The sequence below is a fragment of the Anolis sagrei genome, chromosome 3 (genome assembly GCF_037176765.1).
Source record: "Anolis sagrei isolate rAnoSag1 chromosome 3, rAnoSag1.mat, whole genome shotgun sequence".
NCBI classification, from domain to species: domain Eukaryota; kingdom Metazoa; phylum Chordata; class Lepidosauria; order Squamata; family Dactyloidae; genus Anolis; species Anolis sagrei.
Genome location: NC_090023.1, coordinates 229576568 through 229648462, shown reverse-complemented (window position 1 = coordinate 229648462; position 71895 = coordinate 229576568). Strand labels below are relative to the sequence as shown.

The window sequence follows — 71895 nt, the reverse complement described above, 5'->3', positions numbered from 1 at the left end:
TTATTTGCCATACCACCACAGCACTTTGTCACTTTTCTCCTAGATGACTTTTGAGGCTAGCTAACTGTTGTTACATGATTTCAGTTTTTGCAAGGATGGTGGGTTTAGAGCCTGGCATGTCCCATTTGACCCAAAGCATCTAAAGACACAGACAAGGTGAAGGAAATGATCAGAAGCTTTATTCTACTTGACCAAAGAGGATGTCAGCAGAGACCGCACTCAAAAAGATGAACATCCTGCAATTGTAAACATACAGGTTTATTTATAGCTCTTTGACTGTTCTTTAAACAAAGGCATACTAGTTCCTGATTGGTCCATGATGGTGCCAGGTAGAAACCGCTCCTTGGTTGGTCTGTGGTTTTGTCTGTCATCATTACTGGTGGGCCCCATAAACCATCATTGGATAATGTTGAAGGCTTGTGTCTGTTTGTTGATTTACCCAAGAAAGGAGTGCAAATGAAATGGATTGTGGCATGGCAAGAGATTTTTTTTCCATGTCAGGAGTGACTTGAGAAACTGCAAGTCGCTTCTGGTGTGAGAGAATTGGCCGTCTGCAAGGATGTTGCCCAGGGGACGCCCAGATGATTTGATGTTTTTATCATCCTTGTGGGAGGTTTCTCTCATGTCCCCGTATGAGGAGCTGGAGCTGATAGAGGGAGCTCATCCGCCTCTCCCCAGACTCGAACCTGTGACCTGTTGGTCTTCAGTTTGCCGGCACAGGGTTTTAACCCACTGTACCACCGGGGGCTCCCATGGCAAAAGATAATGGGTTGAAATGAATTTTGATGTCCCTGCTCCATTTAATGCAATGAGTGCACGTCAGATAAGCAAAAAGGTGTTAAGGGTGTTGGTGCTTTCAGTGGAGACACAAGGAGGGATGTCTGATTTGTTAACAGAGAAGAGGAAACATTTCCAGTAATAAAATCAGATCACATCAGGAAAAACAGGAAAAGGCCCAGCAGCTTTTTCGTAAGACCATTGTATATTCCATGTGTCTTCCCAGAGTATTGTGAAAGGATTATGTTAATTAATATGTGACCACCCCTCGGGGTCGAGGTGTGAACAGTGCTTATGCACAAGTCAGTGAGGTTCAATGAAAGATAGTCTGAAATAAGGGTAAAGTCACTGTGGGCTCCCTAATTCATTCTTATGGAGCTGCAGACTATGGGGTTCGTCCTTTTGGGGTCCAATTCTTTGTTAACACTGCTGCCATTTCTGGGTTGTATCTTTAATTCTTTAATTCTGTAGGGGAGTACATACTTTTTACATTGGCCATTGTATTTTTCATTTTGTTTTCACTCCCTTCAATCCTCCACCATGTTTTCCCCTTGAGAGAGAAACACATAATAATCCATAAGTCATTAGGGCACATTGGATGAGCTTTGGGAGAAAATAATGTTTTCTTATTTGTTTTTTAGCAAGAGTGGATAGGGACAAATTCAGCTATGGAAACATCACTGATTCCTTCTTTTACATGCCAAAATTGACCTGGAACATCACGGACCATGTGAAGAGAAAATTATATTTTGAACACTGATGAAATAGATGGTGAAAAATGACACTGATGTTCTAAATTCAATAGAATGACAGGCAATTAAAATAGCTTAAACTATTTTTAAATGGCTAATCACTTGACTTCTATAAGATCTTTGCTCTTCTTGAGCTGCAATGTCAATAATACATTCAGGAAATAAGTTTCAGTGATTACAGGTTAAAACTGACCTGCACACACAGACATTTTGGTCTCTGAAATAACAGCTTTCACACTTGAGAGAAGAAAAAAACATAAATTGCTGTATGCTTCTCATGGCTACTCTGAAAACATTAGCAAGCCACTTTAACTTGGGACCTGAATTGAAAATATGATAAATAATTAGTTAAAATATTAGCAAATCGGAAATTACCAGATGAGGTAACACATTTCCAGAGAATTCTTTGAAAGGTATTTTCTCTTTTTGCAGGTTAGACTTTTCCTGCACTTTGTACACAGAGAGTGAACATACTACTGTATCAACACAAACATTTTTCTAAGGAAGCTTTTTCTTGTGCCTGGAAATAGCACGTGTCCCTTGGGACTTCTATACAACTACAGGCTTGTAGAATATGGAATCAGGATATTGAAGCTCACAATAGGTGATTTTTTATTTGCTAACACTTTAACGATTTCGCATATATTCAGTTCAGCTGCCTATGATGACTTTACTCAGAAACCTACTTTATCTGCTACATTCTCATCTAAATACATGAAGTAAGAGTAACCAAACAATGCAGAGACATGTATGCAGAGAGATGTCTCTCCACTATTGAACACGAGCTGCTCCCATATGTTTGGGATGGAGAAGGAACATGTCTGTTGCAGTGTGACAGACTTCTGTCTTGGTACTTCTGGTTTTAAGAGACTCAATCAGCCTCCTGGTAGTGCAGCGGGTTAAATCACTGAGCTGCTGAACTTGCTGACTGAAAGGTTGGCGGTTTGAATCTGGGGAGTGGGGTGAGCTCCCGTTCTTGGGCCCAGCTTCTACCAGCCTAGGATAATTGAACATATATCAGTTCAAAAACATGCAAATATTAGTAGATCAACAGGTATTACTCCTGTGGGAAGGTAACGGTATTCCATACAGTCATGCTGACCACCTGACCTGGAGGTGTCTATGTACAATGCTGGCTCTTCAGCTTACAAATTGAGATGAGTACCACCCCCCAGAGTCGGACACCTTTACATTTTACCTTCAACAAATGATTATAACAAACTCATGAAGCTGTTGCATCATTCAAAGTCAGTTATCCCACTTGCTTCAATTTGCCACTGCATTAAATGGAAACTACTATGAAAGTTGAAAAGGACCTGGGAAAAGAAATTGACCTGGAGGAACTGAAGATAATACATACCTTCAGTACTTCTTGCAGCATAAAGCATTGATAACTGGTAGATGTAGCAAAGGTCAAGCCTCATAACATTAATCTTCTGCTCTGAAATTTTGGTTGCCAGTTGGATATTTTTTGGAAAGATAGGGTCTTATTCATCATCCAACTTTGAAGCTATCAGGTGAATGGAATCTATGCATTTATTCCAGGGAACAGAGAAATCTCAGACCTACCACTCTCTAGTCATCTAGCTCCAAGGTGATAATGAAAGAGTTGCTAACTATAATTTAGAATGCCATGCCATATTGACATTATGTCTGATAAAGGAATGACTATTTTGAAGCTTATGTGAACATGAAAACCTTTCAGCATGACATATTGAACAGAAAGTGCTTTTGTTGTTGCTTCTGTTAATTAATAATCGAAAATTGGATGTCAGCTTCATTCTGTGGCACAACAGAATATTCTTCACCCCCTGCATTTCCCCTGTAATACATTGTTCACATAGCTATTCAAATAACAAAATATATATGTCCCATGTTTTTCATTTAGTCAGGTGTCTTTTTAATTGTATAGAAGCCCCAGTTATTTCTACTGGCTTCTGTTGTAGTGCAGGCTTGAAGTTACTGTGCTGGCTACCACAGGCAAAAATAGATCCAGGCAGTATTTCCTTGGTTCAGAGGCTTTTATATTGTACTAAATTTGATTCTGCATTTTACATAAGGCCACATAATTACACCGTTATCTAGGAGGCCCACAATTAAAATAATAAAATACAATTTTAAAAGACAATATAATAAAATAACAGTTTGCAGGCAGCATTTTTTTCTGCAAGAGGGAAGTATAAAAGTAGATAACTAGAAATATAGAGCACATAAACATAATGTCCTTGCAAATATCATTCTTTAAAATTCTGCAAAGTTGAAATGTCAGATAATTAACAAGGGAAGCAAACTCTGTGATTAAGCAATTTTATGTGACAATGGACGCTAATGAAAGCAATGCACCACACATTCTGCATTTCATCCTGTTGTTAGTGGAAACATTGTTTTTACCCTTTCATTCTCTTATGCCTTTTTCACTATAACCTCCTGTACTCTTGTTCTCTCCTCTAACAAAACCCCACTCAAGACAACTACACTTTCCTAGATGACTCTCAAAAAGTTGTAAAAAAAGTGTGTACAACCCATGTCTTAACACCATAAATATGTCAGAGTTGATGTTCCATCTTTGTGTAGCAGCTGGAAAAAAATTCCATCTGGAATAAATAGTCCTATTACTATAACAAATGTAGTTCAGAGAAAGGATTGGTCTTTCCTGACCTGTATTGTCAAAGGCTTTCATGGCTGGAATCACTGGGTTGTTGTAGGTTTTTCAGGCTATATGGCAATGTTCTAGAAGCACTATCTCCTGATATTTCACCTGCATCTGTGGCAAGCATCCCCAGATGCAGGTCAAACGTCAGGAGAGAATGCTTCTAGAACATGGCCATACAGCCCGAAAAACCTTTTCTTACCTGCTTCTCACCTTCTCAATGTAAAGGTTGGAACATCTTGCCCATCTCTTGCCCACATGACTAGCCAATTTTATTTCTATCATAGGGTCAATAATAATAATAATAATAATAATAATAATAATAATAATTTATTTTTAACCCACCCTCTCTCCCTGAAGGGACTTGGGGTGGCTTCCAAAGTAAAACAATAGCAAACATTCAATGCAATGTGTAATAACACAATAAAACATTAAACATTTACACTACTTATTCACACTACTTCCTGTAGAATCCTAAGGTTTGCAGTTGGGGAGGGGGTAATTAGAATTCCCAGTCAGAGAGCTTTAGGGTCTCACCAGACTACTAACTCCTAGATTAAACCAGGGCAGATAAAATAAAAAATAATGATATAAATGTGTCATGTGTAAGGATTCAAAGTCACCTTGCTCCCAACTCCATCTTGGAAACAATTAGTTAAATTAGCTATTTATCATTCATTGCTTTCCCCAACAGCGAAGGTATAACAGTATTTTATTGTTGTCATATACTTTGAACTTTACTCTGACTTATAGAGACCATGCCCCATGATTTTGTTGGCAAAATTTATTCATAAGAGGTTTACTTTCCTTTGAGTCTTTGAGTGACTTGCACAAGGTCACCCATTGAGTTTCTCTGACTCATTTGGGCACCCATATTTTAAATCTCATTGCCCTTGTGGTTTGGCCAGCAGATAGACATGGTTTTGGTGTGTAATATAGATGGATTAACCTATGGTTTAGTTTACATTTCCTTACTATATTGTGCTTTCACTTTTCCTTTCCACTACTTCTTTTAAAAACCTACATAGTTTGGCTTCCAATGTATAACTTCAGGTTGGTTCCTTCATGTAGTTTAGAAAAACCCTTTTTAGTGACAAGAAATGATGGAGGCCCCTTCCACACAGCTGAATAAAACACCACATTTACTGCTTTGAACTGAAATATATGGTAGTGTGGACTCAGTTCAAAGTAGATATTGAGGGATTTTCTGCCTTGACATTCTGGGTTATAGGGCTGTGTGGAAGGGCCCCAAAACTCAAGAAAGGCTTCTCCTGGATCAAAATGACCCACGGTGACCCAAAACATGCAAAAATGTCACTAAAGTATATCTGAGAGCATTTGGTTGGGAAATTACCCCAGAGGTTACATGAAGTCCAATAACTGCACATTGTCCACCTTTGCTGTGAATCCGTTGCTTCTTCCAGTCCTCATTCAAGTCCTTCAAATATGATTCTTTATGAACAAAATTGCTGGTGCTAAGATCTCTTTGGGATCCACATTCAGCTGCTTTCTTCCAATATGTTGATACTTTTAGAATCATAGAATCATAGAATCATAGAATCATAGAGTTGGAAGAGACCTCATGGGCCATCCAGTCCAACCCCCTGCCAAGAAGCAGGAATATTGCATTCAAATCACCCCTGACAAATGGCCATCCAGCCTCTGCTTAAAAGCTTCCAAAGAAGGAGCCTCCACCACACTCCGGGGCAGAGAGTTCCACTGCTGAACGGTTCTCACAGTCAGGAAGTTCTTCCTAATGTTCAGATGGAATCTCCTCTCTTGTAGTTTGAAGCCATTGTTCCGCGTCCTAGTCTCCAAGGAAGCAGAAAACAAGCTTGCTCCCTCCTCCCTGTGGCTTCCTCTCACATATTTATACATGGCTATCATATCTCCTCTCAGCCTTCTCTTCTTCAGGCTAAACATGCCCAGTTCCCTAAGCCGCTCCTCATAGGGCTTGTTCTCCAGACCCTTGATCATTTTAGTCGCCCTCCTCTGGACACATTCCAGCTTGTCAATATCTCTCTTGAATTGTGGTGCCCAGAATTGGACACAATATTCCAGATGTGGTCTAACCAAAGCAGAATAGAGGGGTAGCATTACTTCCTTAGATCTAGACACTATGCTCCTATTGATGCAGGCCAAAATCCCATTGGCTTTTTTTGCCGCCACATCACATTGTTGGCTCATGTTTAACTTGTTGTCCACGAGGACTCCAAGATCTTTTTCACACGTACTGCTCTCGAGCCAGGCGTCCCCCATTCTGTATCTTTGCATTTCATTTTTTCTGCCAAAGTGGAGTATCTTGCATTTGTTACTGTTGAACTTCATTTTGTTAGTTTTGGCCCATCTCTCTAATCTGTCAAGATCGTTTTGAATTCTGCTCCTGTCCTCTGGACTATTGGCTATCCCTCCCAATTTGGTGTCGTCTGCAAACTTGATGATCATGCCTTCTAGCCCTTCATCTAAGTCATTAATAAAGATGTTGAACAGGACCGGGCCCAGGACGGAACCCTGCGGCACTCCACTTGTCACTTCTTTCCAAGATGAAGAGGAAGCATTAGTGAGCACTCTCTGTGTTCGTCCACTTAACCAATTACTGATCCACCTCACCGTAGTTTTGCCTAGCCCACATTGGACTAGTTTCCTTGCCAGAAGGTCATGGGGGACCTTGTCGAAGGCCTTACTGAAATCCAGGTACGCCACATCCACGGCATTCCCCGCATCTACCCAGCTTGTAACTCTATCGAAGAAAGAGATCAGATTAGTCTGGCATGACTTGTTTTTGATAAATCCATGTTGACTATTAGCGATGACTGCATTTGTTTCTAAGTGTTTGCAGACCGCTTCCTTAACAATCTTTTCCAGAATCTTGCCCGGTATCGACGTGAGGCTGACCGGACGGTAGTTGTTTGGGTCGTCCTTTTTTCCCTTCTTGAAGATTGGGACCACATTGGCCCTCCTCCAATCTGCTGGAACTTCTCCCGTTCTCCAAGAACTCTCAAAGATGGTTGCCAATGGTTCCGAAATGACTTCCGCTAGTTCCTTCAGTACTCTTGGGTGTAGTTGATCTGGCCCTGGGGACTTGAACTCATTAAGAGCGGCCAGGTATTCCTGGACGACTTCTTTCCCAATTTGGGGTTGGATGTCCTCCAATCCCTCATCCACTCCATCTTGCTGAGGTTGAAGACTCTCTTTTTGTGAGAAGACCGAGGCAAAGAAGGCATTAAGTAGTTCTGCCTTTTCCCTGTCCCCTGTCAGCATTGCCCCATCTTCTCCTCGAAGAGGTCCTATCGCCTCCTTGTTTTTCCTTTTTCTACTGACATAAGAATAGAAGCCCTTTTTATTGTTTTTAATGTCCCTGGCAAGTCTGAGCTCGTTTTTTGCTTTAGCTTTGCGGACCTTTTCCCTACAGGTGTTGGCTATTTGTTTGAATTCTTCTTTGGTGATTTCTCCCTTTTTCCACTTCTTGTGCATGTCTCTTTTGTGTCTTAGCACAGTTAGAAGTTCCTTGGACATCCATTCTGGCTTCTTTGCACTTGTCCTATTTTTTCTTTTTGTTGGCACAGTTTGCAATTGCGCCTTGAGTATTTCACTCTTGAGAAATTCCCATCCATCCGTAGCTCCCTTGTCTTTTAGTATCTGTGTCCACTGAATGCTGCTCAGCGTTTCCTTCATTTTTTGGAAGTCAGCTCTCCTAAAGTCCAAAATGCGGGTTTGACTTGTCTTAGTTTCGGCCTTCCTTTGTACCTCAAATTGCAGGAGCACATGGTCACTTGCCCCTAAGGATCCTACCACTTCGACCGCATCGATCAGGTCCTCCGCATTTGTTAGGATGAGATCAAGAGTAGCCAATCCCCTTGTTGCCTCTTCTACCTTTTGGACCATGAAATTGTCTGCAAGGCAAGCGAGGAATTTGTTGGACCTTGTACTCTTGGCCGAGTTTGTTTTCCAGCAAATATCGGGATAGTTGAAATCGCCCATGACTACTACATCTCTTTTCTGTGCCTGTTTGGTCAACTGTTGGCAGAAGACTTCATCAAGATCTTCCTCCTGGCTTGGGGGTCTGTAGTAGATGCCTACAACGACATCTTTTTGAGTCCCAGTTCCCTTGATTCTTATCCAGATGATTTCAAGCTGGTTTCCCAGATTGCTGTCTTGAATTTCTTCTGCCGCATAAGAGTTTTTGACATATAAGGCTACTCCGCCTCCTCTCCCCTTTGTTCGGTTTCTGTGAAAGAGGTTATACCCCTCGATATCTACATTCCAGCGATAGGAGTCATCCCACCAGGTTTCAGTGATGGCTATGATATCATATTTGTGGTGTAGTGCTAGAAGTTGGAGTTCATCTTGTTTATTTCCCATGCTCTGTGCATTAGTGTAAAGACATGTGAGCCCCTGGGATCTTCCCTTGAGCTGTTTAATTGGTATTATTGTGCTTTTGGTCCTTGGTCCTTGTTGTGTTTGTGCAGCCCTCCGTTTAGCCTTCTGGCGATTCCTAGACATTATGGGTAAAGTAGTGTTCGCGAGGCTGTTGTCCCCCTCCCCCGGTGGACCTAGTTTAAAGTGCGTCTAATGAGGTTTGCGAGTCTGTGAGCAAAAAGGTGTTTTCCTACTTGTGTGAGATGCACCCCATCCCTTGCCAGTAGGCCATCCTCCTGGAATAGCAGGCCATGGTCGAGGAAGCCAAAGCGTTCCTCCTGACACCATTTTCTAAGCCAGTCATTGACCTGTACTATTTTTCTGGCTCTTGTGGGTCCGTGTCTTACAACAGGGAGGAGGGATGAAAAGACCACCTGTACATTACATTCTTTTAGCATTGCTCCTAGAGCTCGAAAATCATTTGTGATCTTTTGAAACGTATGCCTTGCAGTATCATTGGTTCCTACATGAATCAACATGAGGGGAGGACGGTGATAGGGCTTGAGGAGCCTGGTGAGCCTCTGAGTGATATGGTGTATTTTTGCCCCCGGTAGGCAGCATATTTCTCGAGCCATCCCATCCGGTCTGGAAATGACAGCTTCCGTTCCTCTAAGGAGGGAGTCGCCTACTACCAAGACCTGTTTACTTTCAGGAATGACAGGGCCCCTTTTGTGCAATGTAGTGTGTAGGTCTCCAGAAAAGTGATCCTGTTGGTGTGAATTGTGTAGGTGAAAAGTGTTGTCCTCCTCCTCGACATCCCCGGTGCATTCGTCAAGGACAATCCATTGAGATTCGTCCAAGAGCCTATGGTTCTCCTGTATGTGTTCCTGTTGCTCCTGGTCTATGGTTGGGGATGGTACCCCTGCACGATTGTGCAAGTGTGAATGTTGTGAAGTGTTGTCCCGGTCAGGGCTATCCCCCGCACACTGATCAAGGATGAGCCACTGATCAGTATCTAAGCCATTCTGGTCTTCCCCAATATGTTGTGTTTCTTGGTCAGGTGCTAGTTGTGTGAGAATTTGGAATCTATTGTGTAACTGCAGCTGAGCGGAAGTATTCTGAGGAGGCTTCTGGGTCCTATGTGTCCTTCTAAGGGTGACATTTCTCCAAGCCTGAGGGTTGTCCACATCTGAGGTGCTGTTCTGTTGAGCCTCCCCGTAATGTTGGTGTGATATGGGCTGCGTGTCTAGGACAGTGTGGTGTGTGGTGTCTAAGAACAGCTCAAGTTCCTGAATGTCCTTAAGGGTGTTAATACGGTCCTCGAGTTGTCGTATCCTGTGTTCCATGCGAGTGATCTGTGTACACTTGGGGCAGATGTAATTGAGTAATTGTAGTGCGAAAAAGCTGAACATGCCACAGCTTGTGCATGAGATGGGAAGTTTTCGTGTTTGTTCCATCTGGAGGTTGCTAATGACCTCCTCTTGGTGTGTGTTTGATGTTGTTGTCTGTATGCAGGGGTGAAAGTATAGGTTACTGAGTGTACCCCGCCTCTGAGACTCAGGAAGCCCCTCCCCTCAAACAGAGCAGTTAATTTTCAAACTCAGGAAGCCCCGCCTCTCAAAGAAAGCAGCACTGAAAGCTGTTAAATTTAAATAAAGCTTACCCTGAAGCAGAAGGAAACAAAATGGGTTCCTGCTTCCTCAACTTCTGTGGAAAGCCCAGCTGCCCCTTGGGTTCAGACACTGGTTTATATAGGATAACCAGGAAGCCCCGCCTCTGAGACTCAGGAAGCCCCTCCCCTCAAACAGAGCAGTTAATTTTCAAACTCAGGAAGCCCCGCCTCTCAAAGAAAGCAGCGCTGAAAGCTGTTAAATTTAAATAAAGCTTACCCTGAAGCAGAAGGAAACAAAATGGGTTCCTGCTTCCTCAACTTCTGTGGAAAGCCCAGCTGCCCCTTGGGTTCAGACACTGGTTTATATAGGATAACCAGGAAGCCCCGCCTCTGAGACTCAGGAAGCCCCTCCCCTCAAACAGAGCAGTTAATTTTCAAACTCAGGAAGCCCCGCCTCTCAAAGAAAGCAGCGCTGAAAGCTGTTAAATTTAAATAAAGCTTACCCTGAAGCAGAAGGAAACAAAATGGGTTCCTGCTTCCTCAACTTTTGTGAAAAGCCCAGCTGCCCCTTGGGTTCAGACACTGGTTTATATAGGATAACCAGGAAACCCCGCCTCTGAGACTCAGGAAGCCCCTCCCCTCAAACAGAGCAGTTAATTTTCAAACTCAGGAAGCCCCGCCTCTGAAAGAAAGCAGCGCTGAAAGCTGTTAAATTTAAATAAAGCTTACCCTGAAGCAGAAGGAAACAAAATGGGTTCCTGCTTCCTCAACTTCTGTGTTTGAATATTCGTCCAAGGGCACATCTACACTGTAGAATTAATATAGTTTGATATAATTTAAACTGACATGGCTCAATGCTATGAAATCATAGGAGTTGTAGTTTTAAAAAGTTTTTAGCTTTTCTAGCCAAATAGTGCTGGGTTTTTTTCATGTCAGGAGAGACTAGAGAAACTGTGTCACTTCTGGTGTGAGATAATTGATTGTCTGCAAGGACATTGCCCAGGGGATGCTCGGATGTTTTGATGTTTGACCATCCTTGTGGGAGGCTTCTCTCATGTCCCCGCATGGGAAACTGGAGCTGACAGAGGGAGCTCATCTGCGTTCTCCCCAGATTCGAACCTCCAACCTATCGGTCTTCAGTCCTGCTAGCACAAGGGTTTAACCCATTGCACCACCGGGGCTCCATAATAGTGCTGGTACCTCACCAAACTCCCATGGTTACATCACACTGAGCCATTGCAGTTAAAGCCATGTCAAACTGCATTAATTTGACAGTGTAGCTCCTTACCTAGTTGACAGTCCTGTTTTTCTTTATTCTCTTCCCTGATTCAATTCTGCAATAATGGTTCTCTCCTCCCATTTTTCCTCTTTCTCAGAAATCTGCCACTGTTCATTGTCTCTTAAGTAAAGACGAAATACAGGACTGCATCCATGGACACAGAGTTCTGTTCATTCTCTCTGCTAATGAAATTGACCTATAAAGGATTGAAATTATTGTCATTCAAAACAGTAGAAACATGATTTAATGGACTCCTTTCATTTCTGATTACAGCATATTTTGTATTTAACCTCTATGCACTGATTGAAGGTACATCTCATGTACAGAGTGGAATTCTCTTTAATTATATGAATTTATCTTGATATTAATCATCTTCTATTTAGAACAATTGAAGGCAGGATAATTGAACATATACCTGCACTACCCAGAGATGCAGAGCCCAAGTGAACTTTTTAAAAAAAATTAACCAGCTCCCAAACTTTTATTATACATTGTTAAAGAAATATTAACATCTAAAAGATGTGCTAAATATTCACTGCCTAATTTTTTTTGCTAATGTGAGCACACAGTGAAGTTGTGATCTACATGATAAAGGTCCATAAATGCAAAGGTCAGCAAATTCAAGGTTGCTATTAAAAAGAAGATTCTAGAAGGTTTTAAGAAAATGTAGTGAATTATGCTTAATGCTTAAGAACTCCAAACATTTGGTCTTAAATAGCCTAAATTTGGAGGAATATCATATGTCAAATATAGTTATATGAAACAACACTCAACTAGGAATGGTTATCACATTCAAACTAACTACAGTAGAGTCTCACTTATCCAACCTTTGCTCATCCAATGTTCTGTATTATCCAATTCAGTCTGCCTCCTGCCTGGATCCACAACTGTTTCAATACATTATGATGTTTTGGTGCTAAATTCGTAAATACAGTAATTACTACATAACATTACCACTGCTTTTTCTGTCGATTTGTTATAAAACATGATGTTTTGGTGTTTAATTTGCAAAATCATAACGTAACTTGAATAAGCTTTTCCTTATTTCCTCCTTATTATACAACGTTTCCCCTTATCCAATGTTCTGCCAGCCCGTTTATAGGACTCTACTATACATATTTTCCACTGGTTTCAGTCCAAGAGGATACAACTTCCGTCTTGTCTCTTGCACCAAATCTGTGGTTCCCAAGCTTATTTTTAAAATGAAAAGACTGGTTATGTTTGCATATTACAAAAAAAATTATCAAAAGTGGATCAAATGTAGATGAACTTTGAATCCATAGATCCCACCGCTGTGAAGTAGCTACAAGGAGATCAGAAGTGTTTAGTCCAATTAAAATAAAAATAACCAGTTTTTACTGTTACATTGAAACCCTTAACTGTGTTTAATGGTAATAATGGTTTTCTTGAAACAATCCCATTGAACAACCCATTAGCTACCTTGAAACATTTTTTAAGTTGGTTTCTTGCAAGCAAACCACAGTCTAGCAACTTCCGATGAATTGCCAAGTTAATCAAAACAATGGAAGCAAAAGCTTCTGAATCTATCTTAAGAGAGGAGAATGAATATGCAAGTACAAGAATAATCTAAGATCAATCAATCAAAGACCAAATCTATTCAGCGAAGATAGTGTACAGCAAATTCATAAACTGATAAGATTCATCTAAGATTTCTCCTGTCAAAATAAACCATGTTAAGCACTGCCAGCGAGTAGCCAAAATCATACTTTGGTCCTTAAAACCAGGATAAGCCTCTTGTATTGATTTAAATGTGTGTGTACATATGATTTAATATGGAATGTATAAAAAAAAATAGCACCTCTAAGTGAGGAAAAAACCCTGGAAGTGTCAGGTTTCGTTCTTGTGCAAACTGATTTAATTTTTGAGATACAAATTATATTTATTTTACCTTGAGATATATCTTGGGAGTTCCCAATGTTACCAAGGATTTGTTATTTTATTCCCCAGGTGAGTTTAAATTAATCCAAAGCTTTCTGAAATGAAATGTATCTACACTTTCCAAAGGACTTTATTGCACAAACCCACTATTCTACTACAGTCACACTATCACTGATACGTAAGTTCATACTGGGTTGAACACCTTCAATGCAACACATTTCTTCAAGTACATTATTGTACTATTTATTTATTTATCGTGTCAGAGGCAGACCAAATAGTTACATTGTATTTTTAACAAACAAACAAAACACAAAGTTTGCGAGCTTGTTATTGTGTGCTGATTCAGCAAGTTGTGGCACGGGAATTATATTTCTACATACTCCTGTAACCCTGTCATCCTGTATTGCCACTGTTTTGCTTTTTTAAAATAAATATATAAATAAATAGCTTTCACAATTCCAGCTTTGAAAAACAAAGTAAAATATAAATATAATATATATATATAAATGAAAAATGGGCAGTTTCCTCATTGCACCAAAGTAGATGATGAGAATGCTGTGTGATTGAGAGTCATTGTTAGGTGTTACCCATCAATAGCTAGGAGTAAAATAATCATGGGGAGGACACAGACCAACAGCAAAACACTCAGGTTAAGTGGAAACTGCAACAGCAATTTCTCTTCCTTGTGCTCTAAAATCCTAATGTATCTACTGCCGAAAGAGTAAAGAAGGAAACACAATTATTTTTTTGTAGGACTCACAATCAGCAACGATTGAACAAAGGAAAGAGGAATTAAAGCAAAATTTGTTCAGTGCAATACTGCTAAAGCACTTTAGTATTCTGACTATAACTTGTGAATAATTATTTTAAATGGCTCACTGGGAGTTGGTAAAAACGGTTTCTGAACTGTTGCACAAGACTGGGTGTGACATGTGATCATTGGGAAGGAGAACAGAAAGACCACAAGGGAGGCAAATAGAGGGAAAGCAGGTGTATTCAACATAGAGATTGGATACCACTGTGGAATAAGCAGTTCCAATCAAAACAAAAGGAATTGTAAACTCTCAAAACTTTAGAGATTTTTTCTCATTTAAATATACCCATAGCTTTTTAAAAAAATGTTATATTTTTAACTGTAGCACATCATTTTGGAGGCCCTAACAGACTGATAAGCGACATATAAATACTTTGTCAAATACACATATATACACAACTGAAAATCAAAGGTTTTGAGAAATAAAAAGTACATGGTCGCATAACATGATTTCTAAAAAGCTAAGAAAATACATAATGTAAAACAACTTCCTCTAATGTAATTTAATGTAATTACTGTAAATGTAATCAGCGTTGATGTTTCCTTTAAAAAGAAGCAAAAAAAAAGTTGCACCGGTCTACTCAATTTTGCCTAAATGTTATTAAAATTACCTTTTCAATTTTTGTTTTTAAAAGTTGCAGCAGAGAGAAAGTATGATAACAACATTAGGGATTGTTGAAGTAATTAGGAGGATGAATTAAAAGTGCATCCAAATAAAATTACAGAATGCAAGGTATTTGGGGCTTTCTTGCTACATTTTTTTAATGGTGCACAGCCTATATATGCCACCTAGTGTCAAAATTATGTATTTTTGAGAATGTGTTGAAAAATGAAAAAGAGATTAGTTATCTCTAAAATGCTATCAGAAGAAGACGGCAAGCTTATTTTCTGTTGCTTCAGAGATGTGGACAAAGAGCAATGGATTCAAACTACAGGAAAAACAATTCTGTTAGAAAGAACTTCCTAATGATAAAAGCTGTTCAACAGGGGGATGTGCTGCATTGAACTGTGGTGGAATCTCTTTCTCTTGAGGCTTTAAAAAAAGAGGCTAGGTGGTCATCTGTCAGGAGTGCTTTGATTGTGTATTCCTGCAAGGTAGAATGGGGTTGGACTGGATGGCCCTTGTGGTATCTTCCAATTGTAGGATTCTATGTAATACAATAGCCACAAACTGCAGGGAAAAAATAAAGAAGGGATACTAGAGTAGGAGTAAGAATTGGGTATTCTCCAGCACTCTAGACAACTGGTTATGCCATACCTTCCAGAATTTCAGAGATGCAAAATGGGACACCTATCACCAAACAATAGCCAAATGTATTAACGACGGAGAACAGACATGCTAACAGAGGCCACAGGAGGTTGGCTTTTCCCGAGTCTATAAGAAAGGGGAGAAAGTGGGAAGAGAAGAAAGAAACTGCGACATTTTAAAAAACAGATAAAAAGTGACATGACACAGGGACAGTCCTTGAAAAATTGGGACCAGACAACAAAATATGGACGTAAGGGCCATTTATTGACCTATTTATTTATTTATTTACAGCTTTTATATTCCGCCCTTCTCACCCCGCAGGGGACTCAGGGCGGATTACAGTGTACACATATATGGCAAACATTCAATGCCAATTTTTGATGTACAAACATATACAGACATACACAGAGGCTATTTAACTTTTTCTGGCCGCCAGGAGAACTGTCGCATCTGCGACGCTGATGAAGTACCTCCGCATTCCTCGCATGCTTCCCGGCTGGAATGCTTCTTTATGGTCTCGTAAATTAGTTAATTTTAGCCTCCCCACACTTTTAAGGTGGTACCTTATTTTCCTACTTGACAGATGCAACTGTCTTTCGGGTTGCAAAGATCAAGAACAACTCATGACCAGTCAGAGTGATCTTAATGCAACTGATACTCAGCCAGCTGCGCCACAATCCAGGTGCTATTTAAACTGCAATCAAGAGCAATAAAAAAACTAACTCAGAGGGAGTAACAAAGAAATAGGTCATGATGGACAAACAAGTATCAACCAATGACTACTTTTCCTCTACCTCTGCATGAACACCTGACACCAGGGGAAGTCCCTCTAAGGGCTTGCTGGCCCGGACTGTCGTTAGTGGAAAGAGAAAAGAGAAAGTGAGAGAACCCCCCCCCTCCCCGCCCGGTCTAGAACTTGTAAAGGCAATCCCAGATATCCCCCCTTCACCCCCAAATTGAGAGTACCAAGGTGAACACCAACAGTGTTCTCCCCCCAGTTCCTGCCATTGGAAACTTAGTAGCGCCACCTGAATAAACGTCTTCCTCCAACAACACAATATGTGGTAGGTGACTTCCCCCTGCCCTCCTTAGGGGAGGAAAAAAATTCCTACCTGGCCCCTTAAGGCGACCAGCATTTATTCATATTGTGTCGAGGGCAGGCGGATGGGTCACTGAATAACAACTGAAGCAGGAGGGAGGGGGCAGCTGCATAACCTCCTGCCCATGCCCCTCCCTCCTGCCAAAACTAGTGTAGAACGCCAGTCAATAATATTAAAGTGGTCTCAACACAAAAACTTCAATTGCTTGTCTCCAGCCAAATCCTTTAGGTGCTGGCAAGGCTTATAAGGTTTCTGGGATTTACAGTCCATCAAAATCTGGATGACCACATAATCCTCACCCTCAACTAAAATTGTTTGATCTTTTGTTAGATCCAGTCTGACATGAATGCTTTAGTTAATACAGATCCAGTAGGCATAATGTTTGTCTGTTTGTCCTATGATCATTTTCCATTTATATAGCCTGAGGATGTGAATGGGATTCTCAAGGATTTGAAAGCCACAATGTGTGTGTTAGACCCTTGTCCCTCCTGGCTTATTAATAATGGCATGGCATAGCTCCTATGCCCCTAGGGTTTGGAGTGGGGGTGTTGTTGTTGTTGTTTTGCCTTATGCTTCTCAATCTGTTCATTTTGGGAATATTTATTTAGAGGGTGGACTATTGTGATATTGGAGAGTGCAGCCCTTCAAAATATCCTGGGGAAGGGCTAATGTGGCTCCCTAGTTTCATAATTGTACACTTGATGTAGGGAATGTGAAAGGCTGAACAGAACAGATAAGTAGAATCTAAATAGATAAGCACCCAAATCCAAGATGTTGACAAGCAAAAACATGTCTAGAAAAGGGTGACAGAAATGATCAAAGGTTTGAATGCCAAGTCCTATGAGGAGCAGCTTCGGGAGCTGAGTGTGTTTACCTTGGAAAAAATGAGGCTGAGAGGGGAAGTTATAGCAATATTTGAGTATCTGAAAGCTTGTTTTCTGCTGCTCTAGAGATTAGGATACAGAGCAATGGATTCAAATGGCAGGAAAAGAGATCCTGCCTAAACATTAGGAAGAACTTCCTGATGGTAAGAAATGTTTGGCAGTGGAGTATGCTGCTTTGAAACTTGGTGGAGTCTCCTTCTCTGAAGATTTTCAAGAAGACTGGATGGCCATCTGTCAGGAATGCTTTGATTGTAATTTTCTTACATGCCAGGGGGGTTGGGCTGGATGGCTCTTGTGGTCTCTTCCAGTTATATGATCTGAAGATTTCCCACAAGAATTGGAATCTTGATAATAAAAACAGCCTGGCAACTACAAAGAGGGGGCATTTTTCCTCCATGTGCCCCTTGGCAAGCCACACTCTCATATTTCTGCATGATGGAAGTGATGTCACATTTTTGGCTATTGCCTGTGAAGCAATTGGGATTTTTTTTAAATGAGTAGGATAACTCTGAGGATAGCCCAGGAAGGGGGGGGGGGGGCTTCGTGTGTTGCAAAAACTGCTTAAAACTAAAGTTTAAAATACTATTGTAAGAAATGGGGGACATAGGGTGGTTGGAAAAGTAGTGTTTGGGGACCAAATATGGCCTTAACTTTGCCCACTCCTACTACAGAGAATTCCCCGCATATTGCAAGTTTTCCTTTCAAATGTAGGGGTAATATACTCGCTTCCTCACACAATCATTTTAACTATGTTGCAAACTCCAAAATAGTACTAATAAGCATAGGACTTCATGATCTCACTCTATTAATCAGGGGTAAACAAACCGCAGTCTTGGGCCCACATGCAAGTTCCTGATTCCAGTTTTGTGATCCTTGATCCCTCCAGACTTCTTAAGTTGCCATTCTTCTGCCAAAAATTTGGACACTCCTGGAGACGCACTGTACTTTTTATATGGCTAGCAGGGCCTTCTGTGGTTTTTGAAAGCCAGAAATTAACTTCTCCCTAGTCCCTATTGGAGGGATTTTGCCACATTTGGCAGCCTTTCCAGCCACTGGAGGTTCCAGGGCAGTCAACTGGCTTCCAAAACTTCCTCGGTTGTTCATCTCCAAATTAAAGGATCAACCAAATACTTGTATAACTATTCCCCAAATGAAGCCACTTACATGGAGTATTGGGCTCTCCTGCCATGATACTTTCCTTCAGTCCCCAATTTTCTAGCATTGCAAAGTGACATACTAAAAAAATATTTGTGCCATCTCTTTGCTATGATCAACTGCCTTGATAGCATTGGCTGCATCTTTTCCCTGAATGCTTAAACTGTGTTTTTAAATGTTCAGCTGAAGTTTTAAGTAGATACAGTGCTAGAAATTTGGGAGCTGAAGCAAAACTTTACTTGGGAGGCTGAATTATTTGTAACAATGTCTTTATTTCCCGCCACCCATAGCTACATCTGTTTATAGATGTCGTTCAGCAATCCAAATCCATGTGGCATTTAAATATACTGTTTAAAAAGGTTTTAAAAATCTAGCTGAGATAAAATATTGTCCAAATATTTTATTTGCGTGTGAATCTGAATATAACCCATATGGCAGCGCATAAGAATGCAGTAACAAAAGCCTCAGTCTAGTTTATGCTGTTGTTCATTGCAGCGAGTAAATTATTTGTTAACCTGCTCTTGGCAAAGAGACTCACACTGTTATACAAACATCCGCATGGTGCAATGAACATTTTCATGATTGCCAGGTGATTGCTAATTGTTTGACCCACAATACGCAATTCAAATGCCAGCAGGAATTGGGGGAATACAACAATAACTGTTTTTAACCTTTCCAACAAGAGCATTGAATAGGCATTACAACTTCTGGAGAAAGAAATTATTTTTAAAGCACCCACTTCTAACCCACTGTGCTGACAGAGCTACTTTCCACCTGAAGGAACTGAGCCAAAATCAATGCTTAATATAAGGCATGCCTAATGAGAAATCTTGTGGATTATAGTCACACACTAGGTTTTCTAAAAGCTTCTCTTGACAGGCTATTTAAATTACCCTGACCTTAAAGAAAAATTTTACATTAGGATTTTTCATGAACACAGTGCATCAAGAGCCCATCTGTGAGTTGGTGAAACAAAAATCATTAGATGCAGTTGAATGCAATTTAGCTACACAGATTAGACTGGCTGTGTAACAGTCATAACACACATTGGTAAGTGTTCAAATTCGGCTCATTTAATTGATGGAACCAATTGTTAAAAGCTGGGTCAGATCTGCAGCTGCTACAAATTGTGGCCCATCAAGCTGGCTTTAACCTTCCAGAGGCAATTTTCCCAGTAGGAATAAATGGAGATTCCCTGGGCCTCGGTTTTCATGCTCTTTTTTGATGTGAATTTAAAATCTCTTTTTACAGATTTTTGAAGCATCAGCCAAGTTGAACATTTTAAAGAAACAATGACTGTGTCTGGCCTTCTTCTCTGTTGCCTTCACTTGTTGTCCAGATGGCAGGAAAAGGATCCACATCTACTGTATGCTGAAACCCATATATTTTTCTTATCTATCTGAAGTATGTCATTTTTTTTTCTGGAACAAATCCTGTTTCTTTAACTGTTGAAAGATTAGCAGACATTCAACAGCCTGCCAATAAAAATATGAATTTATATAGCACACATATTAAGTGTTTAAATATTTCATACACTGTATCACAACAATTCTTAGTATAGCCTTGTAAGGCATTAAAACCAGTGCTGCTATTATTACTCCCACAATGTAATGGAGTTAGGACACCCTTAGCCATGCCACCAAACAGTCCCCTGATATATTATTTTAACCAGACTGTTGTTTGTTGGGGCCAAGTTCCCCTTACTTGTTCATTCGTATACAAACATTAATTAAAACTGAGCAAACATGTGAAATAAGATTCCTTAAATGAAGTTGGGCAATTGAGTAGAAGCTTATTGCACTATATTACAAATATCAATATTTCATTATAGCATCCATCGTTTGTCTGTGTCACACATGTTGATTATAAACATATTAAGTTAAAGGTAAATGTTTCCCCTGATATTAAGTCTAGTCATGTCTGACTCTGGGGGGTAGTGCCAATCTCAATTTCTAAGCCGAAAAGCCACCATTGTGCATAGACACCTCCAAGGTCACGGGGCCAGCATGACTGCATGAAGCGCCGTTACCTTCCCACAGAAGTGGTACTTATTGATCTATTCACATTTGCATGGTTTCAAACTGCTAGGTTGGCAGAAGCTGGAACTAACAGCAGGAGCTCATCCCACTCCCTGGATTTGAACCACCCACCTTTCGGTCAGCATGTTCAGTAGCTCAGCAGTTTATCCCACTGCACTACCATATTACCTGAAGCTAAGCTAGGAGGTTCCCCATGTATTTTTCACTCATGCGATATGTGAACTACATTGCTTTAGTCAAACTACTGTCCCGTAACTCCACTGCATCTTCTGTAGAGGAGAAAATATGATGTATTACTGCATAAATTAAATTGGAATTCAGCGAAAAGATGTTTAGATATAAAAACAAAGCTGCAGCCACTGACATCACCAAGAGCTGAAGACCTCCTATAATGAGATTTGAAGACCGAGTTGTGGATAGGCACTTCACATTATCACATGATATAAACATATTTTTTTTGTTTTGGTTTTGTATAGTCTTCCCATCCTAATAATTATGCTCTGCTTGTGACTTTTCTGAGGATAGCTAGACGGCTACACCTGAACACACGGTACAATTTTATGTTGCTTCAAGTCTCATCCAGAAATCGCTATTTGATTTTTTACTCTTTCAAAACAGAAACAAGTGGTAGATCATATACATTTTCTCCACATCTACATCTTACTCAGGCTTTCCCCCCACCTATTTTTTTTTTAAAAAAACCAGACAAAAACAGTGTTTCTACATTTTATTTATGAAACATTTCATATCATGTTAAAAAAAATCTAGCTTACCATGATACCTTATGAGTAAAAATAAAAGTATTAAAAAGCCAGCATGGAAAGCAATAGCCACTGATACCGAATCGATACCAACAGGCAAGTTGAATTAATCTGCTTCTGAGTTAAGGAGGACCATATGATTCCCTTACAGTCTTCCCCAGCTGCCTTATGAATAAAACTGGTTCTACCTTGGGGATGCCAAGAATGTTATGTTCTGCCTTGAGGATTCGGCCTTGAGACTCAAAACATCTTCCTTTGATGTTCCTGGGGAAAACACAGCTCTTCAAAATTGCAAAAGCAAAGAATATAAAGACTCAAACAATCATCGTCTTTACATGTATTATTTATAGATTGCCTAAGGAACTAGACGTTATATAGTGATTATCATAAAAAAGACCAAAGGAAGAGAAAACTTTCTAGATGTTAGTTCTGTAGTACAAAACTTAAGGTTAATACATATGACGGGCAATCTATTTCTGCAACTGTATCTTGAAAGCTAAGCAGGGTCAATCCTAGATAGTACCTGGATGGAAAATCGCCAAAGAAAACCAGGTGCAGTAGGCTGCATTTCAGAAGAAGTAACTGGCAAACCCTCTCCTGAGTATTTTTGCCAATTGTTTTTTTTTAAATGAAATTCATGTAATCATCATGAATTCAAGGCAGTTTAAAGGCACAATGTGCATTTATTGCCCATATTCTTTATTTAGTAAGTTTTCATTAAATAACAGAATGGAAATAAAAAGCAGAGATCCAGGTCAGGAACATGATCCATCAATCTGCAGCCCAATTCACATTTTTGACCAAGAATCTGAGATCAACTCAGCAGAATATGTTCACACTTTGTTTGCTCTCTGTGTCAAGGCTGCTTGGAGTTCAGCAGGAGAAAAGACACCCAATTCAGTGACAATGCCACCTGTTATCAAGTCATGGGGTGTGACATCGAAAGCTGGGTTCCAAACACCAATGCCTGGAAAGAAAGAAAGAAGACTCTCCTGTACAACAATGTTATATATAAATACCATGCAAAATACACTTTGGTCACTTTCCCAAACCTGTACCCCCCAGTATATGATGAATTTCAGCTACAATTTCTATTCTGTCCAGCTAGAATGACTAGTGGCTCGTGGCTCAGATAGTTCAATTCCCTACTTCCATGCTCCTGAATGGGAGACAGGTAACTCTCAACGAAGATACATGATCAATCCAGGTAGACCATGTCTTCCAGTAGTTGAAGAACAAACAGGAATAAAGCATTCTGTGAGAAGTCTCCAATGGCTCATTCCATAGTGCTGGGTTGAGATGTAGCTAAATTTATAAAGTTAACTGTATTTAAACTTCACTTACAAAGCCTCATTGTAAATATTTGAAACATCTAGACAATGCAAACTGGTGTGTCCACCTGTTAATTACTAGATAGTAACAGAAACGAAAATGTAAGTTTGTTCACCCTCATCCACCCTATGCTTTGGTACCTGGTGCTGCAACCCGCACACCATTGATGTCCGTCAGCTCCTGGCTTGGTCGCTCCTCAATGACAATTTGACCACCATGTTCTAAGCTTAGGTCACATGAAGTGCTAGGTGCTGCCACATAGAAAGGGATCCCATGGTGCTTTGCAGCAATAGCTAGCTGGTAAGTACCCACTTTGTTGGCAGTGTCTCCATTGGCAACAACCCTGTCTGCTCCCACAATGACAGCTGGGTTTAAAAAAAAAAGGAAGAAAAAGGTTAAGGACAAAGCATGGCTTATTAGATGTTAAAAGAACTGAAAATACAGGCCGTGGCCCTTATCCTTTATCCCTTCTCTCCAAATATATTCCGTTACCAAGGCAACCAAAATGAAAATAGTAGACTCCTGACTATTTGTTTTCCCCCTTATCCTGCTTTGATTGTATGGAATATCAAGTAATATATATGTTTCTCTACTTGCCATCCACACTTTATCCTCAATTAGCTAGAACTTCTCCAATACTCTGTGCTCTCCACCAGCCACATAATTGCTATTTGGGGAGTGGGGGGCATCATAGCAAAACCATTATTCTTATGAGAAAAGGCAATGGTTGTTACAGAGGGCAGAAGAGAATGCCAGCCGACACAATGATAAAAAAAGGTCATAAGCAGGCATAAGGTGGACTTGCATATGCAACTAGCAAGATGTCACACAGGGAGCAGCATATAATTGAACCATTAGTGCCACACTTAATTGTAGAACTGGGTTTTCTTCACTTGGCCAGGCAACAATGTTCTGAGCTTTCCATTCAAGATTTCTGTGCTAAGCGAGAAGCATATGAGATTAGAAAAGTATTAGCCTTCAAGCAGATATGCTTCTTCATAGATTAAATGCCTAATTGCTGTTCTGGTGGATCTATGGCCAGAGACTCTGTGATTAATGTTATCACCAATGCCAAGAAACTTTCTGGGGATGATATACTGGTTGTATATCACTCCCTTTCCAAAACTACTGTTTTGTAGATGCCTCTAGTGTCAAGTCATTGACAGCTCAATTGACTGGCACTGATTATTTCCTGATGTGCTTTAGAGTTGAGAAGGAATTCCTGGAAACCTCCCTTTTTGAGGCACAAGAACGGGCAGCACAGCTGGAGGCTCGCAAGGAAATACTAGAAGGAGAGAATCGAGGCATTGACCTTTCCAGGAAGGCCCTCCAAGGTGCAGTATACACAACACCGGGTCTGATTGTGAACTTCAGTACACTTTTGTGCTTCAAAGGGCTGATGGTTCTCAAGAAAAGAATCCTCTATTAAAATTCCAAGCTAACAGGCTGGAATACCAAAAGTCAATTGAAAGTGCCAGATAGTATTTAGTTTTTAAAAAGAATTGTCCACTGTGATTTGATCATGCTAAGTCTAATAACCGTTGATTAATTGCATGCATTCAGCTGACCATATATCATGAAAATGCGCACGTGTGGAGGAGGGAGAATTTTTATCCTACATCTTGAAAATCAGCTAAAATCAGTTGGAAATGAAACTGGAAATAACTTTCATTTTTCATTCAAAAAATAGAGTTGGATGAGATTGGACTAAATGGCCCATGCGGTTTCTTCCAACTCTATGATTCTATGATTTCTAGATTGTTTGGCTGGGAGTTTTGTGATAACCTCCCTTTTAATAGCCATTCCATTGCTGGTGAAGAGATTCTGGTACATAGCCAAATGCATGCTTGTAATGTCTTCCACCAAAGCCTTACGGTCTCAGTAGATTATGTCACCAGTTTCTACTTTTCTTATGATCTCCTTTTCTCTGTGTTTTACTATACACACCGAAGAGATAGATTAGACTCTACCCAATGAGCTTTAAAGTCTAAGTGAACCTACAAGCATGAATCTCCTCAGTCCTAATCATTAGTAGGCTCTGTGAACAATCATTCTATTTCTCACTTCACATTTAAGAGGTGATGTGCTATATGAAAGTGATCCACCACTGTTTATGTAGAAACACTACCTCCTGCAAACACATCAGTGATATATATTCGTATACTGGCATACCCCAGTTAACAAAATGTCTGATAAAGTAGGTTCTTTCTACAAAGTTTTATTTTCACTTCATGCCCCCCCCCCCCCAATTTTCCTCTTGTCATCTGTTCAGCTGGGAAGTGTTTAGCAGCACTGGCAATGAGTGAATGGTGAAATGGCCTGCTGAAACAGATTTTCAGTATTAGGTTTCAACAGCATGCCTGCAGAAAAAAATAATGCGAGTCTGCCTAGCCAGGCCTACTGTATCTAGAATGGGTAAAATAAATAGCAGCTGCTTCTAGAATCCCTTAATGAGCATATATCGGCAGCAAATCGAAGAGGGGAAGACAGATAAGCTTGACACCCCCATCTCCCAGATGTTAAAGATACATAGACCTGTACGTTGGTCACACACATGGAAATCATAAGAAAAGTAGAGGCTTGTGAAAGAAAAAAAAATCATTGGATGCATTTCACATTAAAGTTTAAAGTCTATGGAAGTTTTAAAATGTGTCTGTTTCCTTGAGCTGGTTGTTTTATTTCATTTGTACATATGGCTAGGTTTAGATAAAATGTTAATGGGAGTTCTGTGTGACATGTTTGGTTCAATTCCATCGTTGGTGGAGTTCAGAATGCTCTTTGATTGTAGGTGAACTATAAATCCCAGTAACTACAACTCCCAAATGACAAAATCAATTTTTTGAGTGAAGGACACACATTGGGTTGTTAGGTATCTTGTGTCCAAATGTGGTGTCAATTTGTCCAGTGGTTTTTGAGTTCTGTTAATCTCACAAACGAACATTACATTTTTATTTATATATATTAATAAACATATTTAAAACCTACATTATAATTAGACATTTCATTACAGTATTCAATGTGGGCACTTGCAACATTCATACTTGGCTCAAGTAGAAAAGAGTTCTTTCTCCCACCCTGGACCTTTTTCAATGTTATTTCTGCCTCTGAAATCAAATGTTCCGTTAAAAAATGCCCAAAAACGCATCTACTTCATCAAAAGGAGTGTATCTGTACAAGGCTACTTGATAAACAAGTGAGAATACTAAATTGCTTGCACAAAAGAGACAGGTGTTAGATCAATATGGAAATGAGTGAGCGGTGAAGCAGAAGAAGTAACATGCAAGATATTCACCTGATATCTTCTTCTCTTTCATAGCCATAGATACCATGCTGTCAGCAATGAGTGTGGCAGGAATTTCTTCATACACAAGTTCATAAGCTGTCAAACGGGCTCCCTGATTGTATGGCCGTGTCTCTGTACAGTAGACATGTTGGAGACGACCCATGGCATGCAGAGAGCGAATCACACCTATAAAGCAACACTGTAAGTACTGGCAAAATATGGGATTGGGTTAAAGCAAGGAGGAGGGACCTCAACATATTAGGAAATACTTCATTTCTGAGACTGATTGAAGATAATTTCCAACAGGCCCCATCACATAATGTTTGTGCCATGCCATCCCATCAGTAATCAGTCAAAATCCATCTCCAAAATGTGGCAGAAATTGAGTATTTCTAGATGGTATTCTAATCATAATATTTGAAATACTACAGAGTTTTCCATCGCTTGTTTTTGTGTGTGATTGGGAAATCAGTATGTATCACGTCAACAACAATATGACTTGTCATTAGGTGGTGTAGTCTCATGACACCAAACTGTTCATGATGGAAACAGCTGCCATTTCTGTTTGGAACATCGAAGGAGAAAGATCTCCAGGATTAAGGAAATCTGGAATTGCCACTTTACCTCGTTATATATATATATTGTAATTTTTTAACCGGAATCTACACAATGTCTTTCTTTGTTGTATCGTCATTAAAGCAACATACTTTTACTTTAAACTATTACGTCTCCTCAGAAAGAGAAGTTGTGTTGTCCGAAGCTGTGTGGCTTCTGCATTGCCTAAACTTCAGGCATGTAAAACTGAAGTAGTAATGATAGCAGCTCCATCAGTAGATGCAGCAAAGGAGCCATATCTAATGAAACCTATACCTATAAAGTTTGAAAGAACTAAGAGGGAACAGGAAGAGAAAGTTTAGTAATACAATAACATTAGATTCCTCAGATCTCTGTATTTCGCACAAAAAGGTAGCTATCAGGCAAATGCATTTCCAAACAGACAGGGAGGAACCATCCTTCTGAAGTGTGATGGGACCAAGAGCAGCATTTTCTGAAGTTAAGAATAGTAGTATTTGGGTGAGATGGAGTCAGTATGTATCCCGTCTGCATTCAGTCAGAAAAAATTACAGGATGAATACTGATAGAAATGGATTTCCTAATATGATGAGGTCCTAGTCACCCTACGAAGTTGAGTTAATAACACTGTAGCACTCCAGATGTTGCTAACTGCAACTTTGTAACCAGACCCATTAACAAGGGAATATAACTGCTGCAGTCCAAAATCTGAAAGGCTACTTCTCATCTCTCAGAAATAATGGTTAACCCGTGTTTTCAAATCAGCTAGGACTTCTAGCTTTTCTTTCAATTAAAGACAAAAAAAAAAATAAGGGATGAGGGGAAAAATTCAATAGGGTGGAAAAGAGGGCAAAAAGTCAAGCTGAATTGGAATTATTTTGTCTGTGATGGTGATGCTTCCTGAATACACAAAGATGTCTCTTACCAAGTGCAGTTCCATAGCCAGCAGTTGCCAGTGAGCCTGTATTGCAGTGTGTAAGGACTATCACCTTGTCTTGTCCAACCCTCTGCAGGAGGTGGAATGCTCCATTGTCCCCAATGCTTTTGTTGTCTTTGAGGTCTTGATCCAACATGGCTTCTGCCCAGCAGATGACCCTATAATGAGAGGTGATACTGACCATCATGATCTTACCTATAAAGTTTGAAAGGACTGAGAGGGAACAAGAAGGGAAAGTTTGGGGTCCTCACTTTTCTCGCAAACTCTCAACAGTAGATCCTTCACGCTTGGCTTCCTGGCGGACAACGCGGCCCAGCTCCTGAGCAGCTTGGGCCATGTTGACAGCAGTTGGCCGGGCACTCACTAAATAGCTCAACGAATCTAACACAAATGTTTCCAGGTTGCCTACATTCTCTTCTTCAGTTGCTTTATTATGCAGTTCCACTGCCAAACTTAGGCAGCCTACGATGGCGATGGCCGGAGCACCCCGGACCTAAGAGAAAGGAAACTCTTTTAGGGATGTGAAGGATTCAATCTCTCTTCCCAACCCTCTTGCAAACATGATGCTTAACATACAGAGAAAACAAAATTTCCCAGAATACAGTCTGGGAAGTTATAAACAAGATAGATTCTGTAGGTTTGTTCTTAAGTTGCATTCTGAAGTGTAACTCCAGACAAAAATATATCTTCTTTAGCTCTGGATAGCATAAGGAAAGGTTAACACCCCTGAAGGGTTTGTTTTGCTGTCTGTGCCTCTGTTCAGAAGATTTCACCTCTCTTTCTGACCATGTGATAATTGGATTTTGAAAAATTTGGTTTGTGGTGGAAACAAGGATTGGTGCTAAAGTTTCAGTGGAGATGCCTTTTTCCCATAACTCTTTCAGGAGTGAATTTCCCTTCTGAGGTGTAGATTTCTCTCATTTCCTATTGTCACATCCCCGTTCTTAACTGTGTCATTTGTAAGTTGGATGTTTGTAACTCAGGGACTGCCTGTACTGTACTCCCATAGTCACCTACGGATGTGAGAACTGGACCTTAGGGAAGGCTGAGCAAACCTTTACAGCAGACCTAATACAAATACAGTTAAGTGATGAAGACACCTGGAACCAAGGGCTCTCTAAAGTAGCACTATCACAGTGGTTCTCAACCTGTGGGTCTCCAGCTGTTTTGACCTACAACTCCCAGAATTCCCAGCCAGTTAACTAGCTCTTAGGATTACTGGAAGTTGAAGACCAAAACATCTGTTTGCCCACAGGTTGAGAACCACTGCGAACGTAAGTGGAGATGCATGAGTTGATAACATTCAATGAACCGTTGGTTGGCAGTAGCCAAGGGACATAAATATGGTGCCAAACCCTAGCCTATTAGGAGGAATACCAGTTCCCCACATCTGAGAGCAAGTCAAGCACTACACACTGGCTACAATTGTTTCTTTCTTTCCTGGAACTAGCAGCAAATGGCTCATGAATTGACACTGGATCACCATTCGGAATAGCACCACTATAAACAACAGGTGAAACAGCCAGAGACACCAAGTCTGCTATGCCAAGATGGAATTCAGCATTATTTTTTTAAACAGGTGAGTGATGTAGATGGTAAAATAGGGGTTGGCGCAGTGATGCTGGGAGTTGTAGTTTTGGTTCCACTACTGCACAATCATTGGCTGCCTTCTCTCCTCTTTGGAAGAACTTTATAGGTCCTGCAGCCTTAAGAAAGCTCAGAGCCCTTCCCACACTGCCCTACATCCCAGAATATCGAGGCTGAAAACTCCACATTATCTGAGTATGGACTCAGGGCCCTTCCACACAGCCCTATATCCCAGAATATCAAGGCAGAAAATCCTACATTATCTGAGTGTGGCCTCAGATAACCCAGTTCAAAGCAGATATTGTGAGATTTTCTGCCTTGATATTCTGGAGTATAGGGCTGTGTGGAAAGGCCCTCAGAGCATTCTTGGGGATCCATCTCACTGAGTATATTCTTTTCTTGAATTATTGCCATTTGACAGACAGTATAGGGTGACAAGGACAAACAGATTAAGGCCGCCTCCTCCACACAGCTGCATAAAATTCCACATTATCTGCTTTGAACTGGAATATATGGCAGTGAGGACTCAGATAACCTATTTCAAAGCAGATATTGTGGGATTTTCTACCTTGATGGTCTTGGTTATATGGCTGTTTGAAAGGGCCGTGAGAGATAGCCTTTATCCTGGAGGTGTAGCTATGTTGAATTCCATAGTTTCGCATTGATGTAGCATTGGGGTTTGTGTGCTGTTGGCTGGGGAATGGAGGGATGGGTGTGTTGTTTTGTGATGTGTGCTGGAGAAGGCATTTAATTTTGTTGTGCAATAGAGCCATGACAATACAATTAGAGGGGCCATCCACACAGCCTTATATCCCAGAATATCAAGAGAGAAAATCCCACAATATCTGAGTATCACACCCAGATAATGTGGGACTTTCTGCCTTGATTTTATGTGATATAGATGATACCACTTTGATGGCCGAAAGCAAGGAGGAACTGAGGAGCCTTGTAATCAAGGTGAAAGAAGAAAGTGCAAAAGCTGGGTTGTAGTTTTAAAAAAAAAACAAGATTCTGGCAACCGGATTAATTGATAACTGGCAAATAGAGGGAGATAATGTGGAGGCAGTGACAAGACTTTATATTTCTAAGTGCAATATTACTGCAGACGCAGACTGCGGCCAGGAAATCAGAAGACGTTTACTTCTTGGGAGGAGAGCAATGACCAATCTAGATAAAATGGTGAGGAGTAGATACATCACACTGGCAACAAAGATCCACATAGTTAAAGCAATGGTATTCCCCGTAGTAACCCATGGAGGTGAGAGCTGGACCATAAGGAAGGCCGAGTGAAGGAAGATTGACACTTTTGAACTGTGGTGTGGAAGTTCTGAGAGTGCCTTGGACTGCAAGAAGATCCAACCAGTCCATACTTCAGGAAATAAAGCCTGACTGCTCATTGGAGGGAAGGATAGTAGAGGCCAAGATGAAATACTTTGGCCACATCATGAGAAGAAAGGAAAGCTTAGAGAAGACAATGATGCTGGGGAAAATGGAAGGAAAAAGGAAGAGGGGCTGACCAAGATGGATGGTATCCTTGAAGTGACTAGCTTGACTCTGAAGGAGCTGGGGATGGTGACTCCCGACAGGGAGTTCTGATGTGGTCCATGAGGTCACAAAGAGTTAGAAGTGACTGAACAAATAAACAACTAAAGGCCTTTGTGGAAGGGCCTTGAGTATACTTACAAGGTCATTCTATGGCAAATAGTACTGGTATCTTATCAAACTACAACTCCCAAAGTTCCACACTGCCCAGTCAGGGCAGTTAAAGTGTTTTTTTTGGGTTTTTTTGGTCGTGTCAGGAGCGACTTGAGAAACTGCAAGTCGCTTCTGGTGTGAGAGAATTGGCCGTCTGCAAGGACATTGCCCAGGGGACACCCGGATGAATTGGTGTTTTTATCATCCTTGTGGGAGGCTTCTCTCATGTCCCTGCACGAGGAGCTGGAGCTGACAGAGGGAGCTCATCCGCCTCTCCCCGGATTCGAACCTGTGACCTGTTGGTCTTCAGTCCTGCTGGCACAGGGGTTTAACCCACTGCACCACCGGGGGCTCCAGTTAAAGTGGTGTCAAGACCACATTCATTAGATGCACCCATAAATTACCATGGCTCAATGCTATGGAACCCTGGGAGTTGTAGCTTTGCAAGGGCACTAAATTAGTCCCCAGGATCCCATACTACTGAGCCATACCAGTTAAAGTGGCGTCAGCCTGAATGAAACGATGCACCTTAAATCAGGAGAGCAGAGATTTGAAGCACCTCGCCAAACTAAAAATCCCAGATCCCGCATGTTTCACAGCATGGCAGCTAAGGTGGCAACAAAAAGCTTTCCCTGCAGGGCGCAGAAATGCTCCTGGTTGAAAGAGGAAACTTTTTCCAAGGCTTGCCTTGCCCCAAACCCTTAACTGGAGGCTCCCTCGCTCAAGCCAAGCCCACAATGGTTCTCCAGGTGCCCTTTCTCCCCTTTGCAGCACCTTCATGCTCCGGATGGCCTCCCATCCCTGGCGGACGCTGCCCACCGCCTCGTAGAGGCTCTGCTGGGGCAGCAGGAGCTGGTTGAGGATCTGCAAGGACCCCCTGCGGTAGCGGATGGCTTCCAAGCTCATGGCTGCAGGAAGGAGGCGGGACCCAGAGAAGGAGGGGCCGAGGAGGAAGATCCACGTGGGGAGATCCACTGCTCTCCACGCCAACTCCGCCGGGTCCTAGTTGGAGCTGCTCGTGAAGTCATCGCAGGGAAGTCCACCCCATTGAGATCCCCCTGAACCTTGGGGTGTTATTTCATCATATTTCATGCAGTACATTCGAAAAACAGATGTAGAGTCTACATCTACAGCAGGCCTGGGCAAACTTGGGCCCTCCAGGTGTTTTGGACTTCAACTCCCACAATTCCTAACAGCCTACCGGCTGTTAGGAATTGTGGGAGTTGAAGTCCAAAACACCTGGAGGGCCCAAGTTTGCCCAGGCCTGCTGTAGATGTAGAATTGATTCAGTTTAATGCCATTTTAATTACTGTAGTTCAAGGCTATGGGGTCTTGGAAGATGTAGTTTTACAAGGCTTTCAGCCTTCTCTACCAGAGTCCTGGTTTCTCACTAAACTATAACTCCTAGGATTCCACAGTCTTGGGCCATGGCACAGTGCTAAACTGCATCCATTCTATAATTCTCTTTCCCCCCAGCAGGAAATGGCTCATGAACTGACACTGAGGCCACTTCCACACAGCTGTACAAAATCCACATTGAACTGGATTATATGGTAGTGTGGACTCAGGGCCCTTTCAGAAAGGCCCTGATCCCGGGTTTTCTATTTTAAACGGGCTTTAGCACAGCTGGTAAATTGCCAGCAGTGCTAAGATCTACCAACTGAAAACTTGAAGTTCCAGGTTGGCATGAGCTCCTGACTGTTAGCCCAGCTCACTGTTTACCTACGCAGTTGGAAAACAGATTAGAGCTGTAAGTAGAGTAATTAGGTACTGCTAAAAAAAAGTGGTGCGGTTGGTGGTGTTTTATGACACCATAAAAGATAAAAAAAAGATCAGAAAATGACCAGTGACCAAAAGGAAGGACGAAGTCCTGATGGCTTTTCGCCATAGAGGATGGAGCAACAGCACCCCGCTGTGCCTGGATTCGAGCACAACCCCCAAAGCGCCAAAAAGCTGGACCTGGACATAACATACCTCCTTTCTGTCTGTCTCTGTCTTGTCTGTCCAAACGGCATTAAATAATAAAATTAAGGAGTGAAATGTACCATGCTTCAGAACTAAATTAATAATGTCCCAAGTAGGAAAAGTGGGAAGGGGGGGATTTCTCTTGCTGGTGATTTGTGTTCAACCCCATGCAATGGAGAGGAAGAGAGTGCCTCAGAAAGTTAACATATTATGTCGCCATGTCCTATATCCCAGAATCTGACCCCAGATTGTTATCTTTGAATTGGATTATATGAGGTCTCTTCTACACTGCCATATAAAATCCAGATCACCTGCTTTGAACTGGTTCATATAGCAGTGTAGACTCATATAATCTAGTTCATAGTAGATAATGTGGATTATCTGGCTTGTTATTCTGGATTTTATGGCAGTGTAGAAGGGCCTTAAATCACATTGAACTGGATCATATTGGAGTGTAGACCGATAGTCCAGTTCAAAACAAATAATGTAGATTGTCTGCCTTGATATTCTGTATTTTATGACAGTGTAGGAGGTCTCGAGACCCCTTATACACTGCCATATAATCCATGTGATCAAAGCAGAAAATCCACATTGTCTGCTTTGAACTTCATTATATGAGTCTACACTCCAATATAATCCAGTTCAAAGCAGATAATCTGGATATTATATGGCAGTGTAGAAGGGGCCTCAGCCACTCCTTTGAGGTTTCTGTACGGCTTATCAATATGCATAGCAAAGATTATTTATCAAACTGCTACCCTCAGAATCTGCCAGTCTTGTTGGCTGGGAGTTTTTGAAAATTGTTTTAGTGTTTTAGATTTTTAAAATCCCTCACTTTCTCCAGCTCATCACTACAGCATGGGCCCCTTCCACACATCTGAAGAGCCCCCCCCCCCCCCATTTTCTGCTTTGAACTGGAATTTATGTCAGTGGGGACTCCGATAACCCAGTTCAAAGCAGATATATTGGGATTTTCTGCCTTGATATTCTGAGTTATATGGCTGTGTGGAAGGGCCGGTGGTTGCATGTGCCATGTAGCTTTTTAAAGGCTGTTTTTCCAAGCTGTTTTTAATTTGTTTGTTGCTCCACTGCCTCTAGTAAATCACACTAAGTTGGTTAATAATAGAATATGCAAAGTCTCTTTACATTACAGAGCACTTTTAAAGCATTTTTCATTTTTATACTTTCTAAAACTCAATTCAAGTGTCAAAATCTAATTACTGCAACTTGAAGCGTATACTGCTTGATTACAGATAAAATAAAGTGCTCTTTTATTTTTAATAACCAAATGTTCTATTGATGCAGCAGCTGAGTGGCTTTGGCAGTGATTTTGATGGAAACGTTAAGTTACAGCCCCCAAGCAACTCGTTGCAGTATTTCTAGTATGGCAACTCCTTGTTCGGAGGGATTTCATTGAGTCTATTAATTCTGTAATGCTAGACATCAGGTATGTCTGTCTTGGGAATGATTTTAGACTGAAGCCATAATGTCAAATGAGTCTAAAAAAACAAATTGTTTTCATAATAACCCTTTTAATGACCAAAGAGGGAATCCTAAATGGAGTATGTGTAGCTGCTGGAACAAAATGGTGAGATTCCTGGTCACACAGAGAGCAAATAAGGCCATGCAGTACATCCAATATTATTATGTAGTGGGTTGCTGTAAGTTTTTTTGGGCTGTATGGCCATGTTCCAGAAGCATTCTCTCCTGACATTTCGCCTGCATCTATGGCAGGCATCCTCAGGAGAGAATGCTTCTGGAACACAGTCATACAGCCCAAAAAACTTACAGCAACCCAGTGATTTGAGCCATGAAAGCCTTTGACAACACATTATTATGTAGGTTCTGTAGAAGAGACAAAGGCTGACTGAGAGTGCATCTACACTGTAGGATTAATACAGGTTTATACCAGTTTAACTCTCAAGGCTAAATGCTGTGTAATCTTGGGAGTTATAGTTTCACAAGGCCTTCAGCCTTCTCTGACAAAGGGTCACCAAACTACAGCTCCCAGGATTCCCTAGCTTTGAACAATCGCAGCTAAAGTGTCAAACTTCTTTAATTTTATAGTGTAGATTATCATTTTGCTTATGTTCTGTAATGAATTGGATCTCTTTTTTAGTAGATGAGTTTTTGAACATTGTTGGATTCCTGGGCAGGGTTACCATACATCACCCACTTTCCCAGACATATCCTCTTATTCAGAGCTAAAATTCCTGTCCAGAGGACTTTTTCAAATGCCCAGGTTTTCTTACAAGGTCTCCCACACATCCAAAACTCAGGAGTAAGGAGCCTTTGTAGATCTAATTTTGGCAAATCTTTGCAGGAAAAACAAACTACATGCAGATAATATCGTTTCCCATAGAATGGCTGAGATTATAGCTCACAAATGTAATATCTTCACTCCATTGATAAGATTCACGAAGAAGAGTGTGTGAACAAAAGCCCTTAATGCACACCAGTACTCTGTAGTTTGTGTAATCACCAAAAGCAGGCTCCAGGATTCCCTATGTAATCATCTGCACAGCAAAACCACTTATTTCAATACTGGTTTGAAACTGACTTAAGTGGTCAGTGTAGATGCACCTAGAGCAAACTGGCAGAAATAGAAAACAAAGTTTAAATTCTCACAGCCCTTCCACAGAGCTGAATAAAATCCCAAATTATCTGCTCTGAATTGGAATATATGGCACTGTGGACTCAGATAATCTATTGATATGGCTGTGTGGAAGGGCCCCAAGAGACAAGGACAGGGCAGTGACACCTGTAAACCCCCGAAATGTCATCTGACTTAGTTTTCATTCAGCCTTGCCATCATGAAGGACAGTGGCAATAGCCGTCCAGCACTACCTGGGGCATTATAGGCTCCCAAGCTCCACTGTCCTGGTGGCAAAAAAAAGTGTTTTATGTAAAATAAAAATGCCACTTCTTCAGCCTCTGTGGCAAGAAAATATTGAGGTCCCTTCCACACAGCCATATAACCCAGAATATCAAGGCAGATAATCCACAATATCTGCTTTGAACTGAACACTGCCATATAATCCAATTCAATGTGGATTTTCATACAGTTGTGTGGAAGGGGCCTGAGGATGAGAGCTGGAATATTTCTTTCTGCTTTGAACTGGAATATATGGCAGTGTGGATTCAGATAACCCAGTTCAAAGCAGATATTGTGGGATTTCTGGGTTATATGGCTGTGTGGAAGGGCCCTACATGTTTAAAAGTCTTTAGGAATTATGTTTGGGGGCAGTTGTGTTGGCCATGCAGCAAAATACAACATAATACAAAATCCATGCCACACTCGTTGCAAAGTCATTTGCTGTCACTTTAATTACAAGATATGTGGAAGTGGGAGATTTTATTTTAAAACAAAAGTTCATTGTGGAACAGTATCTGGGAGTCATTTACATTGCTCAGTACTAGCCTAAACCTATATTATAACTGCCATGGTTTAACCTTATTTATTCCTTAGATTTTCAGTTTAAGGAAAGGTATTAGGAATTATCCACCAGAGTGCTCTAGTGCCTCACCAAACTACAAACTCCATGATGTTGTCATGGCAGTTAAAGTAGAATATACACTTCGTGTATTATGAAAGGGGCCCAGGCCTCTGGGTACATTTACTGGAGTTTCTTAATAGAATCATGTTACTTGGAAGCACCCCAAGATGTGTGCTGAGCTAATGCACACTTCACTCAGCACATGAAACCTTTCTATGGGCAAAGAGTTTTCCAGGAGGAAAGCTTAATTTTAAAGCAGAGTCCAATCAAGGGATCAGAAACATTATTATTATTAGCTTTATTTATACCCCACCTTTCTCCTCATGGGGACTCAAAGTGGCTAACATCTATCCACACTAAACAGTTTAAAAAGAGCAATACAGAAGTTAAAAACAATTAAATAATAACAGTGTGGAAAAACAAAAATACAGCAAACACATTAAAATGGCCAACTCATATCCCCATGTTTATTTATACCATTTGCTTTCTTTAATTCTCCACTGTCCTGCTGCCTTTCATTATACCCTTTAGCACTTGAGAAAGTCAGTGTTAGTGCAACACAGTATACATGCTATAGGTGCCTCCCATGTATAAAGTCCAACTGTTAATTGTTAGACAAAATGAGGGCAAAGAGCAGAAACTAAGTTAGGCCCCTTCTACACAGCCGTATAAAGTCCACATTGAACTGGATTATATGGCAATGTGGACCCAGTTCAAAGCAGATATTGTGGATTATCTGCATTCATATTCTGAGTTGTATGGCTGTGTAGAAGGACCTTTAAACTATCAATGATTAATTATAACAGTGCAATCTTCTTCTTGTTTTTTATTCGTTCAGTCGCTTCCAACTCTTTGTGCTCTCATGGACCAACCCATGCCAGAGCTCCCTGTCGGCTGTCGCCAGCCCTAGCTTCTTCAAAGTCAAGCCAGTCACTTCAAGGATACCAGCCACCCATCTTGCCCTTGGTTGGCCCCTCTTCCTTTTTCCTTCCTTTTTCCCCAGCATCATTGTCTTTTCTAAGCTTTTCTGTCTTCTCATTATGTGGCACAATCCTCTTTATTCAGCAGTAAATTCCATTGAATTCAGTGGGTCTTACTCAAAGATAAATATGTACATGATTGCAGCCTGATTATTCTTTCATGTTGGACACAGAACACAATAAATCTAAGGAACTTCATAATTTTTAGATTTGATTATTTTCTTGTTGCTTGGCTCATAGGCTCAAGACTGTGAGCAGATGGGTAATGAGATACATAGGCTGTCACAACTAGACCGCTAACTTAAATTTAGCACAGATCTCTAAGATTCGAGAGCAATTCCCATCTGTTCAATATGGGTTAATAAAGTCCTTTCAGTCCTGGCTTCTTGAAGGACATATGCCACAAAACCCACCATTTCAATATAGCTGGTTAGTTGAAAATCATGACATGGAAACAAGTAACCACACAGCTCTTTCAAATGAGTGAAAGCATCTAGAGAATTCCGACTAGTAGAATCAATATATACAGACAGTATCTGAAGGTGATCTATTCCTGTGGCAGAAGAGACAATTAACAGGCAATTATTTATCTTGCATTCATCTGTGATAGTGTAAGACCTAGAATCTAGGGGATGGAATTTTTACAAGGCAGTTCCAAACTTTCAACATAGATAAGCTCAAAATCTATGAAATCTTTTGACTGGCCTGGCTGGGTATGATGAAAGTTCTTAGTACACTTTAGCAGCAATTAGGGAAGCCTCAGATATTTTACCCTAGGATACATCTACACTGTAGAATTAATGCAGTTTGACACCGCTTTAACTGCCATGACTCAATGCTTTGGAATCCAAGGAGTTGTAGTTTCACAAAGTCATCTGCCAAAAAGTGCTAATGCCTCAACCAACTACAAATACCAGGGTTCTATAGCATTGGGCCATGGCAGTTAAAGTGGGGTCAAACTGTTTTAATTCTACAGTATTGATACAGGCCTATAAGTGCAACCTCTGCAGCAACAATTAAGATTAAGTAGCTATAAAAACTGTATACACTGTAGCTGGTATTTGTTGTGATGGATTAATTTACTGAAGCTGTAATTCTGTATTTACATGCCTGAGAATTAGGTCCTACTGAAAATAAGAATTGTGATAAACGAATGCAATAGGACTAGAGGTGCATCAATATTGTAGAATTAATGCAATATGACATCACTTTAACTGCCATGGCTCAATACTGTAGAACTATGGAAGTCGTAGTTTTACAAGGTCTTTCATCTTCTCCGGCAAAGAATCTGGGGCCTCACCAAACTACAGATCCCAGATTTCCTACCATTGGGTAATATATTACATCTCGAAAGCTGCAGTTTGTTTGGGCACCAGCATTCTTTAGAAGGCTAAAGACCTTGTAAAACTACAACTCTCATTAATTGTTCAGTGTAGCTCAATGGTTTGGGCCGCCAGGTGTTTTGGTCTTCAACTCCCAGAAATCCCAGCCTGCTTACCAGTTGTTAGAAACTGTGGGAGCTGAAGTCAAAAACACCTGGAGGCTCAAAGGCTGGGAACCACTGGTGTAGATGCACCCTTGGAGTGAACTGTTAGATTAGTGGTACTAAGCTGTGGGTTCTACAGTGTTGAATTTTGGATCCTAGAATCCTTGACTGTCGGTTCTAATGATTGTGGAAGCCACTCTTAAGACTGATACAACTTCCATGTTATCTCTCTAAAAATCTTGTTACATTTTTATAAAAAGGATCAGATAACACTTTGAAACAAGTTCTGCTCCTGCTGAATTCAAAAAATGTCTTTACGAAATGACACTACTGCAATGACTCTACCTAATGAAGATTTTCAACTGTTAAATAAAAAAATAAGGAAAAAAAATAAAATCTTGTGCACAGCTACTCAGAAGAAAGTCTCACTGTTTTCAATAGATCATATTCAGGCTATATGTATGTAAAATAGTAGCTTTATTCCCAGTCCACTGGATTCAGAGGAATTTATTTAAACTACAAAGCATAATAGCTAAGATTAAGCCTTACAAGTATAGCCTAGGGCTCATCAAAGGCAAAGTTGAAATACATTATTTAACACAAACCGCAGGGTTTGTCCCAGTTGTGCAATGATATGACACCATTGTGATCATTCTACAATTCAAACATAAAATGCAGTATGTGCTGTAAGCATGAATTAGAAATTCGTTTGTGTGCCTGTGTGCAACAATCACACTGAAAGACAGAAGTTTAAAAATAAAAAGCAGATAACAAAAAACCCAGTAATAGGACAACACAGGTATACAAAAGTTTCTTGAAAAAGTAGTAGAACTGTTAAGATGATCTAGAGCAGGCATGGGCAAACTTTGGCCCTCCAGGTGTTTTGGACTTCAACTCCCACAATTCCTAACAGCCTACAAATTTAAAACAAAATGGATAAAAATTGATAAGAGATTTCCTAAACCCAGATGAGACAATTATGGACAATTGTTGTCATTGTAACTGGCTTCTTTGGAATGGACTGAAACAAAGGATCATGAATTGGAGGAAAAATGAAGGCCCAGAAACAGATTTTGATCTAATTTTAAAGTTAAAATTAGAAAAGGAGAAAGGCCTGATGGGTTTAATATACAAGAAATTTGTTGGAAATCGATATAAATTGAAACAAATATTGGTAGAGATATGGAAAGAGGACCTGAATAACAATGATTCAGACACTGAATACTGGATCAATCAATTCAATTAAACATATCAAGTACATAAGGATTAGAGAAACACAAAGGAAAATATTGACTAAATGGTACAGAACCCCAATTAAATTAGCACACATAACTAAATCAACCTCAAAATTGGGTTGGCACAGATGTGGAAAAAATGGCTCCTATACTGGTGGAAATGTGACAGAGTACAAAAATTTTATAATAAGGTACAGAAGGAAATGGAAGAATCAATAGGGCATAAAATGGTTTTGAATTTAAAAGAATTCTTCACCTTGAGCGGAACTTGCTTCCAGCTAAGTATGGATGTCATGAAGCTGTTAAATAGTTCCTTGGGGGAAAAGACAGCTCTTGATGAATACAGTAAAACAGTAAAATAATAATAATTATTATCTATATAAATAAAATGTAATGTTTGTTTGTGGGATTAACATAACTCAAAAACCACTGGATGAATTGACACCAAATTTGGCCACAAGACACCTAGTGACCCAAGGACCATCACTAAAAAAAAATTGAGTTTGTGATTTGGGAGTTGTAGTTGCTGGGATTTATAGTTCACCTACAATCAAAGAGAATTCTGAACTCCACTAACAATGGAATTGAACCAAACATGGCACACAGGACTCCCATGACCAACAGACAATACTGGAAGGATTTGCTGGGCATTGACATTGAGTTTGGGAGTTGTAGTACATCGACATCCAGAGAGCACTGTGGATTCAAACAATGATGGATCTGGACCAAACTTGGCACGGATATTCCATATGCCCAACTAGGAATTCCATATGCCCAACACAGATGGAGCTTGGGGGAAATAGACCTTGACATTTGGGAGTTGTAGTTACTGGGATTTATCGTACACCTGCAATCAAAGAGCATTCTGAATCCCACTAGCAATAGAATTGGGGCAAACTTCCCACACAGAACCCCCATGACCAACAGAAAATACTTAAGGCCATCCAGTCCAACTCCCTTCACCAGGGCAAGAAAACGTACTCAAAGCCCTCCTGACAAAGAGCCATCCAGCCATAGATATAGATATGATTCACACACACACAACTATAGATTTGAAAGGGACCCCTAAAAAAGGACAATTCTATGTTGTATGCTCTAGAGCAGGCAAACCAGACACTCTCCACATCAACACTGACAAAGAAACAGCAAGAAATACTGTTTACCCACAAGCATAAAGAAATTACATATATTAGAAACCAACACTTTCTCTTTACTTTATTTTCCAGATCACAAGACTGGGCCACAGCAACATGTGGCAGGGGGTGGCTAGTAATCTATATAAAATGTAACGTTCGTTTGTGGGATTAACATAACTCAAAAAACCACTGGATTAATTGCCACCAAATTTGGCCACAAGGCACCTACTAACCCAAGGAGTGACCATCACTCAAAAAAAAAATAATAGAGTTTGTCATTTGGGAGTTGTAGTTGCTGAGATTTATAGTTCACCTACAATCAAAGAACATTCTGAACTCCACCAATGATGGAATTGAACCAAACGTGGCACACAGGACTCCCATGACCAACAGAAAATACTGGAAGGGTTTGCTGGGCATTGGCGTTGAGTTTGGGAGTTGTAGTACATCAACATCCAGAGAGCACTGTGGACTCAAACAAGGATAGCTCTGGACCAAACTTGGCACGAATATTCCATACGGCCAACTAGGAACACAGATGGAGCTTGGGGAAAATATACCTTGACATTTGGGAGTTGTAATTACTGGGATTTACAGTTCACCTACAATCAAAGAACTTTCTGAACCCCACGAACAATAGAATTGGGGCAAACTTCCCACACTGAACCCCTATGACCAATAGAAAATACTTAAGGCCATCCAGTCCAACTCCCTTCACCAGGGCAAGAAAACATAATCAAATACTGTTTACCCACAAGCATAAAGAAATTACATATATTAGAAACCAACACTTTCTCATTACTTTATTTTCCCGATCACAAGACTGAGCCATAGCAATGCATGGGAGGGGACGTCTGGTCTATATAAATAAAAATGTAATGTTCATAATGTTCAAACTTGGCACGAATATTCCATATGCCCAACTAGGAACACAGATGGAGCTTGGGGGAGTTGTAGTTACTGGGAGTTGGGACCTTGACATTTGGGAGTCAAGGTCCCAAAGAGCATTCTGAACCCCACGAACGACAGAATTGGGGCAAATTTCCCACACAGAACCCCCATGACCAACAAAAAATACTTAAGGCCATGCAGTCCAACTCCCTTCACCAGGGCAAGAAAACATAATCAAAGCCCTCCTGACAAAGAGCCATCCAGCCATAGATGTAGATATATATATATATATATGATTCACACACAGAGAGATATAGTATCAAATATAGTATCATAGATTTGAAAGGGACCCCTAAAAAAGGACAATTATATGTTGCATGTTCCAGAGAAGGCAAATCAGACACTCTCCACATCAACACTGACAAAGAAACAACAAGAAATACTGTTTACCCACAAGCATAAAGAAATTACATGTATTAGAAACCAACACTTTCTCGTTACTTTATTTCCCAGATCACTAGACATGGCCATAGCAACGCGTGGCAGGGGATGGCTAGTAATAATAATAATAATAATTCCAAAAGGAGAACCTCAATAACCCTATGAATGGGCAGTCTATACGTTTCGTAGATCTATTGTGTCTCTTTCGCTCCCTCCCTCCGCAAACGAAGAGCACTGGGCGGAAGTGATTGAGTTGGCGTTTTCGCGTTGGCTTGGATTTCTCGCGAGAACAGCCAAAGCCGGAAGCTCCACGTCGGTGAATTGGGCAGTGAGCGAACCTGGGAGCTTCGGGAGGTTGAAGCAGCCCTGAGCGGGAGCTGAAGCCATGGTGAGTCCAGGCTCCTGAAGGCCTCCTCAAGACGGGCCTTGGCTTGGCATTCTGCAGAGCCCCTCCTTTTCCTCGGGCAGGGATGGATGTTTGGGGAGGGAAAGGGGGAGAGAAAGGCCTTTCTAAGGGCCCTTCCATACAGCCCTATGTCCAAGAATATCAAGCCAGGAAATCCCACTATGTCCCACAGGAAATCCCACAAGACCTGTCTTGATCCAGGGAAGTCATGCTACCCCTCTATTCTGCCTTGGTCAGATCACACCTGGAATATTGTGTCCAATTCTGGGCACCACAATTCAAGAGAGATCTTGACAAGCTGGAATGTGTCCAGAGGAGGGCAACTAAAATGATCAAGGGTCTGGAGAACAAGCCCTATGAGGAGCGGCTTAAAGAGCTGGGCATGTTTAGCCTGAAGATGAGAAGGCTGAGAGGAGACATGATGAGGGCCATGTATAAATATGTGAGACATAGTCATAGGGAGGAGAGAGCAAGCTTGTTTTCTGCTGCCCTGGAGACTAGGACACAGAACAATGGCTTCAAACTACAAGGCCTTGTTGTTCTGTTTCTTATTGTGATATGGCCTAAGGGCTAATCAATAAAATTACTACTGCTACTACTACAAGAAAGGAGATTCCATCTGAACATTAGGAAGAATTTCCTGACTGAGAGCTGTTCAGCAGTGGAACTCTCTGCCCTGGAGTGTCATGGAGGCTCCTTCTTTGGAGGCTTTTAAACAGAAGCTGGATGGCCATCTGTCAGGGGTGCTGTGAATACAGTTTTCCTCCTTCTTGGCAGGGGGTTGGACTGGATGGCCCATGAGGTCTCTTTCAACTCTTATGATTCTAAGATTCTAAGACCTCACAACCTCTGAGGATGCCTGCCATAGATCCAGGTGAAATGTCAGGAGAGAATGCTTCTAGAACATGGCCATATAGCCCGAAAAACCTACAACAACCCAATCCACAATATCTGCTTTGAACTGGATTATCTGAGTCCACACTCAGATAATGTGGGATTTTTTTTTTGCCTTCATATTCTGGGATATAGGGCTGTGTGGGAGGGCCCTTAGGGGCATCTGCAGCATAGAATGAATGCAGTTTGACACTATGGTTCAATGCAATGGAGTCATGGGAGTTTTAGTTTGATAGGGCATCAGCATTCTTTAACAGAAAAGACTAAAAAGCCTCATCCAGCATCTAACCATGGTAGTTAAAGTGGTATCAAACTCCATTCATTCTACACTGTTGATCAGGCATGGGCAAACATGGGCCCTCCAGATGTTTTGGACATCAACTCCCACAATAGGGTTAGAATTGGTTGTGGCTAACCAGGAAAGAGTTTTTTGGAGGGCACAGTCACAATTCAGTGTTTTAGAAAGGATGATACCTTACTCTGTCTTGGAGATGCAGCATCTATTACAGCATCCCTAATAAATGACCAACTGATCTCTGATTAGAAATCTCTAATGAAGGTGAGCCAACTGCTTTTGGAAACATTCTGCTGTCCGAAAAGTGTACGTAAAAAGAAAGTCTTCATAATGGTTTATCAGAATCCACTTTTTAAAATTTCAGAACCCGCAATTCTGCCCTCGTGAGGTAGAGACCCAAATATGTGTCATGGTGAATATCTTAGTGAAAGCAGCAACTCAGTAAGTTGCAACAAAAGAAGCAAATTCTCTGAGTTTACACAATCTATTGTTTGATCCACTAATCTGTGGATGTGTACAATTTCAGGGAAATGCTTGAGTTCTTGCTTTAATTCACATTTCCTAAGAAAGAACAATAATTATTAATACCTCCAGCAGTCAAGAATGTGTGGTGGCTCATTTTGTCCAGACCTGTCAATTGTGGTTAGCAACAGGTCTGAAATGAACTTAATATTTTTTGTTGTAAACAAAAATAAATGTTCTTAAGGAACATTTAGCCTATTTTTAACTTATTACAGCTATCCCCTTGATGCTTCTTCATTCCCTTTCTATACTTTAATATAAGTTGTGCATAGTTTATGAAGGACATGATATTGCCTTTTTATCTGTTCCACTTTATAAAATGGCAGTAGCCTCCTTCGTCCAGATCTTGGATCTCTCCTTAACAGTTTTCATATTTGCAAAAATCTTGCATTCAAAACAGTCTCCAGCTCTTTAGTATGGATATATGGCAGCATGTTTGCTTTGCATAAGAATATTTCAGTGGAGACTAGTAAAGATGTGTTCACGTTTGTAGTATGTATTGGTTTGGAATGGATTCTTGAGTTACTCAAGCCAATATCTGAAAGATTTTGACTGTGTTGAGGTCAAAGCAATGTGTCTCTTGTATAAATATCACTGGTTGTTTCGAATTGGTCCTTCTTGTGACATAAATATCTTAAACAACTGTCTTCTTTTTAGCCTCTCCGACTTGATATAAAGCGTAAGCTCACAGCTCGATCTGACCGTGTGAAAAGTGTAGACTTACATCCTACAGAGCCATGGATGTTGGCTAGTCTTTACAATGGCAGTGTCTGTGTCTGGAATCATGAAACACAGGTAAGATTTCATATAAGACTTGTTGATTATAAAACCATAGTTTTTTTAGTGTGCTACTACATGTGAGGTCACCATTAAATGTGGTGCAAGAATTCTGTTGTCAAAATCACAGTGGTGGTTTTTTCCCCAAATTTAACAGCAATTACAGCATCTTTCTCGATTACATCGATATAATTTCACTTCTTATGCCATTTTCTCAGTTAATTCCCTGACCAAGATTTATTAAGTAAGTGTTTCTCCCTTAGCATTTTTTTTTACTTTTTTGTAAGTTATTTCTTTTTCTGAAAATTCTAAATTTTAATGTGGCTTTTCATGTCTAGGTGGTTTTAAAAGACATTTGCATAAATTAGTAATGTAAGGTCTAATCTTTGTTTTCAGACACTAGTCAAGACCTTTGAAGTATGTGACCTGCCAGTCAGAGCAGCTAAATTTGTGGCAAGGAAGAACTGGGTTGTGACAGGAGCTGTAAGTTGGCTTTGTTTACTCTCTGCTGAACTGAAAAATTCAGTATTTCTGGCAGCAATTTTTGCCAAGAGTCTGATTTTCATTTGGTTTTCTTTCTTTTGTAGGATGACATGCAAATAAGAGTTTTCAACTACAATACTTTGGAAAGAGTTCACATGTTTGAAGCACACTCAGATTATATCCGCTGCATTGCTGTGCATCCTACACAACCTTTCATTCTTACTAGCAGTGGTAAGAATTTAGATTTATTACTTACTTAAATCATAAGAAATCATAAAAAGAATGATGTTGTCTGAATGTGTGTCTTGTCTATTTCTAAAATGAAATTATTGGGATTTTCTTACTAGTTCTTTTTTGGGAGGGCTGAATTGGATGGGACCAACAAACTTTTTAAAAAACTTGAAAAGATTGTAAGGGAATTTGCATGCCATACAAATATTTGATTGAAAGAAACAGTGAAATAAAACTTCCCTAGACTTTTAAACCTTAAAAGCCGGTAATTAGGGCTAAAATTTATTTCCTGTGTCATTTGAAACTACGTTTTGTTTTGTTAATCCCTGGCTTGTTTAGAAGTACGACTTTAGGCAGCACAGTACATTTTAGTTCCTATAGATCAGGGATGGGCCAACTTCGACCCTCCAGGTGTTTTTGGACTTCAACTCCCGCAATTCCTAACAGCCTGCCAGGTGTTAGGAATTGTGAGAGTTGAAGTCCAAAACATCTGGAGGGGCAAAGTTTGCCCATGCCTCCTGTAGATCCAAGCAGGAACAAATGGGCTATATATCTTGGCGTGAAGCTCATTCATCATAAGCTAGAATTTCCACAAAAACTGATTTGTCATGGCTTTCAGGTGTAGCAATTGAGCGTTTTAAGTTGTGTATAAGGAACATTTTAACTTTGAACCATTGGACCAGAACTTGCATAATCCGTGATCATTGATTTTAACTGGTGGAACTGATATGACTTAAAGTCTTAACAATAGATTGCACACTCTGTTACAGATCTTTGAGTCATATGAGATACTTGAAGATAGAGATCTTTAATAAAAAAAATTTAAAAAAGTTTTTTGTCGGTGCAGTCAGTAAACAGACAGTTGTTAATACATGCTGTTATTTATGAAGTTGGTAATATGGGTTGAAAATCTTTCTCTGAGTAACACATTTTCCTCTTTGTAGATGATATGCTGATTAAACTATGGGACTGGGACAAAAAATGGTCCTGCTCACAAGTGTTTGAAGGGCACACTCATTATGTGATGCAGATTGTCATAAATCCTAAGGACAATAACCAGTTTGCCAGTGCTTCTTTGGACAGGACAATCAAGGTACAATGATTGGTTACTTCAGTGTCAAAATTATTTATTGAAAATGAAATACAGTGTTTTTTTTACATTGGAGCTGAATATCAGTCGCTTGCAGCAATTGAACTGACAGCCATTAGATTTGAAGAATTTTGAATTACACTACTGTTTATGTTATTTAATATACTAGATGACAAAAATTGTGTACTAAAATATTGATTATAGTTGTTGATGCACATGAAGTGTGGATTCTGTGAAAATAATTGTGATCCATCAGTATTTTGATATGATTCATAGTGGGAGGTCATTACAATTCAGATTTTGCATTCTCACTATAGTGACTGCCAGGAGCATTAGATGGTATTGTGGAGGCTCAGTTTTATGAGGTATATCAGTGTCAGTGGGTTCCAAATATTGAGGTGAAGAGAACAATTACTTCCAAGAAAAGAAATTGCCATTTTGAGTCCCATATTTACTGTATGGGTGAGAGATTTGGGGTGAGGACATAGAAGTGGCGGGAAGGAAAAATTGCTGTGGAGGCCATTGGATTTCAACCCTAACATGAATTTCTTGATTCAGTTCTTAGTGGCATCCTCATAATGAGCTAAATGCCTTCAGAGAAAACACACTGTAGAAAGTTTACTATATGCATGGAAGTATATACAAATTAAGCTGTGGTTGTTTCAGTTTGTTTCTTAGAACCTCTTTGAACTATCCTAAAGACATCAAAAATCTGAAGGAATGGCTACTTTTTAAAGAAATTTAAAATATAATTCTTTCCCCCATGATACTTGGATGTTTTTATTCTACCTAATTTTATTCAGAAAGATTTAGGAATAAAATCCCAATAGCCTTCATATAGTTGAATCTAGCACTGAATCTAGCAGGATAGTTGAGAATTTAATTCTTTATTTTCACTACTAAACTTGCAAAGTGAGAAGATGGTTATAGGATACATTTTACTCTTCTCTTTCTTGAATGTTTGAAAAAGGTTCTGAAATGTTTATTTTATATTGAATTTTGAAGAACTAATTTCTGTTGGTTAATTCCATCTTCCTGGAAGGTGTGGCAGCTTGGCTCTTCTTCACCCAACTTTACTTTGGAAGGCCATGAAAAAGGTGTAAATTGTATTGATTACTACAGTGGAGGTGATAAGCCATACCTGATTTCAGGAGCAGATGACCGCCTTGTTAAGATCTGGGACTATCAGGTATGTTAAACAGCTGCCTGAGGATTGAGATCTGTTGGGAGGGCACTGGTGTATATCTTTGTTAAATAGATCAACAACTGAGCTAGATTATTAACTGAAAATTATGGATATTGGTTTCCCCCAAAGGACCTTTAAAAACACTGTATTCTGGTTTATAACCATGGTGTGATTTATCAAATATTAAGAATACTGTTAAGAATTTATTCATATTTTTTTCTTTTTTTCCAGAATAAAACCTGTGTGCAAACTCTGGAGGGACACGCACAAAATGTGTCATGTGTTAGTTTCCATCCTGAGCTGCCTATTATTATCACTGGTTCTGAAGATGGTAACTTAAGTTTTTTCATTGATTCATTAAGAGTGTGAAACTAGTTTTCCATTGGGTTGCTGTGAGTTTTCCAGACTGTATGGCCATGTTCCAGAAGCATTCTCTCCTGATGTTTCATCCATATCTATTGCAGGCATCCTCAGAGGTTAAAGGGTCTGTTGGAAACTAGGCAAGTGAGGTTTATCTGTGGAAAAGTCAGGTGAAACATCAGGAGAGAATGCTTCTGGAACATGACCATACAGCCTGGAAAACTCACAGCAAGCCAGTGATTCCGGCCATGAAAGCCTTTGACAACACATAGTTTTCCAATCTTTTTTAAGTGCCAACTGTTTTTAACTATTGATATTGTTGTAAGCATTTTCACTTTCGGTTGCACAATATTTAAATGTTACCAATCAGAGATATTTTTGTCTTTCCTGCTCTAGAAAACTAGCACAGTAACAAACGTAACAGTGCATCTACATTGTAGAAGTGACGACATTTGACACTAGTTTAACTGCCATGGCTCAGTCTTATGGAATCATGGGAGTTACAGTTTTACAAAGTCTTTAGCCTTCTCTGTCAAAGAGTATTGGTGCATCACCAAACTACAACTTCCATGACTTTTTAGCATCGAGCTATGGCAGTTAAAGTGGTGTCAAACTGCATTACTTCTGCAGCACTCAGTTGCTTTTAACAGGGTAAATAGAGCCCTTGGTGGCGCAATGGGTTAAACCCCTGTGCCGGCAGGACTGAAGTCCGACAGGTCGCAGGTTCAAATCCGGGGAGAGGCAGATGAGCTCCCTCTATCAGCTCCAGCCCTTCATGTGGGGACCCCTGGGGAATGTTCTTGCAGACGGCCAATTCTCTCACACCAGAAGTGACTTGCAGATTCTCAAGTCTCTCCTGACACGACCAAAAAAAACCCAAACCCACGGTAAATAGGTTAATCAATGGCAGAAATGAAAAATACGATTTGTACATAGTTGGTGCCCAAGAGAGTTATCTTTTGTGCACTTTTAAAATTCTCAGGAATTCTGAATAGTTATGCTTAAGCCAGTGTTTATCATCTCGTGGCGTAAATTGGCATAATTTTGCTATTATCTCGCTTACCTAGTTGTTTTATCATGCTGCTTTATCATGCTCTCATTACATATAGTATTTTTAACTTTCACATTTGTGCAAGAACATGTATCTCACTTTCTATTTAGCATTTTATCTTTACATTTCAAAATGATTATATCTGCAATAGAACTGGTTCAATATCTCATACATTTAAGAGGAAGAGCAAAAATGCCCCAGGCTTCTAAGAAATAAATGCAAATGAATGCATTTTAAATCTTCTCAGTATGTGAACTACATTACTTCTCTAGTTTTTGGCAATAGTTTCCTGCCTTACTATAATATTATTTCAGTTGTTTTCTGACTGGGAGATTAGGGTTTTAAAAGCAACCAAAAAAGGAAAGTCTGAACACATTCATTTGGCTTTTGGTAATGTGCTTTGGAACACATTAGAGAAGTCCACATTAAGCTGTCTTGTGGAGTGTAAGATGCTGTAAAAGTTCCAGCTCAGAACAGCTGCCTTTCAAAAATATAAGGCGTGAAAGTATCAATAGTAATACTATGGGTTGTTGGGGGTTTTTTTCTTTTTAAACTAGAGATTTGAAGCCTTTGGCCCTCTATATGGTTTAGACTTTAGTTCTCAGGAACTTTAGCCACCATAAGCTAGTGATAAGGAATTATGAGCCTCAAACACCTCAAAGATTTGCCAACCCTGCTCTAAAGCATTGGAGCAGTGTTGCTTAAAGTTACTTTTTTGGGGGCAACTTCATTCATGTCTTTCCTCTCTGAACATAGGTACTGTTCGTATCTGGCATTCAAGTACTTACCGTTTAGAAAGTACTCTGAACTATGGCATGGAGCGGGTATGGTGTGTGGCAAGCCTAAGAGGATCAAATAACGTTGCTTTGGGATATGATGAGGGAAGCATCATTGTTAAGGTACATCTCTTACAAAATATGTGCAATGCTTATACCTGTCATTAGGTAATGTATCTTCATTACTTAAACGGAAAACTTGCTTGGAATAGTGCATTTTAAATTTATCTCCTTGGGAATAAATGTTTTATGCAAATCAGTGCATTAAATTCACAGGATGTTGTGAATTCTCATCCTGGTTCTTGTTTTACTAGCTTGGCCGAGAAGAGCCAGCAATGTCAATGGATGCTAATGGAAAGATTATTTGGGCAAAACATTCCGAAATCCAGCAAGCTAATCTGAAAGCAATGGGAGATGCTGAAATTAAAGATGGAGAAAGGCTGCCTCTGGCTGTGAAAGATATGGGTAGCTGTGAGATATATCCTCAGACCATTCAACATAACCCTAATGGGCGGTAAGATATTTTTCAAATACTGCTAGAGTAATTTTTCTGTGAGCCTTCTGATAGTGCAGATAAATAATTTTTCATTACTTATGTTTTTATTGCCTTCTAGGTTTGTTGTGGTATGTGGGGATGGTGAATACATAATTTATACAGCAATGGCATTGAGAAACAAAAGCTTTGGTTCTGCTCAGGAGTTTGCATGGGCGCATGACTCTTCAGAGTAAGTGCTTTTTTCAACCTCATGTATGAGACTTAGTTTTGAACTGTGAACAGTTAGGATGTATGCAGAAAAAAGGTTCATGATGACTAGACTTGTTGAGAGTGGTTTCTCCAAATTAGAATCTAATTGAGGTAACGGCATCCTTTCTGTGAAGCATGTGTCATTTACTACTTGTGAGATACCGCAGAAGAATTGAACTCTTTGTCTTATTGCATTCACATCTGTGGCTTGATGAATGGATCTACTGGACATTTTGGAAAGCTATGTCTTAGCAGAGTTATATTTGCTGATCCTATGTTTGCATGTGTCTCGCTGATCCAAGGGTGCACCGTTTCTGTTTTTCCATGTTTTGTGACTGTAGCCAATTGTTCTAGCATAAAACACTTTTCTAGGTGCACAGATACAGGCAGGTTTATATCCTTGGGAGCTGGACAGAATGTGGTATAGGCCTGTGTAGGTACCACAACTTGCCAATATTATCTGCACCAAAGTGCCCAACCATCTCAGTGCCCAATCCTTATATAATTAAATTGGTAGACAGATATCTCTGCTGGTGAGAATCTTTCCTTTTGACTTGTGGAGTGCATTCCAATTTAGAAGCAAAACTAAAGCATCTGACTTGTTCCTAAAAGATCTCAAATGTATTTGAATCTATTGAATAATCTATATTTTATACTTTGGCATGAAACCTCTCATTTCAATATTTAGTAATTTACAGTAGGTAAAATACCTAATTTGAGGCACATCTATAGAAGTCTTATTTTTAGTCCCAACTGGAGTAGACCATTGAATCAATATCAGCAGCATACCAAGTTATCAGTAATTGGGTTTACTTGATATGGGATTGACAATAGGGCTCAGCTTAGTGGTCAGAATTAAGCTGTACCCTCTTGTTCCCTGATGTTGTGGGTGGGGTTGCTGGAAGCTGCACTTGAACCCTTAGAGGTCTGCACCAGTGGTTCTCAACCTGTGGTTCCCAGGTGTTTTGGTTTACAACTCTCTGAAATCCCAGCCAGTTTACCAGCTGTTAGGATTTCTGGGAGTTGAAGGTCAAAAAATCTGGGGATCCACAGGTTGAGAACCATTGGTCTACACAGTTCTCATGCCTAGTTTTAAAAATGTACGGAGTAGACTACATTCTGTCAGATCTATTCTCATTCTAAGTCACTGTTTTTCTCTTGGACCCTTGGAAACGGAATGAGTGTAACCAAGCTGAGAGATCCTTAGCAGCTTGTGCGCAGTCAGAATGCCACCATAACCCACTCCCGACTTCTTGTGATTATTTGGTTAAATGAACTTTGTTACCCTAAGGGATGATTTTGTTTTTATGCAGGTATGCAATCCGGGAAAGCAACAGCAGTGTCAAAATATTCAAAAACTTCAAAGAGAAGAAGTCCTTTAAACCTGACTTTGGAGCAGAAGGCACGTTATATTTAATACTACTAGTTGCCATTTTTAGCATTTTCAAGTAGTCTTAACTGGACTGACTTCCATTTCTCTCCGCTCCAGGTATCTATGGCGGTTTTTTACTGGGTGTCAGATCTGTCAATGGCTTGGCATTTTATGACTGGGAAAATACAGAGCTGATACGGAGAATTGAAATACAGCCCAAACATGTGAGTTTGAACCTGTTACGTTTTGCTGAATTAAAGCTTTCTTAGGTATTAATTTTGATTCTGTTAGAGAAATGTGAGAAATGTTGTGAATACTTACAATAGAAGGTAGCATGTTTTGCCTTCTCAGTGCTGTGATTTAAATGTTTCTTCTTGACACATCTGGTAAGTTAAAGGTCATTCTGTTGTTTTGATGCAGATTTTCTGGTCTGATTCTGGGGAACTTGTCTGCATAGCTACAGAAGAATCATTTTTCATTCTGAAGTATCTTTCTGAGAAAGTGGCCGCAGCACAGGAGACACATGAGGGAGTCACTGAAGATGGCATTGAAGATGCCTTTGAGGTAACTGTATTTAATGAATAAGCAGTCTGGGATCTGATCCCTTATCTGTAGAAACGAATACTGCAGATTGGGGGGTGGGAGAGAAGAGGACAAACATGTTCTGCTTTTAAATAGATTCTATAATATATGTTATATATTACAAGGTGCCACTACAGCCAGAGTATGGAAACACATGGGATTGACTTGGCCAATCGACTGTTCCGTATATGCTAAGAGCAATATATCTTCCTATGAATATGAGTTGTATAGTAGTTTGAATCTGCATAAATATTTTTCACTTATGCCTTTTACAGTATTGTTAAAGTTGTTTAATCCACCTTACATAATTTCCTGTGCCACATCTCATTAAGGCCAGTCTTGTCAATCATTAATTTAATCTTCGCTTCACTGGTACAGTGGCAAAATATCGAATTTTTCAGTTTTATATTTTAAGACAAGCCTTCATTTATATAGAACACATTCCACTCTCATTGGAAGAGACCATTATAATAAAGCTCCTGTTTGATGAAATCTTTTTAAAGGGCCTAATCCTTTTTTATAACATCAAAAGAAAGCCAAAATAGCACCAAAATAAAATTATTCTTTTTTCTAGGTACTTGGTGAAATCCAAGAGATTGTAAAAACAGGGTTGTGGGTAGGTGACTGTTTCATTTACACCAGTTCTGTGAACAGACTGAACTACTATGTTGGAGGAGAAATAGTCACCATTGCACATTTGGACCGGTGAGCATCTAGTGACCTATTTATACTATCCTTGCTGATGAGAAATTATTTTGTCATTTAGAGTTCTTTTTTTATATAGTTATTTGCATTTTCAAGAAAAATCTTAATGCTGCTATTAGTAGTTTCTGTGCCAGATATGGGCAAGAATATAATCCATAGTTGAAGCCTAAGATTGCAAAACCTGATTGTAGCCGACAACATTCACAATTCTGAGTTGCATGTACAGTCTCTTGTGCAAGTTTCCAAGTCTCTGATAAGTTGGCAATTGGGAAATGGAAGAATTCTGGAGTTATGCGACTGATGCAGATTTCCTTTTGAGCCTCTACTGAATACATTTCTGTTATCAGTTATCTATTTTGATCTACAAAAGAATTAATAGTGCTTTATGAGCATGACATAACTTCACAGCTTATTGTTTACTTAAATCAGCTCCTCTCTGTCAACTCTAGCTTATGGGGACATGACAGAAGTCTCCCAGCAGGATGGTAACAACACATTCAGTCATCCCCTAGGCAATGTCTCTATAGACGGCCAATTCTCCCACACCAGAAGTGACTTGCAGTATATTCTCAAGTCGCTTCTGACATGATAAAAAAAAAAAACCCACTATCCCTGATCATTTAAATTACTTCTCAGATTTTTGTTACTGTAAGTCATATGCATTCTACCTTTATTAAATAAATTCACTTTTCTTCCCCTTGAAGAACAATGTATTTACTGGGGTATATCCCGAAAGACAACAGACTCTATCTTGGTGACAAAGAATTAAATATAGTAAGTTACTCCTTGCTAGTCTCAGTGCTAGAGTATCAGACTGCTGTGATGAGGAGAGACTTCAGTATGGCTGACAAAGTACTTCCAACAATTCCAAAGGAACAGAGGACCAGGGTTGCACACTTCCTTGAGAAACAGGTAAAAGCATTTGTCTTAACTACTATCTACTACTACTGGAATAATAATTTATTAATAAAAAGCTATAGATTTGTCATTTTATAAAATCAGAAATAGATGCAGTTCAACTTAGCAGACATAAAAATTAGGTACTTAAATGCCTCTAAATATTTATCACAATAAGACAAAAAGTGGATTTTGACTCAGATGTGCGTCAGATTTATTTTCTGTGAGTGATATGAAAGTTCCTTGATGTACTGTTTTAAATATTTATTCAGGGGTTCAAGCAGCAAGCTCTTGCAGTCTCGACAGATCCAGAACATCGATTTGAACTTGCTCTTCAGCTTGGTGAACTTAAGATTGCTTATCAACTTGCAGTGGAAGCAGAGGTATGTTAAAAGAATTTTAAAAACACAAGATGAGTTCAGAATCAGAATGTTCATGTTAAGATGCAGACAAGCAGATTAGTGAGATAAGTGGTGCTCTGGATGCACAAGCACTTGGTGAACTCTTGGTTGCTCATTGTCAAAGTGGAACTGAATTTGAATAAGAGCTGTAGGCCATACATTGATGAGATTTCATATAGTGAGCACAGCATTCGATACTTCACAATGCTTAATGCTGGTATATTAGGAAGATGCTTCCCCAAATTTTGGCAGCAGATTATTATAGAAGAGTGTGCCTATTCGCAGTCACGCTGAATATTTTTGGGAATCTTCCCAGATTGTTCATTTCAGATTTCCAAAATATAAAGTAGTCAGGCATGAATTGATGCCAAGTTGTTGTTTTTTTTTCCTCCTGTGTTTGGTTTACCAATCATGACAAGAAGGCACAGTCAGTCCCAGAATTACATACATCCCACGTAGAAACAACTCACAGTTAAGAACGAGGTGAGACAACAGGAAGTGAGTGGGAATCTTAACCCTAGGAAGGGAAATTCACTCCTGTAGAAGTTATCATGGAAAGCTTTATGGGAAGCTTTATCACTAGTCCTTGTTTCAATGACAACCCAAAAATTTTCAAAATTCAGTTGTCAGAGGGAAGTGTCAATTGTCAAAGGGATTTCACTTCACAGAAAGTGAGGTGAAATCTTCTCAACAGGGTCGCAGAAGCAAAATTAACATTTCAAGGTGTTAACCCTTCCCTATGTTATTTAAAACTAAAAAACGGCTAGAGTTACAACTTGCTTACAAATTCAACTAAAGAACAAACTTACAGAACTTATCTTGTTCGTATCCTGGGACTGCCTGAACTGAGGTGCATCTTTTTAGCACTAGTTTTCTGTAGTTATACAAAGAACAGATAGCTCTTGTATGATAAAATAGTGGCAGAACTATTTGCTCTTGGTCTTGTACTGTAAGTAAAATATTCAGTGGAAAGAGGATACCACTGAGCTAAATTCAAACAGAACATTTGAAACATTGATTTATTTTTTATTTACAGTCTGAACAGAAATGGAAGCAACTGGCTGAGCTGGCTATCAACAAATGCCAGTTTGGCCTTGCCCAGGAGTGCCTGCATCATGCGCAGGATTATGGCGGCTTACTTCTTTTGGCCACCGCTTCAGGAAATACCAGCATGGTGAACAAGCTTGCAGAGGGAGCAGAAAAAGATGGGAAGAACAATGTAGCATTTATGAGCTACTTCCTGCAAGGAAAGTAAGTAGCCAAAACAGGTAAATAACAACAGAACCCTAGCATAAAGGGGAAATATTGTGTGTGTGTGTGTGTGTATACACACACAAACGCACACACACATGTACACACACACATACATATACATACATACTCAGGGAACACATGAAATGTACATGAGCTTCCAAGTCCCCTAAACTGTAGTATTAGCATTTGATGACGAATCACACTGCGGTTTTTTGTGGCAAACTGGGAAAACTAGTATGTGAAAAGGCCTACTAGTTCCTCTGAAGTTGCTCACACCAGTATACTAGAAAATAGTTTATGTGGGATAAAATGCTGGTTCCAAATTGGGGAATATTCTTTTGACAACTTGAAGCCAGTTCTAAAAAATCATAGGGGTGTTGAGGCCTTGTGTCAGATTAAGAAGTGGTAGCTGGGTAAGCCAGGCCTACTGCACTATAAAGATTCTACTGATTCGATTTCTTTCTTACTCCTTCTCCATGTGTAACTTTTTCTGTCTTTCCCTCACCATGGTAGCTGGGGACATGGTAGCTGGGGTTGCCTCAGGTTTTATCCCAAAATATCTGGAATGAAGCTGCTTCGGGAAAGCTAAATGTACTTTATTTATAGTTAGAAACATTTTAAAGACTTTTTAAATTTCATTCATATTAACCAAAATTCAGTGAATGAAAAAATGACAATCTTTTCCAATATATTATAGGCTTGACAGCTGTCTTGAGCTCTTGATTAAAACTGGACGCTTACCAGAAGCTGCGTTCTTAGCACGAACATATTTGCCGAGCCAAGTTTCAAGGTAACTCTGAAATGTGTGTGTACTTAATAAAAATATTTTGCTTATAACCAAGCTGCTTACAACAGCCATCTGTTCCATTTATAGGGTTGTAAAACTGTGGAGAGAGAATCTGTCTAAAATCAACCAGAAAGCTGCCGAATCCCTGGCTGATCCCACTGAATATGAAAACTTGTTCCCAGGATTAAAAGAAGCTTTTGTTGCTGAAGAATATATCAAGAGCTCACAAACTGCTTTGCGCCCAGCCAGTGAATATCCACTAGTCACTGTAAGTAGAATCAAATTTTGAACCTTTCCATATGGCAAACAGCAACAAACCTTTGCAAGAACCTTTTCTTATAATTTCTTATATCTGTTACCTTCTTTAATAGCCAAATGAAGAAAGAAACGTCCTGGAAGAAGCCAAAAATTTCACGCCACAAAAAGCAGAAATATTTGAGGTCAGTGTTAATAACTGTTATTCCTGATTGTTGTTGGCAATAAGTGCTTTAGATTCCATATTTTCACGTGTAGATTTTTTTTCCTTTTGAATGGATGGGTTAAAACCAAATCCAAATGAAAGGGTTGCTCATACAGCTTACTTATGTTAAGATTCACTTTGGTGACAAAATATTGCTGTATTGTTGTTTTGCTAACTGTTTTGATTAACAATGTGTAATAGAATTCTTGACTGCCATCAAATGGTTTGCAATGGTTTGCTACAACTTTGCCTGACTTAGGTATTTTAAATCTGTCACCTATCAGAATGTTGTTGTATTTCTCATCATCAGAGTTTATTTATGTACTCAGAAATAACATTAAGTGGAGGCTCCAAAATGCTCATGTAATAATTGTTAATTTGGGGGGAGGGTCAAAAAAGCAGCCCTGTAAATGTCAGCCTGTGACTCAGTATTGGTGGTAAATAAAAATGCCAGTGTTGTATCTGTGAATGAAACAGTTGAGCCTGATATGTTTTGAATGTAAGTATATGTGTGTTAGTAGGGGGCAGAATCAGTTAAATGATATCAATGTCATACATAGAACAGTGTTGATTAAATGTTTGTATATAAACATAACATTGGTAAAGAACTTAATATACAGTGAAAATGTGTATGCCCTTTTCTTTCTTCGTCTGCTGCAAAGGAGACGTGAATAAGGGGAAAGGGAAAATACTGTTACAGTTTCAAAAGACTATCTTGGCTTGTGAGAATTGCCAATAATAGATGTGGCTACATAGGTGTTGGGTTGTTACAAGTTTTTCGGGCTATATGGCTATGTTCTAGAAGCCTTCTCTCTTGACGTTTCAACTGCATCTATGGCAGGCATCCTCAGAGATTGTGAGGTCTGTTGGAAACTAGGAAAATTGGGTTTATATATCTGGAATGTCCAGGGTGGGAGAAAGAACTTAGGTGTGAATGTTACAATTGGCCATAATTCCACAGATATATAAACCCAATTTTCCTAGTTTCCAACAGACCTCACAACCTCTGAGGATGCCTGCTATAGATGCAGGTGAAACGTCAGGAGAGAATGCTTCAAGAACATGGCCATATAGCCTGAAAAACCTACAACAGCCCACTGATTCTGGTCAATACATATGTGTTGTTTCTATGGGATAATAAAATGCTACACTGTTTTATTATTTACCAAGCCAACTACATACATGGAATATAACAAACTTTGTAACTTTTATATATTTCTAATTATTGACAAAGAGGCAAGAATGTTTAAAAAATGAATGGGACCAGCCACACTTCAATTATATATAATTTACAGTTCTATCCATTTAGGCTTTGTTTCAATTCATGAGTATTTGTTTTAAACGGAAAGGCTTGAAAAATACAAATGGTAGTTTCTTTATCTTGAAGGAAGAGCAGTGACAACCATTAGTTGTGTAGAAAGGCATTCCAGACATGAGAGAAACCAGGTTTCAGATGTCACAAACCATAGTTTAAGGCAGGAATCCTCAAACTGCAGGCCTTCGGCTGTTTGGCCCTCCAACTCCCAAAATTCCTGACCATTGAATAAGTTGGCTAGGGTTTCTGGGAGTTGGAGGCCTAAACAGCTGGAGGGTGGCAGTTTGAGAATGCCTGATTTAATGTAACTTGAATGTGTGTGGTTTATACTAAGGGAAATTGAAATCCTTTAGTCAGAATGTTGACCAATTATTTGTTGCATCAAAGCAGGCACAATTGTTCTAATTGCAGTTCAATACAAATACGCCAGTATCTGTATCAGAATCTGATATAGTTAACCATCTGTATCCATTACAAATTATTTTACAAAACCTCAAAGACACATTGCCTTTTTATATAAGGGGCAGCATTTTACTGTGTGATTGTATATAACGGGAATTGAGCATCCCTAGATTTTGGTATCCATTTGGGGAGAGCAGTAGATCTTTAAACCAAACCCCAGTGGATAGTTAAGGCCCACTATATATCATTAGAACATGTCACTGGATTGAACCAGAAGTGTACATTTTTGTATATAATCTCTTCCCCATGATAAGGAATGAGAGGGCTCACCATGGCTGGTCCTGTGACCCAGCTTTTCTTTAGACAAACCATCAAATATTTGAAAGTCTTTCCTTTTTCATTACAAGGAGTCAGAAGAAGAACTAATTCCTACAGCTAAGCCTGTGACAGTGCCTCCAGTTGCAGGGAAGGACCCAATTGAAACAAAAGATGAAAAGGTAAAAGTGCGAGTTTACAAACAGAAATAATTCAATTGGGAGGATTTCATCCTATTAGAAGTTATTTCTGTTGTTCTGAGTTAACTTTGATAGTATCAAAATTCAATCTATAAGCTACACAGAATGAGGTGACAGTTAAATTGAAATCTATTTTGGCTCCCCTGTTTCAGATTACGATTCTGCTTATTGCATTTTTGAATTTAATAACATCACTTAATCTCCTTATCAATTATCCCTTCTTTTCCAGAGTAGTGTCTGTATCTTAGAAATAAACATTGCTCAGGCATATCAAGTGTGTCTTATAAACAGTTATTTCTCACAGCTGGTGAGAGTACTTTCCAACCAACCCAAAATGAACCTTAACCGTAGATGTCCTTTGTGTACATACTGTACACTTGGTATATCTTGTCAGTTAAATCAAGAATATTAGTTTCAACATTTCATCAGGCCAGCAACAAGCTTAATGACAGTCCTTCACATTATCAGCTTTCTGAAAATACATTTGTTATGTCAATACACAGAATTGTGAATCATTACTGTCTCATGGCTAAACAGCAACTGATACTGGTGTAAAAGAGAATAAACTGCTTATGTCGTAGACAACCCCTGCAACAATGAAAAGTCATAGTTCAAAACCTACCCATCTAATCCGCTTACACCACCATAATAGTTGTTGCTCAGGTATCTGTTTAATGGAGTAAAAAGGAGTAACTTGCACTACTGTACCAATCCCTGTTCCTTCCCATGCTACAAACAGAGAAAAATAACTCAGCCTTGCTAATTACTTCTTAACCTGAGCCAGTGTCTTGGAACATCACACGACAACCTCAAGATAGAGTAATGATGGTTTCAAACAAGGGTCCCCTCTCAGTTGTCCAGTTTGGCACCATTCAGTTCTCTCCAAATGTGCTGTATTTTTGAAGAGGGGTGGGTCAGTTGCATAGCGTGAGAACTTTGGCACATGTTCAAAGCAAATTGTGGAGTTCGTTTCCAAAAGATATCAATGCAAACAAGATTGAAAAATGAGTTATAGGTGGCAGCACGTTGTTGGCTAGGGGTAAAATATTATTCACAGATCAAATCTATCAAAATGTATAAAATCATTTTGATACAGGGTTTGAAAAATTACATTTTATAACAAAAGAATGCACATCCTCAGCCAATTGATTTCAATTTCTGTAAAATTTGTTCAGATACCTTTTGGAAACAAACTTTATAATTGGATAGTATTGGATACTAGGAATCCTGGTTTGCAGCATTTGTTATTCTGTGTAGGGGGCCACTGCAGAATGTTTTCAAACTTAACCAAGTTTATTTGAATAATCCTAAATGTAGGACTGAGTATTCTGCATAATTATTTGTGGCTATAGAAAAGCCAGTGTCCATTCAGCGGTGACTCTTCTCTCCAAATGATATAGAAGCTTTATGTTTAGTAGAAGAAATTATTTGAGTAAGATGAGGCATCTAACCATGTACTTCCTGCCCTAGGCATTACTGGAACTGGATGAAGACTTGGATAACTTAGACCTGGAGGATATTGATACTACCGATATTAATTTGGATGAAGAGATGTCTGACTAAACCTTTAAAGAAAGACCAAACACCTTACAAATTACTTTGCACTAACTTTATTGTTAGTGCAGTCTTCATGTTGGAAAGTGGCTTGACTTTTTTTTATATATACTTTACTTGGATGAAATAGGGAGGAGTAGATCTTCAAAAAAATCTTCTATTTCTGTTTCATAGACCTCCTTATGCTATTACAAGCTCATGCTACATGAAGAAAGTCCTTTAATAAACGTTTTTAAAATTCCTTTCCAGTGTTTTCCCTGCAAAGTGTTAATTTAATAAAAAACTAGAATACTTCAGTGATCTGGCAGGCCTAATGTACTTACAGAAAGCAGATTAACTACTTCAATAATGTTGTACAGCAAAATGTATTTTATTTAAACAATTTTATACAACTCACCAATGCAATACACTGAATGATGACCAAAATGACCATTTTATGAAGCAGCAGATCTAGGCAAAGTTGCTTGATACGCTTGTAATGCAAGTTCAATGTAGCCGGCTCTCTGCGTTTCTGTCTTTGCATAAGCCTGTGGAAAAGCAAAGTCTCACTTAGCAATAGTTATTTTTCTGACATAGAATAGGGCTCCCTAGAGCTGCAAAAAGGTTAACAGAAAGCAACTTGGCTGAAGCACAGACCTTCTATATGTTGGACTGTAAGTCTTAGCAACATAAGGAATCATTAGAGTGGCCCAATGGCATCTGGAGTACACGTTCCTGAAAATGATGATGATTAAGCAAATTGGGAGACAAAGCTACATGTGCTAATAAATGGTCACTTCCTTATTTGTTGGGGTTTTTAAAACAAAGCAAGTGACCATCAGTTAATATGTGGAACTTTGTTTCACTTATAGCCTTTTCATATGCTCTCAACAGTTTTCTCCTGATAAACGTCTAGATATTTTACAAGCTTTTAAAAAAAACAATGATGTAACACGGTGTACCTTAATTAAATCTAATCCTTGGATATCTTGTTCTTGTGCCTCCTTTGCTGATTGGCAATCAGGATGCAATATATGATAAAGGGTGACCAAGCTTACAGCATCATCAAGCCTGCAAGATAAAAGTTCAATTAGATTGGATTTCTTGAAGAATTTGCCTTATCGTTCCCTAGAAGTAGATTAAACTAACTTGTGCTTTTGTTTTCATTTTTGTTTTCACTTACAAACAAAGGATTGGTTATGTCATACTGTTAGGTTACAATAGATGATTTGAACCCTATATGTATTCCTGGGTTATAAATGTCATTTCCTAATTGGTTCTATCATAAAACATGGAAAAAGTTTATTAAAGTGCAAAACCTTTTTTGGGACATCCTGCAGCACATTTTGCTATAGTTTTCCAATGAATATCTTCGTCAAGTCTCAACCAATTTAACGTAGTTTGGACAGCCACAAAATCAAAGGCTCTGCAGTATAACAATTACTTTCAAAGTAAGAACTGCACAATTAAAGAAGACTAACACTTTCAAACCAGGAACTGATTTTTTTTTTCAAATGTTGCTACATAGTGTTATTGATGTATGAATGTAAGCTACTGCTGTGCAGTAAATCCACTAAAATCCAAAAGATGGGCTTCTATTCAATTGTAGGGTTGTATAGCTGTTCTCCAAAAAAGTTTCTCATTCATACCCATCTATAGGGGGGTGCCAGATCTTCAGTGTTCAGTATTCGTATTTTTCTGCAAACTGTTCAAAGTCTCTCCAAAGAAGGCAGGCTGAAACACAGCCAGTTTATATTTCAATAAAATATAGATATACCCTAGTTAATAAAGTAGGTTTGTATATAGCCATTACTTACTTAACAGAACATTTGATATCAGAGGCAAAACACCTGGGGATCCATAGATTGAGAACCAGTGATGTAGATGTTCCCTTAGGGGCTTTGTTTACTCGAGGTATCCAGACAGAATTCGAAAAAGCTTTCTGTAATGCAATTCTGCATGTTTGTTCAAACATGGATCCAACCAATTTCAGGAAGTTCACCTCCCAGTTAGGTAAGTATAAGGTTATAATCTCAGTTATCTCCTAATACAAAAACTGACATGTTTTAGAAATTGAGACAGAATAGGATGGCAAAAGCATTTATTCTGTCTGTTATCTCCAAACAAATATTAAATTTTCCATTAGGTAACAAGCCATCTCCACGTTACTGGAGTTTATGTGTTTTAAAGAACTTGCCTTCCATGAATGTTAATGGAGTTTACTTCCTAGGGCTTTAATTCTAACTATAAAGGCCCCAAAACAAGAAAGGTGTACTGCTGATATATTACGCTGGAAGATCAACTGCTAATAGCAAGACAAACTTCTTCAAAATTTGGTAGTTCTCACACGAAAAGCATCCAGCTTTTAAATAAAAACTAGTGCATTAATCCTAAATGCAGTTATAAAAAGTGCAACGGTAATCTCGGTAAGACTGTCCAGTATAAACACTGTTTAACACAACTTTGCCACAGTAACCAAACCTGTGGTTCCTTTGCACATGGTAAATTCAATTAAGGGACACTTACAAATCTCTTTGCAGCATGTCTATCAATAATCCATCTGTCCTCTTCTTATTTACAAGGTACCACACCATCCCTCCAAAATGTCTCGTTGAACGCAGAATATCATATTTTCCATGTTTATCAATATCTTCGTATGTTCGATGGTGAATCTGCCCAAAAGTTAATCAACAACAATGCTTAAAAGCCTTTACAGTTTTCTGCAAAGTTTTCTAGATACAGACAGTTGTTTCAGCATGATCTTATACGTCCTGTGTAATATTGGCAACTTACTCTGATATAATCAGGTGAATCTGGCTCAAACTGTACAACACAGAGATTAAGGAGTTCTTCATGTCGGTTCTGCAGAAATATGGTCTAAAACAGCAAGGAGTAAAAAGTTGTAACCCGCAAGCTAATGAACAAAAAGCATAAAATTAACAGAAGCAATGCTCTAGACAAAAGCAATATGGCTAATAATAATAATAACAACACTTGATTTATATTCTGCCCTTCTCCCTGAGGGGCCTCAGAGCAGATTGCAGTATATAAGCAGACACAGGCAAACATTCAATGCCTTATTACAGTGTTTCTCAACCTGGGGGTCGGGACCCCTATGGGGGTCGCGAGAGGTGTCAGAGGGGTCGCCGAAGACCATCCAAAAATACAGTATTTTCTGTTGAGCATAGGGGTTCTGTGTGGGAAGTTTGGCTCAATTCTATCATTGGTGGGGTTCAGAATGCTCTTTGATTGTAGGTGAACTATAAATCCCAGCAACTACAACTCCCAACATGTCAAAGTCTATTTTCCCCAAACTCCACCAGTGTTCACATTTGGGCATATTGAGTATTCATGCCAAGTTTGTTCCAGATCCGTCATTGTTTCAGTCCACAGTGCTCTCTGGATGTAGGTGAACTACAACTCCCAAACTTAAGGACAATGCCCACCAAACCCTTTCAGAAATTTCTGTTGGTCATGGAAGTTCTGTGTGCCAAGTATGGTTCAGTTCCATCATTGGTGGAGTTCAGAATGTTCTTTGATTGTAGGTGAACTATAAATCCCAGCAACTACAACTCCCAAATGACAAAATCAACCCCTCCCCAAACCCCACCAGTATTCCAATTTGGGCGTATTGGGCATTTGTGCCGAATTTGGTCTAGTGAATGAAAATACATCCTGGATATCTGATATTTACATTACAATTAATAACGGTAGCAAAATTACAGTTATGAAGTCACAACAAAAATAATTTTATGTCTGGGGGTCGCCACAACATGAGGAACTGTATTAAGGGGTTGCGGAATTAGGAAGGTTGAGAACCACTGCCTTATTACAATGACATACAATGAGACACTAACACAGAAACACTTAGCAATCAGTGCAGCATTTTGGGCGAGTTCTGTAATAAAATTTTAAGAGTATATGTTATAGTCATTCAAGTTAGGGTGCTCAAAGCAATTTTACCTGGGGACCACTGCTTTTCACACACATTAACACTTCAAACCCAGCTATTACATATCTGTATCATGGAAGGCAAGATATAACACAGAGGCCCTGCTTGGACAATTAGGACTTCAGCTTGCTACAATTTAGCATTTAAATGAATAATTAGACTGTACTCTTCCTCTGGAATTGGCCATTTTGTGAGAAACTATTGATAACAACAGTCTTATGTTATTGACCTAGAACTTAAGACCAACTTCAAAATATTCAAAAGATTTATTTTAATTGTAATGTGAAAAGTGTGTGGTGCTCACGCTTAGCCATTAAAGCTATGGCAATATTAGAAACTGAATACTTGAACTGGACCACATTATCTCAAGGATAAAAGCCTATGTTGGAGTAATAAGTGGTCATCCAAATAACTCAGAAAACACCAAGCTGAGTAACATGCTCTTGACAGGTCAAATGGAACAGGTCTGATGATGCCCATAAAAGATCAAAGAAGACATTGTGAAAAGCCATCTACCATCAGATTTTCATCTTTGAATAAAGGTGGAGGGGTAAGTTTCCGTCCTTCTTTTGGGAAGTAGATCTGTATCATCCTGTCCCGTTCCTCCCACGTGGCCTTGCGTAATACACCATTTGTTTCTCGTACTACAATGAAGCGTTCCTGAAATTGAAAACAAAACTTTACGGAAGCTGCAGTCTCACTTGTTAGTTCTCTTAATTCCACAAAGGGTCCAGAATAATATACACATTAAAGAACCAATTTACAACCAAATGTAAATATGTCCTGTTGTTTTCAGTGAAGCAAGTTACAGAGGTATTAAAGAATCTCGTGTGCTATTTAAATAGGATGCAAAGATGCTTACAAGGTGCTTTGCTGGTTCAGCTCCTCTGTTTCAGCAGTCAGCCAGATGCTCCTAGAAAACTAATGAACAGGGCTGAGGCTGATATGTCAGGCACTGAGGTTGCAATTGGCTATTACTATATTCAATAGCCTCTGCTGCATGAACTTTAATTTTGGGGCTATTTATACCATACATTCACAATATATAAACTTAGCTTACCCAGGGAGAACATGCAGTCATCCCTCTATATTTGTAGGTTTGTATGGTCTCTCTAGGTTCTGCAGTGTGACTCTAGTGTCACAGAGTCATACTGGAGGAACTGGAGATTCCTAGACACATTCTCTCCGGAAAGAAAAAAAAATGATATGTGTTATGGACATACTCACACGGTGTGGGGTGCTGTATGTTATGTCAGTAAAAACATACTTATGGGATTCAATTCCATCAAGAATCTTGTCTTCTACTAGCACATCATTAATTGGTTCCCGTTCATTCAATACAGGAGGCATTTTAAGCCTTTCTTTAGCTATCTCAGTTGCCCGTTCTGTCGCCTTAAAAAGAGAAGCAATTAATGTCATATTTCAGCTTCAAATATGAGAAAAGTTACAAAAATATAAACACAGACTAATGTACACAGACTATTATAAATCTACTTGCTTAGAAATACTTAGATAGAAGTTCATTTTTGTTTTGTTAAAAGCTTACAATTACTTGTCTACTTTATAGCCTACCTTTTCCATTTTTTCAAAGAAAGGAAAACATCTCTCTTTGCACATGTTATGGTATGACCGGATTTTGTCAGTTCTTATAAACTGAATTGTGATTTGGATGAATAGTGAATTTAGTAATAGTATCTACTAGTCATGTGCATTCGGGCCAAAAAGAATACCATTTTCGGGTCCATTTTCCATTTCATATGGCAGAGATTTGGCCCATACGCTACAATGGGAAACTTTAAAGGTTCAGCTCTCAGTCATTTTAAAGCCTATCTGAATGAAACCTACCTCAGTTGTAGACCCCATTTACAACTGCAGTCCTTCCAAGTTTCAAAATAATTCACCAATTTTCTGATTTTTAAAGAATTATTTTAAGTTTTAAACATAACATTTTTAAAAATAAGACAAAACACAAGAGAAGGTTCTGGGAATTGTAGTTGCCGTTTGGGTCCATTCTCAGCCAATCAAAGCATGGACACAACCAGGCTTTTTATTGGCTGAGAGACACAGAGAAAGAAAGACTTCAACTCCTATCATGCTCTGAGAGGAACTTTCAATGGCCTTACTATGCCAGTGCCACTGGGAAAGTGAGTTCTAAAGGCCCTCTCTGGAGGAGGAGGTAATTTTTCAAGAAAAAAATGGAGGATTCTTTTGCCGGAGAGAGAAAAAGATGCCATAGATCCCCCTGCTTTGGGTGTTTTTTGGACTTAACTCTTTCTGAAAATACTGTCTCCCTGAATTCATTTCACTGGTCTTTTCATCTCTCTCTTCCCACTTCTGTTTTCGGAAGCTACACGAAAATGGCCTTTCAAAAACTACAAATCTTTCTGTTAACAGTGATTTGGGCCCAACTCTAGTATCTACTGTGGAAGGTTAAGTTGAATTAGTCAGAATAAATCAGAATTTTAAAATTAAATGCTCGTGAATGTTACCAATTGACAAATGAGAATTATTTGATGTAGTGAAATACAGCAATTTTTCAAAACTACTATCATAGGAGAGAATGGCCACATTTCAATAATCATAGAATCATAGAGTTGGAAGAGACCTCATGGGCCATCCAGTCCAACCCCCTGCCAAGAAGCAGGAATATTGCATTCAAATCACCCCTGACAGATGGCCATCCAGCCTCTGTTTAAAAGCTTCCAAAGAAGGAGCCTCCACCACACTCCGGGGCAGAGAGTTCCACTGCTGAACGGCTCTCACAGTCAGGAAGTTCTTCCTCATGTTCAGATGGAATCTCCTCTCTTGTGGTTTGAAGCCATTGTTCTGCGACCTAGTCTCCAAGGAAGCAGAAAACAAGCTTGCTCCCTCCTCCCTGTGGCTTCCTCTCACATATTTATACATGGCTATCATATCCCCTCTCAGCCTTCTCTTCTTCAGGCTAATGATGCAACCAAAGAGATAAAACACAAGTGAAACAGAACAAAACCGAGCATTAACATTTGTTCATTCTTTTTTAAGCTGTGTGGCTATAGCAAATAAATAAGAAATAGTCCAAAGTGATCTCCATTCACATCTTCAAAATATTAGATTCAGCAATCATGACATCCAAATACCTCTTCCAGCTGCGATTCTGTCAAAAGTTTGTATGTTGGAGGTTTAAGTTCCTGCTTTATTGGCTTAAAAACTTTCTGCAGATTCAACCCTGTCATCTTGCAGAGCAAATTTTGCACTTTTTCATCCATAAAATGAGGCTTTGGGATGTCGGGCCTTTTTCCTTCTGAGGAAAAAAAATAGCAGAACAACAGCAAGTAGGTATGTTAAATGACAGTGGTGGGAAAGAAAGAGAAATTAGAAGAGGGCTACTATAACTTTACGTTTTGACGCTATGCACATTCATCCAACAATAAACTCTCTTAAGATGGTATTGTAGACACCAAATTAAAACCAAAAAAATGACAACCAGTATCTTTTTTTTAAGGAGGGGGTTGTATTCATATTGTTGCCTTTCTTAATTAAATCTGGCTTTGATTCTCCATTTATAAAAGAAACTGTAAGATCAGATAATAAACCTAGTTCATGAGTAGAGTTAACACTTAACAAGCCCCAAAGAGTCAATCTCCCATTAAGCAAATTGCCACAATGTAGTGGAGCCCCCGGTGGCGCAGTGGGTTAAAGCACTGAGCTGGTGGGCTTGTTGATCGAAAGGTCGCAGGTTCGATTCCGGGGAGCGGCGTGAGCTTCCGCTGTCAGCCCTAGCTTCTGCCAACCTAGCAGTTCGAAAACATGCAAATGTGAGTAGATCAATAGGTACCGCTCCGGCGGGAAGGTAACGGTGCTCCATGCAGTCATGCCGGCCACATGACCTTGGAGGTGTCTATGGACAACGCTGGCTCTTTGGCTTAGAAATGGAGATGAGCACCACACCCCAGAGTCAGACATGACTGGACTTAATGTCAGGGGACTACCTTTACCTTTACTTAGTGCTTTATGGGTGAGTTCGAGTCCTACTCCCATAATAATAATAATAATAATAATAATAATAATAAAACTTTATTTATACCCAGCAACCATCTCCCCAAGGGACTTGGTGCGGCATACATTAGGCCGAGCCCTAAGTACATCAACAGTAAAAGCAACAAGAAAACAATCAATACAACAGTTAAAATAAATCTCATAAACAAAAGTAAACAATAGACAGTAACAATAACAACAAGCATTTAAAACCTATGGCTGGGCCAAATGTAATAATTTAAAATATAAAAATTAATGCTGGACACGGACAAGGTAGGATATAACTGGGATAGTTTTCAGGTAGAGATGGAGCACGCAGACAATCCTAAATCAGTGATAAAGTGCATTTAGGGACATATTGCTGAGGGTATTTCCTTATTCTGGGAAGGAACACTGGAACAACCACGTTTTCAGGCTCCTCCTAAAGACTGCCAGAGTTGGGGCATGCCTGATGTCCCTGGGGAGCGAGTTCCAACTCCATAACTCAATGCCCACCGAACCCTTCTAGAGTTTTCTGTTGGTCATGGCAGATCTGGATCTCAAGTTTGGTTGCATTCCATCGTTAGGAGAGTTCAGAATGCTCTTTGAGTGTAGGTGAACTATAAATCCCAGCAACTATAACTCCCAAATGACAAAATCAATGGCGCCCTTCCTTCTGCTGTAAGGCAAGGGTTACAAGTGTCATGCAGCCATTCCTTTTGGGGGAGGGGGGCAAGATGGGCCTCCTTCCTGTGCCCTGGTTCTCCTCACCCTCCTCGGTTCCTCGGCAGAGCGCCCTCCTTCCCCAGGCGGCTCGGCTTATCCGGGAGGCCCGGCCCAAGAAGGAAGACACGGAGGCGCTCCGACAGCCCCAAACACGACAGGATGCTCCCAGCGCAGCCATGGCAAAGCAAGCCAAACCGGAAGTCTATCACCGTCATTTCCGTCTCGCCACGCAGGGTGTGCTGGGAAGTGTAGTCATTAGAGTTCTGTTCAGCCCCTGCTCTGACTTTGCAGGAGGGAGGGAGGGAGGGAGTCCTGAGTATTCCAACCCCTATTGCCCAGGTTGTCACTCCTGATCACAATTTTGTGTGAGCATCTTTTACACTGTGGAATGAATTCAATTTGACACCACTTGAATAGAGATTTGTAGTTTGTTGAAGCACCACCACTCTTTATCAGAGGAGGATTGACAACTTTGGGATATCCACCAGCCTACATAAAGGTTGCCTTTTTGGACTCTGCTTCCAACAATTCCCTAGTTTTTGTCGCTACTGCATACATTGGCTGGGATTTTTTGCAGAGCTGAATTTTTAAAAAGCAATTTAATGTTATTTGGGGAGCCTGGTGATGTACAATCATGTTCACTTTCTCCTTTATGTTCACTTTTTCCCACCAATTATGTAGAAGTTGGGAATGTGTCAGAGCATCAATTATCATTGGGAACAAGAATACCGAGCATAATATGTGCTAGATTTGGGCTGTGGCACAGCTAGTTAGTAGCCAGCTACATTAAATCACTTCAGACCGAGAGGTCATGCGTTCGAAGCCAGCCCGGGTCAAAGTGAGCTCCCAACCATTAATAGTATAGCTTGCTGTTGACCTATGAAGGCCGAAAGACAGTTGCATCTGTCAAGTAGGAAATGTAGGTACCACTTTATGCGGGGAGGTGAATTTAAGCAAGGAGGAGCTAAGGAGCCTTCTAATCAAGGTTAAAGAAGAAAACGCAAAGGCTGGGTTGCAGCTAAACATAAAAAAAACCCAAGATTATGGCAACAAGAATGATTGACAACTGGAAAATAGAGGGAGAAAACATGGAGGCAGTGACAGACTTTGTATCTCTAGGTGCAAAGATTACTGCAGATGCAGACTGCAGCCAGGAAATCAGGAGACGCTTACTTCTTGGGAGGAGAGCAGTGACAAATCTCGATAAAATAGTGAATTGTAGAGACATCACACTGGCAACGAAGATCCGCATAGTCAAAGCAATGGTATTCCCCATAGTCACCTACGGATGTGAGAGCTGGACCGTAGGGAGGGATGAGCGAAGGAAGATAGATGCTTTTGAACTGTGGTGTTGGAGGAAAGTTCTGAGAGTGCCTTGGACTGCAAGAAAATCCAACCACTTCAGGAAATAAAGCCCGACTGCTCATTGGAGGGAAGGATAGTAGAGGCAGAGATGAAGTACTTTGGCCACATCATGAAAAGAAAAGAAAGCTTAGAGAAGACAATGATGTTAGGAGAAATGGAAGGAAAAAGGAAGAGGGGTCGACCAAGGGCAAGATGGATGGATCAGATCCTTGAAGTGACTGGATTTACCTTGAAGGAGCTGAGGGTGGTGACGGCTGACAGGGAGCTCTGGCGTGGGCTGGTCCATGAGGTCACGAAGAGTCGGAAACGACTGAACGAATGAACAAAAACAACACAACATCATAAAACCTTCTGGCAGCGTGTGTAAGAATGAGGAAGTACTCCATCAAGGATTCGATGTCAGAAGTGGACGGTGAAGCGGCAGCTCCCCCTGTGGCTGAAATTGAGCATAC

The 71895-nt window shown here is 39.8% G+C and overlaps 3 protein-coding genes across 5 annotated transcripts; 1 reads left to right on the top strand and 2 right to left on the bottom strand.

Annotated features, from left to right (window-relative positions):
* Positions 1-21283: 21283 nt before the first annotated feature.
* MRI1 (methylthioribose-1-phosphate isomerase 1) lies at positions 21284-40211 on the bottom strand. Of its 2 annotated transcripts, none has more exons than XM_067465956.1 (6): positions 40157-40211; positions 27707-27948; positions 27444-27613; positions 25955-26131; positions 22803-23027; positions 21284-22297 (listed from the first exon to the last, which is right to left on the bottom strand). In XM_067465956.1, the coding sequence occupies exons 1-6, from the start codon at positions 40193-40195 to the stop codon at positions 22164-22166; spliced, it is 987 nt and encodes a 328-aa protein (XP_067322057.1). In that variant the 5' UTR covers positions 40196-40211; the 3' UTR covers positions 21284-22163. The 2 variants fall into 2 exon arrangements, with proteins under 2 accessions (XP_067322057.1, XP_060623900.2); XM_060767917.2 differs by lacking the exon at positions 40157-40211 and adding an exon at positions 31512-31689.
* A 2431-nt stretch (positions 40212-42642) lies between these two features.
* COPB2 (COPI coat complex subunit beta 2) lies at positions 42643-61669 on the top strand. Of its 2 annotated transcripts, XM_060767918.2 has the most exons (22): positions 42643-42756; positions 45143-45280; positions 45659-45745; positions 45850-45976; positions 46921-47069; positions 48109-48255; positions 48484-48583; positions 50420-50562; positions 50754-50953; positions 51054-51164; positions 52498-52586; positions 52674-52780; positions 52977-53120; positions 53713-53843; positions 54548-54755; positions 55013-55123; positions 56178-56392; positions 57093-57185; positions 57270-57450; positions 57554-57622; positions 59767-59856; positions 61345-61669. In XM_060767918.2, exons 1-22 carry the CDS (start codon positions 42754-42756, stop codon positions 61435-61437), a joined length of 2736 nt encoding a protein of 911 aa, XP_060623901.1. In that variant the 5' UTR covers positions 42643-42753; the 3' UTR covers positions 61438-61669. The 2 variants fall into 2 exon arrangements, with proteins under 2 accessions (XP_060623901.1, XP_060623902.1); XM_060767919.2 differs by lacking the exon at positions 59767-59856.
* A 105-nt stretch (positions 61670-61774) lies between these two features.
* MRPS22 (mitochondrial ribosomal protein S22) lies at positions 61775-70292 on the bottom strand. The gene is made up of 8 exons (XM_060767920.2): positions 70124-70292; positions 68476-68639; positions 66587-66751; positions 65876-66019; positions 64201-64284; positions 63934-64079; positions 62370-62478; positions 61775-61955 (listed from the first exon to the last, which is right to left on the bottom strand). Exons 1-8 carry the CDS (start codon positions 70254-70256, stop codon positions 61863-61865), a joined length of 1038 nt encoding a protein of 345 aa, XP_060623903.2. The 5' UTR covers positions 70257-70292; the 3' UTR covers positions 61775-61862.
* Positions 70293-71895: the final 1603 nt, after the last annotated feature.

Coding starts and splice junctions, on each gene's coding strand:
- MRI1 (XM_060767917.2), bottom strand. CDS start 31,643: ATGAGCTTGGAAGCCATCCGCTACCGCAGGGGGTCCTTGCAGATCCTC. Junction 27,949..31,511: donor AGGCCATCCGGAGCATGAAG/GTGCTGCAAAGG, acceptor CCTTTCTCTTAG/GTCCGGGGTGCTCCGGCCAT. Junction 26,132..27,443: donor TGGCTATGGAACTGCACTTG/GTAAGAGACATC, acceptor GTTGCTTTATAG/GTGTGATTCGCTCTCTGCAT.
- MRPS22 (XM_060767920.2), bottom strand. CDS start 70,256: ATGGCTGCGCTGGGAGCATCCTGTCGTGTTTGGGGCTGTCGGAGCGCC. Junction 64,285..65,875: donor TCAAAGATGAAAATCTGATG/GTAGATGGCTTT, acceptor TTGCTGTTTTAG/ACCATATTTCTGCAGAACCG. Junction 64,080..64,200: donor ATTCACCTGATTATATCAGA/GTAAGTTGCCAA, acceptor ACTTTTGGGCAG/ATTCACCATCGAACATACGA.
- COPB2 (XM_060767918.2), top strand. Junction 45,281..45,658: donor TCTGGAATCATGAAACACAG/GTAAGATTTCAT, acceptor CTTTGTTTTCAG/ACACTAGTCAAGACCTTTGA. Junction 59,857..61,344: donor TTGAAACAAAAGATGAAAAG/GTAAAAGTGCGA, acceptor TTCCTGCCCTAG/GCATTACTGGAACTGGATGA.